The sequence below is a fragment of the Pinus tabuliformis genome, chromosome 9 (assembly GCF_031772625.1).
Source record: "Pinus tabuliformis cultivar Carrire ecotype Pingquan chromosome 9, CPIR1, whole genome shotgun sequence".
NCBI lineage: Eukaryota > Viridiplantae > Streptophyta > Pinopsida > Pinales > Pinaceae > Pinus > Pinus tabuliformis.
The window spans coordinates 1254606249-1254678337 of NC_142307.1; positions in this window are offsets into that span (position 1 = coordinate 1254606249).

Genomic DNA, 72089 nt, shown 5'->3' on the forward strand with positions numbered 1-72089 from the left:
AATAGTTATTTTCAGCCTACGACAATTTTTTTCTCGTAAACACTATTGGGTGGTCAATATCACCTGAGCCTGGTTGGGTTAGCACAACTCATAATGCTATGCAGGATGCATCTAAATTTACGTGGAATTTCTTCTTCTAGTCAGGGAACACTAGAATAGGTGTTGTGACCATTTTTTCCTTTAATACATCCAAACTTTTGTGGCAATCATCATCCCAGCAAATTGCCGCATCCTTCTTTAGTAATCTCTCCATGGGAACAGCGATTTGTGTATATGTTTTGATGAACTTCCTCTAATATCCTATATGGCCCAATTTCATGCGTATCTGTTTGACATTCCTTGGATGCTCTAAATTGATAATTATTGCAATTTTGGCAGGGTCTACCATCAACCCCTACTTATAGACAACATGGCCCAAGAGTATCCCATATGGTACACAGAATATGCACTTTTTCATATTAAGGGATATCTAATACTTTTGACAAGTATCCAACATGAGGAAAAGGCTGGCAATATGCTTCTTTACTAACCCAAATATTTTCCAATCATCAAAGCAAACATCCAAAAACTTATGAATAAATTCTTTAAAATTTGTGACTACCACCCTAGAGAAGATTGCAAGGGCATTCTTAAGTACAAAGGGCATAACTTTATACTGAAAACAAACTCATTATGTGGTGAAGGTGGTCTTACTTCGATCCTCTGGTGCAATCTTGATCTGATGATACCCTGAGAACCCATTAGTAACAAATAGGCTTCCTAGCCTCCAACATTCTCTAAAACTTCATCTGTGAATGGCGTAGGGAATGGATCATGGACACAAGCATCATTCAAATTTCTTAAATCTACGTAGATCCAAATTTTTCCCTTCGTCTTCTTTTCCTGAACCACCATAGGACTAACCTAGTCCAACATAGGACTAACCTAGTCCAATTCCTCGAGAGGCTTAATAATCCCAGCTGCAAGAATCTTATCTAATTCCTCACGCACTTTTTTCCTTGTACTTAGGATTTAATCGGTATGGGAATTTCTTCACTGGCTTCACATCTGGATTCAGAGTGATCTTCATGACACCCAGATCATTACTACTCCCTTTAGATCAGAGAATTTTGTGGGAAACAAGTATTTATATCCTCGCAATAACTTTGTTGTAGGTTTTAACCCCGTATAGAAACTTCCATCATATGAATTCTAAGAATAGAAAATAAACAATGCGAGAGCATAACACATAAAACACATATACACAAAGATTTTCCCTTGGATCTGAAAACCGAGACTACCAACATGATTTTTCATTATGTTCCTTTCAATGTTACAATACATATATATACATGTCGAAGTATCCAATACCATGGACCGAAAACCATTGTGCCCAAAACCATGTGTGAAAACCATGCACAAAACTATAGGTAGGTCAACCCACCAAATATAGGGTCCAAAAAAAAATAAAAATCCCCAGGGGGCTACCACCCCCCTGCTGCGCAGTCGGCACAATGAAGATGGGGCTCTGCCCCCCCCTCTAACCCCCCCGTTAACTAGGGAAGCTAGTCGTGGAAATAATATAACACAACCCAAAATTCTCCCACTTGTTGTTTTCTTGGGCCACAAGAGAGCTTAATCATTTATCTAGCCTTGCAATGCCCATTGTTTCTCTACACCAAGAGAACTTCTCAGAGATCAAAGATTTTTTCAAAGCATCTGTAGTATTCTTCAAAGTGTCCACATTTACCATAAACATCTTTTTGTCTTCTATCATATCCCTCACAAAGTGATATTAAACATCAATGTGCTTTGCCTTTGAATGGTAAGTAGGGTTCTTTGCCAAGAAAAATGTACTTTGGCTCTCACAGTCTATCCTTATAGCTCCCTATACTAACCCCATACTTGAACATAATCTCTGCAACCAAACTACTTCCTTGCTTGCATGAGTGGCTACCATGTATTCTACCTCTGTAGTTGATAGTGCCACTACAAATTGTTTCTTACTCATCCAACTCACTGCACCTCCAAATAGGTTAAATACATACCCACTTGTAGATCTTCTCCTTTCCAAATCTCGAGCCCAGTCTACATCAACAAAGCCACGAATATTGAAAAATTTATCCAATCATGGTCTTCCTTGGTAGCACAAACCATAATCACTAGTGCCACACAAATACTTGAAAACCTGCTTCACTGCTCTCCAATGCTCCTTCCCTAGTTTTGACATAAAGCTGCTCAATACTCCCATTGCATGTGCAATATCTAGTCTTGTACAAACCATCGCATACATCAGGCTACTGACTACACTAGCATATGGAACACGAGACATGTCCTCTTCCTCTTCTTGTGTCTTGGGACATTGTTCAGTAGATAACTTTACACCTACAGGAATAGGAACCTTCACTGGTTTACTATCCTGCATATTAAACCTCTATAGTATTGTCTCAACATACTTCCTATGGTTTAACCAGAGCTTCCTCTTTGCCCGATCTCTTTTAATTTCCATGCCCAAAATATATTTTGTAGCACCAAGAACTTTCATGTTGAATTTGGAGGACAATTGGGTCTTCAAATCCTAGATAATTTCATTGTCATTTCCAACCAGCAACATATCATCCACATACAAGACCAGATAAACAACACGGTCACCAATTAATTTAAAATACACATAGTGATCTACTTTGCTTCTGGTGAAGCCAATTCCCCGTATAAATGTATCAAAATTATGATACCACATCCTTGGTGATTGTTTTAACCCATACAGAGACTTTTTTAACTTGCATACCAATTCTTTCTTACCCTTCACCACAAAGCCTTCAGGTTGCTTCATGTAGATCTCCTCTTCCAAATCCCCGTGAAGAAATGTTTTCTTCACATACATCTGTTCTACCTCAAAATCAAAAGCAGTAGCAACAGATAAAAGTAATCTAATAGAAGCTAGCTTGGAAACATGAGAAAACATATCACCAAAATCAATTCCTAGCACCTAGGAATAACCTTTTGCTACCAACTGAGCTTTGTATTTCTCCACCTTGCCTTCTACATTTGTCTTCTTCTTGAACACCCATTTTTTGCCAATGGGTTTCCTTCCAGCAGGCAACTCCACCAGATCCCAAGCCTCATTTTTGTGCAAAGATGCCATTTCATCAACCATGGCCTCTTTCCAGAGTTTTCCATCCTTTGAATTTGTTGCTTCCTTCACAGTTATGCGATCATCATCAGTAATAGATAAAGAAAAATTTGAACAGAAAGTAGATGGACTATACCTTTCTGGTTGCATTCTTTTTCGAACTGATCTTCTCACAACTAGAGTTTGTGGATGTTCATCTTATGATTCCTCTTTTGTTGTAGAGTCTTATTCTTCCTCCTTTAGCTCAAACTCTATCTTCTCAGGTTCCTTTGGTTGGACTTCATGTTTAATAACATATTTCACCTCTCTGAACACCACATCTTGGTTGTACACAACCTTCCTTGTTACTAGGTTCCAAAGTTTATAACCCTTTAAACCATCCTTATACCCAATAAAGATGCACTTTTCAGATTTACTATCCAACTTTGTTCCTTTCTCTGTTGGAACATGTACATATACATCACATCCAAATACCCTTAGATGTGAAAGAGGTCCATACCTCTTGTGGATTCTTATCCTCCAACATTGATGAAGGTGATCAGTTGACCAAGTAACATGCAATCTCCACCGCCTCGACCCAAAATTCATGTCTTAACCCGGCACCACTGAGCATGTTTCTTGCCCTTTCCATCAACGTCTTATTCATTTTTTCTACAAATCCTTTTTGCTCAAGTGTGTATGGAGTATCCTTTTATCGTTCTATACCACACTCCTTACAAAATTATTCAAATTCCTTCTTGCAAAACTCTCCAACATTATTTGTCCTCAACACCTTTATCTTCTTCTCTGTCTAGTTTTCCACTAGAGCCTTAAATTCTTTAAGTCTGTCAAAGACTTTAGATTTCTTCTTGAGGAAATATATCCATGTATTCCTTAAGAAGTCATCTATAAATGATACATAATACATAGACTTACCCAGTGATGGAACCTTCACAGGTCCAAACACATCACTATACACAAGCTCTAATATATGTTTCGCCCTCTCACCACCAGAGGGGAAACTCACCCGATTCTACTTCCCATATACACAATTTTCACAAAACTCAAAATCCAGAGATCTATTAATCATACCTTTACCATGAAGTATTTGAAGGCCCTTCTCTCCAATATGTCTAAGCCTTTGATGCCATAGCATGGTCTTTTCTCCAGAGACCACTAGATTTTTTGCTCCACTTTCAGGAACCACAAAACTGTTGCACCCATAAACAACAGTGCTACCTTGCAGCTTGTACAGAGTTCCAATCCGAACTCCCCACATCAATACTAGTGCTCCTCGAACCATCTTGCAAGTATCTTTCTCAAACACTATTTTTACACTTGCATCATCCAGCTTGCTTACAGAAATCAAATTTCTGGCTAATGCAGGAATATGCAGAACACCAAAAATTGTTCTAATCCTTCCATCTTTCAACTTCAAATTTAATTTTCTGCGACCAACAATTCTAGCTTTCCTGTCATCCCCCAAGAAGACATCACCACCATCATATTTCTCATACTTGCATAAAACCTCTCTATGGGGAGTGAAGTGAAAGGATGCACCTGAATCAATCAACCATGCCTCATGATCTACATGTGTACTTGAAGAAGCCAAGCACACATCCCCACCTTCATTTGATGTGGCTTTCACCTCTGCAGAAGGAGAATCATCAAATCCCTTTCCTTTGTCAGGAGCTTTAGATTTACAGTCCCTTTTGTAGTTCCCTTCCTTTTCGCATTTCCTGCACACCTTTACAGGTTTTCTTGGAGATTTAGATATCCCTCTAGATTTATATCTCCCACTCAATTACTTTTTTTTTGTTTTTGTTCTAGGACCTTCCTCATACAGACAAGGCATCACCATTCTGGCTCTCCATATTTTTTCATCTCATCTCCTCCGTCAGTAAGGATGAGACTATTTCATAAAATTGCAAGGTAGTTGCATTGCTACCTATTGCAATAACCAAACTATCCCACGAATCTAGTAGAGAACACAACAAACTGATGCACTTATCTTCATCTGAAATTTTAACATCAACAGATAATAACTAGCTTACCACAGTATTAAATGTGTTTAGATGCTCTGTCACTGAGTCTCCATCTTTCATCCTCAAGTTATATAACTTTTTCCGTAGGAACAGTTTATTCACCAGAGACTTAGATTGGTACAAATTCCCTAACTTGTCCCACAAAGCCTTCGTCGTAGCTTCCCCTGATACATTTAGCAGTACTGAATCTAAGACACATAATCGTATTGTGCTCTTTGCCTTCTGATCCAATTTCTTCCATTCTTCATCCAACACTCCCATTGGTTTAGTACTTGGATCTACCACGATCCACTGATCTTTATCCACCAACAGATCCTCCATCTTGAGTTTCCACAACTCAAAACTCTGACCATTAAATTTGTCAATCTCTATCTTTCCACTGCTCACCATCTTCTTTCAACACCAGAGTTGATCCCACAGATCTCCCACTATTACGGAAATAAGTACCCTAGGGTTTTGGGTTAGAACCCCAACAGAGCAAGAGTGATGTATAGCAAGAAACACACATACAAGTCAGGCAACATGCTTAAATAAACAAACTATTTAAGGATGAACATACCTAGATGTCCTTCATTTGGGTAGTTCCCGCAGGGTTTAGACCCTCTGCAACTCCTGATGATCTTCGAATCTACAAATCAACCAATCCGAACATACATAGCAGCATATAGATAAAGCATTTTAATGAAATTGAATTTATATCATATAAGCAAATGGTTAGTTATACATCAAAATAATAATTCATACATGAATTACAACAACATATGATGCATAAACAAGGTCAATCTTACAAACAAGACAGCATTTCTTTTTATTGTAGAAAACTATAATAAACATGGAAAGAGTTCACCTGAGTCTTCTTCTTCCGGCTCCAAGTGAAATCGTCCTCCAGCTTCGTCCATTCCCAATCTTCAACAGCCTCCTTCCATAATCAATACCATGATATCTCAAGCAAGTGGGAGAATATCAACACTCAAGGAAACAAGGGTTTCCTAAACTTGGGGAAGTGCTTGAAGCACAAGGATACTTTAGACTTGGTCAGGGGATAATCTTAGTATAGTAATTTTTTCTCCTCTCCTCTCCTAGTTAAGGCCTTCCCATAGAAGTCTATTTATACTTCTCCCAATTAGTTTTTTAGTTGGGAAATAGTTGGGAGATAGTTTGGCCATGGGCACTAGGAGGTAATCAACAAGTAAAACCTATGAACTCCACCCATAGTTAAGGAAATTTAATTATTTTTTTAAGTTTTTTAACACATATACGTGGGTTGGGTATTGACTAACCCATGTGTACATGCTTTTATCACAGGGAAAAGTAGCGTACAGGGAGTAAAACACTATATTTAAAATATTTGGACCAAGTCTGGAAGGAGGGGTTGCCCTAGGCCATAAACCAAGCATCACAAATACCAAGGGTGATATTTGGAGCTATAACAGATGCCCCTTAATATATGAGGTCAGAAGGGGTACATGATGGCCGAAATGTATTAAGTATATGGAAAGGAAACCTGTCGAAACTGAGAAGGACTTCACCAAATTTCAGCTTGCCAAGCTATCAAAAGAAGATAAAAAAGAAACAGCTGTCTGAGGTGGGCATACCCATGCTCAGAGAAAGTAAAGCATGTCTGCATATCAAGTACAAGTGGATCCACTATGTATACAAGTATAAAGAACTAAAAGTACATAATGGATCATCTGATCATGATCAAACAAGTACATGTCTGAATATCACATATAAAAAGATGATCAATGAAGCTGATCACTGATGTCAAAAACTGATCCCAATAATACCAAATGAACATGATGGAATAAGATGATACTACATCGCAACTCGGATGCCAGCATATAAGATGTCGCTGTGAAGGACTGCAACATATAATGTGGATGGTGTCAACTAGCAGCAATAGGAGCAACTGACAAGTGAACCAAAGAATGTTGATGCAACCCGAGGTCTTCACTAACCACTGTGGTACATTTCTACACAATGGGAATAAATGATCTGAAGTTGACCATGTGAGAAATCATTTGATTACCGGTCATTGATGTATACAGTTAACAAACGCGAGACTACTCACGGATAATGATAATGAGAGTCAAGGTACCTAGTACAATCTAACAAGTGCGAATAAATGAGCTGAAGTCGAACACTTGGAAGAATCTATCAATCAGGGGACAATGATGGTTTCCCGCTGTCGATAGTGAAGGATGTACCACTGATGATTGTAAACCCCAAGGTACTATCAAATGGACTCTAGATATTTGCCCCAGAGCAATGAGTCATAGTTGATAGGGAAAGATCCACTAGAAGGAAGGCATTAAGGCATACTTCATCAATCTAGCACGAGTGTGACCCGTAGGCCAATAATGTGGAAGGAATCGGACGAAAAAAGATGTAGTAACCCAACCGAAGCACATTTCCGGCGTACACAAGATGTAGCTAGCACACGATAGAAACCCTCTGAACCAACCAATAATAAAAGCTGACATAGAGGTGAGGAATCCACCAATAGGGTCAAATGGAAACCAAGGCATTGCACGAATCCCAATGTGTGATAATGAAAGCTGATGTTGAACACAAGCGAAACCACTCAGTCAAAGACCCAGGATATTGATCGATGATGAGCACAAGGTGACCTATCAATAATGAAAATAGGGCTAGGGTGCGGCTCTAGGCCTGCCCTCAAAGCAATATGTTGTCGTCAATAAGGACAAGACGCACTAGCAAGAAGTCAATGGAGACCTTCTCAAACCGGCCCGAGCAAAGGACCAATATAACTGATCTGATGACAAACAAGACATTGACAACCAAGGATGGCTGACTGAAAAATAGGTCAAGAGACACCGTAGAGAGGCCGACTCAAGCTTACTTCCCTTGAAAAAAAGCACGACTCAATGAGGACTATATAACAACATATGATAACTCTGTATAATTTCGTCATGTAGGAGGCATGAACGAACTCTCCATATGATTGGAAGAGATAACCAATCGGAGGAGAACTGCATCAATAACAAGGTTAAGGCATACCTAAGTCAAACCAAATCCCACCCATAATGGAGGAGAGACTTTCTTTTGAGTGCTTTGTTCAAGGGCGACACAACTGACTCTAGTTGCCAACAATATATGGAAATATTGTCCCGTTCCCTCTCTTTTTTGGAATATATAATTTTTTTGTCTTTTTCTTTAAGCTGGAAAAAGAATAAAAGAATGTTATAGTACAGTGGAAAGAACGAGTGTGAGTGAAACAGATGATCTAGTTCTTGGGATGGGAACAATCTTATGCTCAATGCGGGGAGGTGAAATTGGTCAAGGACACTCAAAGGGATGTTCCTTCCACAGATCAAAGTGTGTGCCAAGTTGCAGAAGCTAAGTGATTGTAGGTTTGAGTTTGCATAAGACATGGTCAAATAAGTGGCTTAAACGCGAGTCCAAGTGAAGCTGGCTCAAGGCCAAAAGGTGAAAATATTCAAAATTCAGTGCAGCAATACAACTCAACACAAAGGATCCTCTAGGCTATAAGGCCAGAACAAAGTGAAGAAGCAAAGAGAAATGAGTCTTCAACGTACAAGTCATGGTGGGACTAAACAGGACTCCCGAGCCTACTCAATATAATAGCATGGGCAACAAATGTCAGTGATGTGCTAACTATGATGCCCATGTAAAGGATGGCTCTACCATTGTGTCATGATGTAAAAATCGGTCAGTGAACATGGTTTACTAACCATAACCCAATGGGATCAACCCTATGGCAAGTGTATCAAAAAATGGAGGCTAGTATGCAAGATGCAATAGAAAAAATGGTTTCCCTAACCTATATGCTAGTGAGTAAATGATTCCTGCCATGACGGGTCAGCGGTCATGGAACCGATATGAAATCTCGAAGAAGCATCCAAAATACCCTAAAAAACAACCTATTCCCGACAATCCAAGCTCACAAGTTAAAAGATTCATGAGATGAAAAAAATCAAGTTTTGAAAAAATTTGACAATTTCAAAGCTATAAAATGACCTTTTGACTCACCATTTGTGCCATTTGTGTTGAGAGCAAAAGATGCGAAGAAAAAAGAGCAAACATGCCCCCCAAGGAATTGGACCATTCAAATTGGATCAAAACCATCAGGTAACCCTCAATTCAAGCTTGCATTACTTTGTGATTGTTTTTAGAAATTTTTATTAAGTTTTGACCGTAAGAATTTATGTTAAAAATTTCAACTCGGCGTATATGCGGGTTGGATGTTATCAACCTGCGTATACGATGGCCCTACACGCGACTGTGTGTAAAAGGAACCCATGTATATGCAGTTTGAAATTTAAATACAAAAATCTAACGATTGAAACTCAAATTTTTTTCAGGATGACAATCACATGGAGAGAGAGGGAGCATACCACAATTGATAATGAAGTTATGAATGATCAACAAGCATTAGATGCATTGAGGGGATGTGGCTTGTTGAAATTTTTCAAAATTCCCAACATGAAAGCCAACACTCATATTCTTGAAATGATAATCCACTTTTGGAGTGTCGAGGACGATGCATTTATGATTGATCAGATGCCTTTGAGGATAGAGGTGGAGGATATTTACTTTATCACTGGTCTCTCTCGGAGAGGAGAAGTGGTGCATTCGACAGGCTGGACACAAGGTAATCTTTCAGTGGAAGACTACGTACACATATACTATCTTGGGCATCCGGAAAAAATTGGAAGTCAGATTCCAATAAAACACATGGAGAGCTTATCCCTGAGGATTCTACTGTTCACCATAGCCAGGATAAACAGATCAGCATCATTGCACCAAGCTTCACGAGTATCCATGAGCTTGGATGTGGAGTGTCTCACCACTGTTTTTTACTGGTGTACACCTCTTCTTACCAATATGAAGAGCCAGTTGTCCTCTATTCAGAAAGGGCAGACCAAAATTTTTGGATATGGGACTATTTTATACTCCTTCTTCTTTGAGAAGGTGCCTAGGCTACGTCCCAAGGTATTAGTCTCTATTAGCAACCCCCTAGATCCTCGGATGGGTAGGTGGACCGATTTGATGAAACACCTTGGAGGCGGGGACATGCCAAGGACTACTTTTGATGATGAGTTCTTCACCTGGTGGGAACAACAAATCATCGCTATGGACGACTATCCCTATGCTAGCATGGATTTCCGGGGAGATCCAGACTTGGTGTTGCCACCAAATGCAGCATGGGGAGAGATAGGTAACAATTTTTTAAGTTTTTATCAATTTATAAGATTTTCTTTTATGTTTTTTAAATATGAAAATGAACTTAGAAATATTTTTGATGGGATTAAAATACTGACATAATGATCATGTTCCAGATGTGGGTCCGGTAAGACTAGACGGATTTCCGTGGCACAGGTGTCGTGTAAGAGGTGCCGAAGAGGTGGCTACTGAGACAGACAGAATCTTATATGTAGTCCAAAGAAACCTGGTGAGATTGAATCACCAGGTACTGATGGTGGCCATAGAGGACCTACCTGAGGAGATGTAGCGCCGCGTGGTAGGAGTACCACGAGACTGGGTTCGCATACTTTGGTGTGTGGCCAATGTAGTAGTCACCTTCTTAGCCACTCATCCTGAGCCAGGTCGATAGATAGACTGGACATGATTATGGGCATTTAGTCCCGATTTTGTATATTATTTTTGAACACTTTATGTACACATAGGCAGTTTTATGATATCTATATCTATATCTATCTATATATATATATAGAGAGAGAGAGATATATATATATATATATATATATATACAGTTCCAAATTTTTTATGTTTGTTTTTATCTTGATGAATGATTGATATGCCAATCTAATGCTTGATTAGCAATAGAATCCGCTAATGAATTTTCAGATCGTGGAATGTGCAAATAAGTAATATAAAAAAATGATCGTTGCAACACCCTCACTCTCAAAAATTGGTGATATAAATAAGGATCCTGAACCCGATAAATGTTATTTAATTGTGACACTACCAACTATGAGTCAAGATGCACTACCAACGAATCAATTCCATAAGAAATAGCTTCGGATAGTAAATTAATAACGGCAGTATATTCGGCAATATTATTTGAAGCAAAACCAATACATACTCCCCTTGACACCATCAACTGACCAGATGGATAATAAATCACCCAAGCTGTGGAAGCAAGATTCCGAGTGTGCTGACTAGCACCATCGGCGAATCTGAAATAGACCAAGTCATCCATCATCACCTGCCAAAGCAGATCAAAAAAGTGTCGATATCACAAAAAATCTCGATAAAATATGTACAAAAATACAAAAATATACAAAGAATCCATTGCTCAGTCGTAACCTAAGCAAAGTACTTCTTGAGGTAGAGCCCATTTTGGGGCTCCGCCAACTTGTTCCCTTCAAAATCGACTAATTCATAAGCCCCTTTTCCTAAAACTTGTTTCACTATAAAGGGACCATACCACATAGACTTGAATTTTCTTGCCCCCAAGGTGTCTTTATCTTGGTCATAGACCAAGACAAGGTCGCCTTCAGAAAAGACTCGAGGACGGACAGCTTTATCATACTGAGTTTTAACCCTTTTCTTATGGGCCTTGTTTATTATGGCGGCATCTCAACGCTACTCATCGAGATGTTCCAAATGAATGAGGCACTCTTTGAGACTAGAGGTCTCTGGAAGAAGCTCAACAGCTAGCTTAAGGGACAGAATTTCTCATTCAATAGGAAAAATAGATTCCAACCTGTAAACTAACTGAAAAGGTGTAAAACTAGTGGCAGTCTTTACCGAGGTTCGGTATGCCCAGAGAGGTGGATACAACATGATGTTCCAATTGGAGCGATTTTTGTTGATTGTCCTTTGCAGGATCATCTTGAGGGACTTATTCACGGCTTCAACTTGCCCATTGGCCTGAGGATAATACAGAGATGAATGCTCCTGCCGGAAGCCCAACTTAAGAGACAATTCAGTCATCAGTTGGTTCTGGAAATGACTACCATGGCTAGTGACAATCTCTCTCGGGATACCGAAACGTGAAATAATCTGAATGAAGAGGAACAATGCTGTTGTTTCACTATCGTTTTTATAAGTAGGCATGGCCTCAGCCCACTTCATATAGTCTATGGCCACTATGATGTACTTGTGATTCCCCGCTGAAGGCGAATTACAAGTAGTAAAGTCAATGCCCCACTTTGTAAAAGGACCGACAGTGACAATAGGAAAAAGAGGAGCTGGGTGTGCACACATCTTCCGAGTATAGACTTGACAAGGGTGGCAACGTTTGACCGCTTCAATACAATCTTTGAAAATCGAAGGCCAAAAGTAGCCGGCACGCAAGATTTTCTGGGTTGTTGCAAGCCCTGATAGATGACCACCACAAGCTCCACTGTGGCAATCATTGAGCACAGACTCTGCTTCCTCTAAAGTTAAACAATGCCTAAGGATTGAATCAACCCCTCGGCGATATAATGTATCACCAATGATGACATAGTTCTTAGCAAGGTGACGTAATTTTCGACGTTCATCCTTGGAGGAAGCAAGAGGGAACTTCGAAGTCTGGAGATAGATGATGATATCTCCATACCAGGGATCTTGTGAAGAGATGAGGAATAGATGTTCGTCTGGGAAACTTTCCTCATAAACAATATCTTCTTCACAAGGTAGCTCGGAAATTAATTCCGCAAAAACCAATGACTTCTTAGACTTGGCTAACAAGAACTCGAGATCAAATTCTTGTAAAATAACAATCCATTGATTTTATTTTCCCCCAATCATTTGCCTACTGAGGACAAATTGGAAAGAATTGACCACCGCTAAGACGAACGATCTGCATAGCATAATATAATGACAAAGCTGCTGGACAGCATGGACAGCTGCCAAGGCCAATTTCTCAATCGGAGAATAGCGTAGTTCAAAGCCTACCACGCCTCGACTCAAGTTGTAAATCACATGCTCCATGAGAGCATCATCTTCCTAGACCAAAACCATACCTATGGTTGATTCTGCCGCTGCAAGATATAAAAGAAAATCTCTACCATAATTTGGTGGACTCAAAAGTGGGGTACAGATTAACGCCTGCTTCAAGGCATCAAAAGATCGTTGCATAAAGTCACCCCATAAAAATGGAACTCCTTTCTTCAGCAAATGCATAAATCCTTTAGTTATCTCAGCATAGTTTGTTATAAACCGTCTCAAGAAATTTGCCTTTCCTTGGAGACTTTGAAGTTGTCAGATGGAAGATGGGGGAGGCAACTGAATTATTGCCTCAACCTTGAAAGGATCAACTCGAATCTCTTTATTTGTACAATGAACCCTAACAACCGACCAGATGTAACCGTGAAAACCCACTTTTTCGGATTCAACCTAATCTTTTAAAATAAACATTTCTCAAAAACTAACCGAAGGTGACTGGGATGATCGATTCTCTTTCGAGAAAAAGTAGCTAAATCATCCAAGTATGCTTCAATGACATGCTTGATGTCATGGAAAGCGTAAGACATGGCCCGCTGAAATGTAGCTCCAGCATTTTTAAGACAAAAAGGCATCTTTTTGTATGCAAAGGTACCCCAGGGACAAATGAAAGTTGTCTTATGTTGGTCTTCTAGATGGATAGATATTTGATTATAACCAGAGAATCTGTCCATGAACGAAAAAATCTCATTACCCGCACATTCATCAACTATCTGATCATAAAATGGTGTGGGGTAATTGTCTTTCAGACAAGATTTGTTCAAATCCCTAAAGTCAATGCACACTCGGATCGTTCCTTGTTTTTTATCAACTGGGACTAGATTAGAAACCCACTTCATTAGAGGAACGGGGCATATGAAACTCACCTTGAGCAGCTTTTCTACTTCAGCTTTAATAGTTGCTGCTTTCCTAGGATTGACCAGTCGAAGCTTCTGACGAATCGGCTTGGCGTTTTCATACGTCTTGATCTCATGCTAAATGATGGATGGATCAATACCAGGAATTTCTTCATAAGACCAAGCGAATACATCCCGAAACTCTTTAAAGAGGCCGGTGTAAATTTGAACCTCTTCATGGGAACACTCGGCTCAGATGAAGACATTTTCTATCACATTAGGGTTCCTAGAGATGTTTATTGGTACAGTTTTTGAAATAACCGACATATTACCTTCGACACATATGTGTGCTAGAGCCAGAGGGTTTGAAACCGTACAAACATCGCTAGTAAGCAGATTGGAGAACCAGGATTTGACTTCCTGCAATGGAGGAAGAAAATATGAATGATGATGCAAATCTTCCCACAGTCGATCTACACCCGTCATTGCTTCTAAAATTGCTTCCTCAGATGGTAAAATTGTATCTAAGCAATACATAGCAGAAGTAGAGTCAAGCGTCCAAGCTGGAGCCACATCACCATCTAACTCCTCTTCTGAAAAAGGAGTAGGATGGTCGTCTATATAATTAACGATAGATTGATATCTAAGCTCTGCTGCAGACATAGGGAATTCCATTCCACCAACCTGCCCTTCATCTAATGTGGTTGTAGGCGAAGGTAAGGTCCAAGGGTCTAAAAAATAACGAGTTTGAAAGAACTCTTCCCATGAAAACTCTTTGGAGAACGAAATGGCATTGATTCTAGCTATAGGAGTGGGAAGATCAAATATACCCATCAATTAAGAGTAGATCCTAGCTCATAAATTCTCGATAGGTTGACGGGGGTTATCCACCAATGTAATGGTAGAATCTAAAGTTGCACAAGAATCACTCGGAGAATAATCTAATTGATCAATTTTAACAATTCTCCCCTCATGAGAAAAACAAAGGATGTAGAATAAACATGACACTATGGCATCCATTTCATAAATCCAATTCTTCCCTAAGAGGAGATTGTAATCCAAGTTGGCATCAATGATTTCTACTTCGATATTAATGAACTTTACTCCAACACATATAGGAAAGGCTGGGATAATCCTGTGTGGCCTATGAGAATGTCCATCAAATGATGTCAAGAGAGTGGGTGAAAGAATAGCTGAAGGTGATCCAATAGCCTTCCAACATGACATAGACATTATGCATGTGGAAGCTCCCTCATCTATAACTGTTCGAAAAATATTAGTTTTCCGGTAAGTAGACTTTATTTGAAAAGCCATATGGTGAGGAAGTCTCTTTTTGACATTAAGCATATCAAAAGTGAGCACTAAAGAATTGTTTGGATCTACTACCCCAATCGTTAAAAGCAAATCACTTCGTTTAGCAAGACACAACTGGAGTACCTCTAAAGCAGACATAGCACAAGCACTTTGAACCAGATCTTCTATAATCAAGTAGTTCTGGGCTGCCCTAGCACACACTTAGCGGAACCTTTTAGTATCTAAGGTATAGACTCGATAAAGGGTCACTCAATATGAAGTGGGTCGATAGTTCCGTGAACAAATTTATCCTTAGATCTTTTTGCTTCACCATAATCATGTGACCGTGTAGCCACATTGACATGAGAACTCATCAAGGAGACATTTGAGGAATTGTTGCCCTCCTGGTTTCCCCCTGCAGAGGTACCAGGGTTTGAGTTCACGCCAGCAAGTAACTGCTACCCTTGGGGGAAGGGTTAGTTAAGACAGCTTGGAAGCTAGAAGACCCTTGCTGCACTAACAAGCACTGAGCAGCTTGAATTTTCGGGCAGAGATGAGTCAAATGATCACCACTGCATAACTTGCATCGAAATTTAACCTTTTTCTTAGACTCTTTTCTACCCTCACCGGCATCGTTGCCGGGCTTGTTCACATTACCCTTCCCTTCCTAATCCTTCTTTTTACCTCGTCCCTTCTTCTTCCCATTGGATTGTTGATTTCCTTTGGGGTTAGAGGCATGAATAGTGTTTATGGAAGAAGGTTGGGAAGGAGAAGGAGTAGACGGTGTAGTCTGATCAGAAGAAGAAATTTGTAGAGACAACTACTGCAATTGGTTCAAAAGGTTCACCGTATTTACATCAATTGATCCAAATATACCATCAATGTGAAGGCTTGGCTTCAGATTGTCTACATCAACTGTGGATCTAGGAGCATCAGGTAAGATTTTTTGAAGAGTCCCAGATTGAGAATATATCAGTTCTAACTGTTGGGCGCGAAAGATAGCCTGCTCTTCTGAATAAACGTCGGACATAGAAACATCCTTGGAGATCTCAGGTTGTAATGATTTTAAAAACCATTTGAGACAGAATTCTGGTGGAATTTTAGCTTTGATAAGCCTTTTTCTCCGTCTCCATTCCTGGATATGATCCGAAATGTGAGTAGCCATGTCCTAATGAAAATTGGTCAAAAGCTCAGTTTTGGCTTCATAACGGATAGGCAACTGAAAATGGTTTAAGAAAATGTTAGCCAAATCAGCAAAAGAAGTAAAGGTGCCCCCTGGAAACTCTATATACCACTTAGCCGCATTCTCGATTAAGGTGCGTTGAAATAACCTCAACCTAATCGAATCATCAATCAAGGAGTTGGATGAGCACCATAAATGGAACGTGGTTACATGGTCGCCTGGGTCTTCACCATTCTTCCCTTCGAATTTTGGAATATCCAATGGAAGTTTGGTTGGGACCGGAGGCCAAGCTGGACTATAACTAATTGGATCATTTGTCAACCTTGTTAAGTCTGGCAGATTAAGCGTGGCCAAAAAAGGAAGTCGTGGAGGACCTTGGGGATTCCACCTAGATGGGGTGGGGTTCCCAAAAGTCCGAAAAGAATCACCTGGGTTTTGAAAGGCACTAGGTTGCCTGAAGTAACTAGTAGAACTTACTAGAAAAAAAGGTGACCCATGTGGTCCAGCAAAATTCAGAGTTTGACCAACTCCAGCCGAAAATCCTCCGTAACCGATAAATTTTCCCCCTAACGAAGGATTGTAAGGAGCTGACAGCCCCTGGTAAGGGTTCCAAGCATTAGCTAAGGGTGGAAAACTTTGAAATGAATTAACCGAGGAATACAGCAAATTCCCTTGTTGGCCAAAAAATTGGTTCCCAACTCCTATCCCACTAACCATAGGGTTTTTCCAACTCTAAAAGGAATTACTGCCTTGACTTGCAAAAGGAAAAGGCATAGACACTACTGTCAGATTGGAATGTGGTATATAACCACTTCCAAATGGGAATCCCTAAAAATAAGTCGATCCACTCATCATGGACATGGAGGCGGTTGATGGTACATTCAATGGAACTGAAGGAATACCTTGAGAGGGCATTCCAAAAGGGAAAAATCCAAAACTGGATGCATTATCTTAAGAACTTCCACTCATTGAAGTAGACCCAAATAAGGATGTGCTAGGAGTGTTAGAAGGGATGGAAATAGTTCCGCCCCCTTGCACAAATATGGGAGTCTACATGCTCGCAACACTCGTGGTGGATGCCATGCTTCCAGTAGTGGTCATCAAAGCGATAGATGTGTGTGGACCTGGGCTCGAAGGCCTGTGAGTCGGAGTTCCAACATATAACAATACGTTTGGATGATCAGAAGGGAGAGGAGAATTCAGAGCTGCAACCGACTCTGAAAGCTCTTCTACTTCAATACTATCTTCCGACTGGAAGAGTACTCGAGAAAGAACTGGTGTGTTCCTCTCTAACTCTATAGTAGTACCAGGTCTATCTTGTAAACTAATTCCCCCAAGCAGAGGATCAATCTCCGATGCGCCTGCTGCCACTGGTTGAAAACCACTGGCAGAATCACTCCTACGCCTTCTAGGAGAAGGCTCTAGACTCGCAGGTGAAAGCCCATGAAGTCTATGGGACCGTCAAGGTGGTCGGTCAACCACTTTGAATTATTTTTATAAGATCTACTTAAAGACTCAAGAAAATTAAAATCTAGGCCGACTAGGAGCATAGAACACACACTAAAAATGTCCCTAAAGAGATCAGCAATCAAACAACTTCCAAGTATTTCTGCTCTGGGTGATTAGGATCAGACACCAAAATACAAGAAAGTTAATAATAAGGGCCTTCTGAAAATAGACTGGGGTAATTACGCCCCAGGTCTACTAGCGAAGGTATCAAAGGTAGTTACGCTGACCTCCAGACAACAGCCTTTGTCGGTGCAAGCCCCCAAGCTTTGCAAGGGTGCCCTCCAGAAGTACTACTGAACATGATGCAACGTCAACCTTAGGTGCCACGGGATTCCCCTCCATAGCCACCTGTGTAGATCCCTAGGATAGGCAACTAAAGACACCAACTCATATCAGAAGCCGGGCGGAACAGTCGTGAGGTAGGATCCGACAAGTAAGAGAGGGGGTATCTCTCATCCTTATCTTCACGAACCCTCGTGCTTAACTCCCAGTCACGGAGCTTTCCCGGTCTCCCTAACACTATTGGATTTCACTCTTTAATTAGACTTCTATGTTTTACAATTTAGAGTGGCCTTGGAGAGTTTACTCTCCTCTCGCCTAATCCAAGGCCCTAAATAAACCTAAAACTTGTTGGTGTATTCTGATGACAATACAAAAAGTTCTAGTTTATTTTATTAAGCGCTTGATTTTAAGTGGTTGTTCTTTTAAGTCAAAGGGACAATATGGAAATGAAACCGATGGTGTTTGTATGACGCAAAAGAAATTAATGAAAAACTAACTTATATGAAATGCACTTGTTTGTTCTTCGATGAAAAGAAATTTCTACTTGGGTTCTAAGAAACTTCTATAAAGCAAAAACTTTTTCCTTTTCTTTTCTTATAGCAGACTTCACACTCACAAAAACTAAAAAGACTATTGATGCTTTAATAATGCAAAACTACCCTAATGCAAGGTGTACATGATAATGCAAAATTCTAGATTACTCTAAAAATAAATGAAAGCAATTGTTTATAATTTTTAATAAGCCAACTTAAGTGTTTGAAAAGAATGCAAGTTTCAAATACAAATTTTCCTCCAAATAAGCAAGGAAAATCTTGAAAAATCACAATTCATTTTCACAAAACCAAAGAAACCAAAATCAAACTCGGCAAAAGAAAGCAAAAACAATTTTTTTTAAGAACTTTTCTTAACAATGAAAACAACTTTTCAAAAGCACTCAAAATGCCACCAAAGACTCAAAGACCAAAAGCAAAGCACAAGGAAACTTTGTAAGTTACCAATTCAACACGAATGAAAACTTGAACAAAAAAGGGTTTCAACTTGCACTAAACAATCCAAAAGCAGTAAAAGAGCTTTGAGAAACTAACCAAGAATTCAGGAAAGAAACACTTTCAAATTCATCAAAAAGAAACTTTTGAAAAGCAAGAAAAGGTGTAAGGCTATGAAATGACGGAAAGCAAAGAAAGTAGACCAATAATAAATTTTGACAAAAAGATTGAAAACAATCTGTTGTTCTGGAAGACTAGAACAATCAAGAACCTATATAAGAAGTCTGGTGTGTTCAAACAAAAATCATAATACTCACTCAAAAGCAAACCTAGGCCAAAACTTTTCAAAGAATAAGAGAATTAAAAATAGTAATCTCACTAAATAATTAAATTGTAAAGACAGAAACTGACCACTCAGAAACCAAACAGACCAAGAAACAAATCTTTCTGGGAAGAAAGATTTGAAAAATCATGCAAAAAATGGTATACGTGACTGTGTTCCAACATAAATGTGTGTACATGCGCTTCTGACAAAAAAAACTCGCGTATACATAGTTTCACTTCAAAGAAACAAGTGTGTGTACACTATTGTAAATAGACAAAGGTGCATATACTGAGTTTTTAAAGAAAAATAAAAAACAAGGCTTGATCAAAAGGATCAGACTTGAGGTCTAAGTTCCTACAGGAGTAGGCAATACTGTCACAGCAAGCAAACCAAGAACTGAGTCCTAATTGACACTGAACAACCCAAACTAGGAATAACAAGATTGTTATCCCCAGTGGAGTCGCCAATTCTGTTATGGGAATAAGTACCCTAGGGCTTTGGGTTAGAACCCCAACAGAGCAAGAGTAATCTATAGCAAGAAACACACATAAAACTCAGCCAACATGCTTAAATAAACAAACTATGTAAGGATGAACATACTCGGATGTCCTTCATTTGGGTAGTTCCCGCAAGATTCAGACCCTCTACAACTCTTGATGATCTTCGAATCTACAAATCAACCAATCCGAACATACATAGCAGCATATAGATAAAGCATTTTAATGAAATCAACTTTATATCATATAAGCATATGGTTAGTTATACATCAAAATAATCATTCATACATGAATTACAACAACATCTGATGCATAAACAAGGTCAATCTTAGGAACACGATAGTGTTTCTTTTTATTGTAGAAAACTATAATAAACATGGAAAGAGTTCACCTGAGTCTTCTTCTTCTGACTCCAAGAAGAACCGTCCTCCAGGTCCAACCAGTCCCAGTCTTCAACAACCTCCTTCCATAACCAATACCATGATATCTCAAGCAAGTGGGAGAATATTGACACTCAAGGAAACAAGGGTTTCCTGAACTTGGGGAAGTGCTTGAAGCACAAGGATACTTCAAACTTGATCAGGGGATAATCTCAGTATAGTAATTCTATCTCCTCTCCTCTCCTTAATGCCTTCCCATAGAAGTCTATTTATACTTCTCCCAATTAGTTTTTTAGTTGGGAAACAGTTGGGCCACGGGCACTATGAGGTAATCAACAAGTAAAACCCGTGAACTCCGCCCATAGTTAAGGAAATTTAATTTTTTTTAAGTGTTTTAACACATATACGCAGGTTGGGTATTGAGTAACCTACGTGTACACACTTTTATCACAGGGCAAAGCAGCGTACAGGGATTAAAACACTGTTTTTATATTTGGACCAAGTCTGGAAGGAGGGGTTGCCCTAGGCCATAAACCAAGCATCACAAATACCAAGGGTGATATTTGGAGCTATAACACCCACTGGACAAGTTCTACCATAGGCTGAGGGAAACCCCTCAGCAACAAAGGCATCCCCTTGAAGCCAAAATAGATCTGATACCAAATGTATGTTTTAACCCCGTACAGAAATTTCCTGCATACAAATTCTAAGAACAGAAAATAAACAATGCGAGAGCATAACACATAAAACACATATACATAGATATTTTCCCTTGGATCCCAAAACTGGGACAACCAGCTTGATTTTTGATTATGTTCCTCTCAATGTTACAATACATATATATACATGTCGAAGCATCCAATACCATGGACCGAAAACCATCGCACCCAAAACCATGTGCGAAAACCATGCACAAAACCATAGGTAGGTCCGCCCACCTAATATAGGGTCCAAAAAAAAAATCCCCAGGGCGCTGCCCTGGACCCTGTAAAAGGGGGCTAAATGTCCCCCTCAAACCCCCCGTATAAGGGGGGATGCCAACCCTATTGCACAGTCAGTGCAATGAAGGGGGGGCTTCCACCCCCATTGCACACACAGCGCAACAAAGGGGGGCCTGCCACCCCCGTTGCACAGTTGGCATAACGAAGGGGAGGTTGCCACCCCCATTGCGCAGTAGGCGCAATGAAGGGGGGCTCCACCCCCCTGTTAACTAGGGCATCTAGTCGTGGAAAGAATATAACACAACCCAACATTCTTCACTAGCTTCACATTTGGATTCAGAGTGATCTTCATGACACCCATATCACCTACTATTCCCTTCAGATCAGAGAATTTTGTGGGAAACAAGTCTTGATACTCCCTCAATAACTTCATCACTTTTTCCACTGTGTCCTCATGCTAGTAATCACCTATATTTGTGAACTTCGGCTACACTTCTGACCCAATATTCACCTTCTTAGTTTTCAAGGGTTTTGAGATGTCAAGGACTTCTGCCTTATGCCCTGCAACTTTGCATTGTCCTTCTGACTCAGGAATATTGATGTTCCTAGGATCTTCCTCAGCTACCTCTATGGTCACATTGTAGCATTCCATATCATGGCGCATCTGTGTACTCCAGTCTGGTTGTACCCACATGACAGGTTCTTCAGGCATTATGAATATTTCAGCTTTGATCTCTTGTAATGCTTCGTCAATACACTCAAATCCATCTTCAAAACTGAAAGTTAACAGAAAACTTTCCTTCAGAACATCCCACTCTACAGTTTTGTGTCACAGCTCTATCTCTAAATACAAGTTCATCGGGATAGTATCCAAAGTGTAAAAGAATATGCGAACCTATTCTAGCTGTGTTTCTTCTTCCCATGCTTTCATCCATCAAGCCAGATTCTCACGTGGAACATCCTTCCCTGTATATTTCTTTGCAATACGGGTATTGGCATACCCAAACCGCAGCCAGTCTGCAAAGTTGTTCTTATTTGTACCCCACCATCTGGTAGGTGTAGCTCCCAGTGCGATGTCTAATGCCTAGAATTGATGTTCCTCCGTTACATCCCTTTCAAATTTATCCATAAATAAATTTACATCTTCTAGACCATCATAATATAGTAAGGTGTGTACCTCAGTGGATATACATTGGAGTGGCTTAGTAAGCTTGTTGCATCACAGCATCGATACCTCATGCAATCTGTTATGCAAATGATGGAGCTCCTCATCTGAATCCAAGTTGTAGGAGTTTTCCTTCTCCCAAGTAATTCCCCCACCTGTCGTAAGGTTGATCCAATCCTCGTCCTGCGTAGTAAGCTTATATATTTACTCAATATCTTCCTCATCATACTAATCTCAGCTTGGTTCAGTAAATCGCGCACCCTCAACCGTATCTAATGGAACAATAACCCTTAGTTCCTTCTTCTCAATTGTCATGATGCACTTCTTGAGGTTGATGACTGCGTTCATATTAAATTCCCAAGCAATGCCAAGCAGTGACGAGCATTGTAGCATCTATTGTTATTTAAAATTCATTCTTTAATTTTACAAAAAATGAACAAAAATAAAAATCAAATATTATATTCTAAAAATTAAATAAAAGTGAAAATGTCCAAAGCAGTTATTTATTGATGATGGCATTCAAAACTGAGATAAGGTGGGCCCTGACCCATATTAAAGAACGAGCGATATCATAAAATCTAAGTGAGCATGGGATCAGGAGGTGGATAAAGTGCTCTGTGAGGAAGCAAAAAGCATGAATTTTAACTTAGGCTCAACCCTCGTAGTTGACCATGACATCAAGTTTCTTGACCGAGATCTACAGGCCAAGATTACTGCGGGGGTTCAAGCCCGATGAATATCCCATACACTCCCTACCCCTGCAACGGGCCACCCTCATCGCTTCACTCCATCTCATCTCCTCCATGTCATCCACCACCCTCATTCATTATCAACCGCTTCATCCACTGTTCCCCATCACTTCACCTGTCATTCCATTAATTAAGTTCATTAATTATAGTTTTTGTTTCCCCTGTTCGATTATTTTATATAAGAGATAATCAAAACCATGTTGTTTAGCCTTGTTTTAATATTAAGCAGTCTTGTAACGAGTTCAATGAATCCAAGTTAGCAACCATGCCAGTAACTATCATCAGTATCTGTCACCTACAATCAACATGGCCCAACAAGTAAGTTCCTCATCAGTTATTCATACCCCCTTAATGGATGTTGAAAGAGATATTTCTGATACCCTCTGTACAATTAAACATCTTTCATTATATCAAGAGGTCATTCTGAATCATAAGAAGTCTCCTATATTCATGGCAATGGTTAGGTCAGGTGTTCTAGTCACTTTTGTTCCCAGAACTCATTTATTTCCTTAATTTATTCAATGGCTAGCCTCAGCAATGTACCCCAAGAAATGTTTTGTAATGAATCAGTCTGGGGAAAATGTTTTTCAAGTGACTTCACAGTTAATACACCAAGCTTTGAACTATCCTGTGTCAGGAACTTACACCACCTTTACTGAGGAATCCCTGATTTCTTATTATGATAGCATGTCTCCTCAGGAGCTTTCTCATGTCACTTCTTTCTTAGCTCCTAAATCTAACCAATTCTCCTTAGATGGCAATCTTTTCTCTTTAGAAATGTTTGGAGTGGATATAAGACCTCTGTTGCAAGTAATTGCTAATATTCTAGGGAAAGAAGACTCCAAGTAGGTAGATAAAGTTGTTCTGGGATTTTTCTCCTTAATGATTAAGCTTGAGATTGTACTAGACACCCCATAATTCTAGGAAGATGCCATCAATGTTCAATTTATGACTTTGCCTCTCACTGGTTCTTTCAAGTTTCCTTCAGTCATTACTTATTTATTTTTGTACCAGAATGTTGAACATTTCTCTGGTTTGGGGTTAAATGTTGTTGATATCAATAAAAAGAAGCAATCAGTGGTTTTCTGGATAGACCTAATAAGGAATGATCCAGGAGATAGTGGTTTATTTGAGTTTACATCCTTATTTCTCCTAGTGGCTTATAAAATTTTGAATGGAAGCCTACCCCCAACTTTCTTTCCTAAATCTCAAGAGTGTCTTCAATTGAGTAAGGATGTGAGATGTGGGGATTGGTTCATCTTTGAAGAGCATGCTAATATTAGGCTTTATGGAGCCTCTGTCAAGCCTTATAGATTACCTAAGTTTGTGCCAATGAGGCTATTTTCCCTGGAATTTATAAGGCAAAGCTTAAATGTTGATCAAGTTCATTTTGTCCCTATGAAGAAAGGCTTCTTCTTCAAGCTACCTAAAGCAATGGAACCCTTCATTGTAAATACCAGACGGGTTGCCCAGGAAGTTGAAAAATTATTGAATGATATGTGTCTTTTACAGGAGGTTGAGTGGGCTTATGACCCTCACCAAATTATTTCAAAGAGAAGAGTGGAGAATGGTTATTCATCCTTTGTGCATGAAAGTAGACCTGAAGCAAAAATTTGCAAATGGAGGCTTGCAAAGCACTCAGGAAACAGATATTGAAACCCCTAGCATTACTAAAAAAGGGGTCAAGAGGGTTAGAGAGGAAATTATTGATCTAGATGAGGAATAATTTGAAGCAGCAAAAAGAATGAAGCTTCAGGATGCAATGTATTTGGCCCAACCTGGTTTGATTATTCAGTTAGAAGAGACAAAGGGTGCCCCTACTTCACCATCCTCCAAAGAACCTATTCATGATCAGGTTCCTTTAATTCAAAGTATGTTTGCTCAAACAGTTGAGAAAAATCATAACATGAAGTTAAATATGGAAGCTCAGGCTGAGTCTCAGGTAACCCCTAAACAAACAATATTACTATCTTGCATGGATTTGGAGAAGAGTCAACTCTAAATTGATTTTTCTCATCCTAAAGAAATATCAGTGGGATCTTCTAGAAATTTCAAGACTATAAATTTGACTGTTGACGCTCACAAGCTTCCACTACTTGACAAGGTCAATCTACATATCCAAACTAGGCAGTTAATTGTAAATGATCTATATAAGACAAATGAAGCAGCTGCCAAGGCCGAGAAAATGCTAAACAAAGTGATTCAGCAACTGAAGTTGGAGAGAGCTAACTCCAGAGCTTTGAATGCTCAAGTTGACAAGCTAAAGAAGATTATCATTAAAATAGGGGTCAATCATGATGACCAACCTGTTGTTCAAAAGTTGTTGCAATATGCTAAATCAGAGATTGGAGCTTTGAAAAAGAAGTTGAATCTACCTACGGGTGAGCATCCCTTAGCTGTAAGGATAACTGAAGTAGAAAATGAAAAAGAAAAGCTCCTACAAGATGTGTTGTAGAAGACTGAAGAAGTTTCTTTACTTAAAGAAACTTTGGACAAGCTACAAAGACAGGTAGACACTCATGTTTGTACAGTGGTAATGCCAACCAACACAGATGATCCAACAACATAGGTTCTATAATTGGGAACAGAGATTAAAATGGTTGAGCATGATGTGAAGAAAGCTCAAAGAGGGTTAGAAACAGTTTGCAAATTATTGAATTTAAGTGAAGAAGAAACAATAAGAGAAAGAGACAATGCTAAGAAATACAGGGAAGATCTCCTGAGGGTTGAATATGAAATCAAAAGGCTAAAGGAGAAAATGAAGGGCAACATGTCCTTAATTCAAGCCAGAGAAATCCTATGGGATGAAGTTATTGAGGTTGTCAGAGGTATTTGGGAGTTTTTGGTGATTATATCTAAAGAAAAAACACTAATTAGGGATATGGAGGAGGTGGTTATTAAAAATAAGCAAAAAGATCTAGACAGATCAAAGTTTGCAAAGAGGATGATAGACTTCATTAACTCTAAGTCTACTACAGAGTTGAAGGAGCATGACATGCCAGACAGAATAACATGTGCAATTGATTTCAATAAAATGATTGTCAGAAACATCTACAAGATTACTGCTGAGAAGAAGATAAAGGAGATAAAGGAAGCAATTTCAAAGTTTAACATCTTGTTTGACAAAAGGGTTAGGGCTAGACTTCCTTCTTGTTGGGATCTTCGGGGAAACTTGCTGCCATGGAAAACATATGAGACTTTGCTAGTTGAGGCAAAAAGCAAAGTTGATAACACTCATGAAAGGATAGTAGTATTAAAAGGAGCCACCATTGTGAATTTCCTGAATAAAGATTTTAAACTTCTCTGGATGGTGAAGACTCTATTTTCTGACAAACCTACTTATGGTAGGATTACATCTTGTAGAATAGCACTCGACAAGTTAGAGGAAGCACCAAAGTCAAATGTACCACTATGGAGGAAGTGTAAGGAATGGATGATAGAGCAGAACAAAGATGCATTAGCAGGACCACATACTCAGGCCACAGATCCAAACAGTGAGCAACAATCACCAATCATACTCTGATTTCTGTCACTTCTTATTTTCTTGTTTTCTTAAGAAGAATGAGATGTATTTTACCCTCCATGTAATATTTTGTAATGACCCTTTACCTTAGATAGTTAGGAAGATAGTTAAAAGTTTGGCAATTTTTATCGTTACCAACTGTTTCATGATGTATAAAAAGAGGTAAAATTATAGAAAAAGGGTTCGAATTTTGAAGGACATGGCATATACTATTGTATTTTGATATGAATTGATGATTAATGAAAGCATCAAGAGTTTTCCACACAATTTGGGGTACGATTTTGTAATTTCTTTGTTATGTGTCATAATTTGTCTTCCTTTCTTTAAATATGGTAATGAAGTTGTAGGTCTTTGTTTACTTATGTGAATGAAGTTAAAATTTCTTTAAAGAGCGCTCCTATATTTAAAGTTCTTAATGCTAAATTTCCTCTAAGTTACAGATAATAGTTTCTGTGAAAAGCAACATATTGTCTCTAACTTCTCAAAGCATTCTTCACTCAGCATTTATATTCATCAATCAAATGGCATTCTGAGACTTTCATGTCACCTAAGTATTGAAAGTTAAAAATTAGGTATTTCAAGTCTTTCATTTCAGAGTATAACATACAATTAAGTGACCACTAAGTGACATAATCAATAAACATTAATGTCTTAAGCACAATTTCTACACAGCCAGGAAATTGGTTTCTTAAGGGACAACAATGGGTATGGATTATTGGCATCCACTATTTCGATTACTTAAAAATCGGCTATGGCGTGCACCCCTTCAATATCCACAGTTACTCCATGTAGGTGCCCCATAGGAATAGTCTTTTGTTGATTCGCCATTCTCAGCTAGATCGAGGACCATTTTAGTGTTGGTCTTCCCATTCTTTCCCAGGTTTTCTTTGGCAAAACATTTGCATCAAATCCCAAATCAAGGATTACTTGTTCCATCTCAAATTCTCCAATCCGAGAAATCAAACTCATCTCCCGACCAGTCATTTTCTTACCTTTGTCCACGTTATGCGCTTCACATTATTTAAGTAGTGGCTTACCCTTGCCAATGTAGTTATCTATTAACTCTTGTAGTCCCTCCTACTTTTTGATCCCTTAGGAGCTTCAAGATGTTAACAATGATGGATCTACTGCCTATGCAGTATTGACTGCTTCAGGCTTCTCTGTGCATGTACTCTAAGCCCTTGATGTAGAATCTCTTACATCTGCAAAGCTCCTTTTTGCCTCCATAAAATTTTCCTTTTCCTTATTCAAATCGAATCCAACCTCTTTGTTAGTAGCCTTACGTACCAATACATTTCCCACTGGTTGTTTCCCTTTATCTTCCCCGGTAGTTATACCACTCCACATAACAATATTAACACTGGGTCCATCTTTGCACAGTTTTGAAATCATCATCTTGATGTCCTGAGTAGGCTATTGAGTCTGGGTCTTCTTTTCTTGCATTTTTGCGAGGAGCTCGGGAAAATATTCTATGTCATGATCAAATTGTTGGCAATATTGACAAGAGGGGTGCACTGGATTCTAACAATCTCATGAAAAATGACCTAGTTCTCCACAATTGTAATAAATTATCTAGCCAAATGATCCAGGTGGATATTGGTGGCCACCTGCCAAGTCCACCTGGACCCCCACCATTGTCTTTCTTAGCATTTTTAGTTTCCTTAATTGTAGCACAACTTAGTATTTTTAGCAGTTTTTCGGGTCCTGAACTTCCGGAGCCGTTTTGAGGCCCTAAACGACGTTTTTTGGGGAATCCGGGGGCAACATCGGTCCATGGAATGGACCCATGTTGGCTGTTCCAAAAATGATAGTACTCGGATAGATCTTTCTAACGAGCTATTGTACGCGTCAAACGGAGATCATATGCCAAAGTTACGACCCCGGGAAGTTGATGTACCAATTTACCCCAAACAGGGCCCACAGTTTGGCGTTTCATCTCCTAGGGTTAGGTTTTGGAATGTTAAGGGTTTTCCATTGTTTCTCAACAATAAATAGGCCTTCGAGCCTCATTGTAACACAATTCAGAGGCATGTAGCCATCACATCTCTTCTCAGAGATAAGCTATCATCGCCCTAGCTGGTTTATTTCCATTTCTGGTTGTAAGCATATTTCAGTATTTTCCATTAATGAAATGAAGTATTATTTCCGCTGCATCTTTGTGTATATGGTTATCTCTGTAATTTGTTGCGTTCCTGTTTAAATCCGGATCACCAAAACCTCTTCCATCTCCTCCCCCTCATCCTCTTCCTCATCCTTGGAATCCTCCTCACGTTCTAGTTGCACCTTGATCCTGTTGAGGATGTTCCTTCGTCTGTACTTTATATGTTGGTGTTTTGTCCTGTTATCACTCAGAAGTCTTCCCTAGAAGTTATAAAAAGAATGAATAATCCAAGGTAACCACAAACCTAATCTTTTAGACTCGGGTTCTAGCCAACCTAAGTCTAGAGAGGGCTCTCTCTTTATAATTTAACTTTGTTTTGGTGGGATTTTAGGCTAGTTCTTAGTGTTCATAAGGTTTTGATTTTGGTTGGGTGGTGGAATTCTAGGAACAAATGGATAGAGCGAGGCTTTCAATCCATTGGGATATGGAGTCAATCAAAGGATGGCTTAACTGGATGAGATCAATCATTAAAGGGAGAGTTCACAAGGCAGGCTATCAAAGCAAAAGTAAAATCTTAAGGTTCAAATGGACGAGGTAGTCCTAACCAAGGTGAAAGGGTAATGAAGAATCCTTAGACCGAGATCAAGATGAAGAGCACGAAGTGATCATGAGCAAAGGGCAACTAAGAATCCTTTACTATAGACCTAGGGTGGAAACTACGGAAGTAAGGGAGCAATTAAGAATTCCTAGATTAAGATAGTTTAGCAGAAAACATTAAGAATGTAAACAGCCAAGACAGAGAGCATTTAAAGCCAGTTCTGAAATATCATTCCTAGTTTAACATTCAAATTTCATAGAAACACATATGATTATTAATAAACATAAACAGAAACAATAGTACACATGAGAGAGAGAATACTTATTTGATTTCCACTTTACACAAGAATCATGTTAAATGTCTTTACTTTATTCCTTGATCCAGCAAGCCAATCCAGTCTTGATTACAATAGCTCCTTAAGAAAATGCCTATAGAAATGTCTTTGAATCCACCCTCAATACTTCAAAAGGTGAAGTATTTATACAAAAAGTATTCACAAAATATCTTAAAACAATATGAGAATTAATCTAGGAAATCAAAATATCTTCAAGCATGAAGATAGAGACAGATAGAAAATTGCATCATGTTGTCCCTTTTATTGTGGTTGTGCTGGTTGTTGCAGTTGAACTTGAGCCCTTTTAAGTTGGCTGATATGTGTATGCTGGAATCATCTTTGTCTTTAACCTTTGACTGATACTCTTTACCTATTACTCTTTGACCCTGTTTACCTGTTTTCATCTGGTTTCCATTTAGATTTACTGTGGTAACTTATAGTAAATCTGTCATTTTTTTCCACCATTCATCTTCAGGTAACTTTATCTTGAGCATCCTTCTATATATCTCATCTGCCTCAGTGTATTGGGCAAATCTAGGCTTGGTGACAAATAGATGTTTCACCTCATGCTCTAGGAAGAATAGATTTTCTAAAGTATCATATAATACTTTCCCTATTGGCAATGCTTTAACTCCTGAAGTGCTTGCCTATTCCTTGGACAATTTCTTTAATCTGTCAACATAGTCCAATTGGATCATAAGTTTGTCATCGATTACCATGGGATTGGGAAGGCCTTTATCCCTCAAAATTTGAAGCTTTGCCATGAATCTGTCAATACCAACCTGCATGTTATGGATTTTTTTCTCTAGGTTAAGCATAAGGTTTCTTTTAGAAAGAACCTTCTTGATTTTAGTGATGGCTTTAGTTTTTTCCTCCACACCAAGCTCACTTAGTTCCTCCCTGTTCTTGCTATTCAAGAATTTGATGAGTTGATTAGCCTCTTCAGGTTGGTCTCCCAGGTCTTCCTTGATCTTTTGTATTGCTTCGGTGGCCACTTTCACCAGTTCTGTTTGCTCAAATATTACTTGAATTGATGGCCAAACATCATTGACAGAGTCAATGATATTGGCCCAGAGCATTTCCTTAGTTTTTCCTAGTGGCTTTTGCAATGTTAGATCCTTCTCTAGGATCTTAACCTTCTCACCCATCCTTAGGGCTTTCTGTGCTTCTTCTTTCTGCTGTATTTGGGCAAGTTTACAGTCAGTTTCTAGGCTTTCTATTTTCTCCTTAATCTTTTTTAGCTCTGTAGCCTGGATGGGCATTTCCTCCATGGATTTCACTTTGTTGTCTTTTCTGTTGAAGTACCTGTTGCTATAGACTCAGTTGCGATTGGTAGTGATGTAGTAGGTGGAGCTGTTGGTACTAAAGAGGCTGCCAATGTTGAGGGAACTGCAATAGAGACTATGGGAATAACAGTCTATGGAGTGGTGGTCAACTCACTCACTTTAGACTGAATCAATGTGTCCAACTCTTTTTCAGTTTCTTTCAACTGATCATTTAGCTTAAGGACCAAGTCCATAAACTCTTCTTGTTCTTTCTGAGTTTCTAAGACTTTTGTTGTTTGTGGATGATGAAGATGTGGAATTTTGAGCTACTTTTTCAATGTATCTATGTCAGCATTCTTCTTTTTAATTAACCTTTCTGCAGCTTTCACATCTTTGGGATCATGCCCCAACTCTATGATTAAGTCCTCCAAGGACTTGATTCTGGTATCCTTGGCCTGTGAGGAGGCCTTTTCTAGTTGAAACTGTGCTGATATATTATTCAGCGAATTCTGTAACTAGTGGGCTGCAATGGCTTTGCTTATCAATGTGGAATATACCATCTCTCCTATCTGTTTATGCAATTCAATCTAGTCAATAGGATGTATGTCCTTTGCCAGCACTTCAAAATCTGCCTTCTGGTAGTCAGCTGTTGATCTAGGTTGCTGAGTGGTGGGCTTCAGAAAAGGCATTTGCATTTTTCCTTATTTGACATCAAATGCTGACATAAGCCTTGTTTGGTTGGTGGGAGCCTTTTTGAGGTACTGTGCATAGCTTTGGGCTTTTAACCTGTCATTCCTGGCCTTATTTCCTTATACTTTTCTCTAATATCCTGGTCTTGGTCAACTAGAATCCTTAATGAGGACACTTCCACACTTTGTTGTTTTTCCAACATCTGAGTAGGTGTTTTGGAAGGTTCTTGTGTTCCTCCAGAGGGAGTAGCATGCCTACTCCCTTCTCTTTCTATGATTGTGGCTCCAGCTGTTTCTTTTGTGAATTCTTGCTCAGAGAAAGGATTTAAACTTTGCCTTTTGACATATGTTTGTGAAATTGCTCTTCCTGAAGGAGTGGTCTCCTCCCTGTCTCTTTTGAGGTTTCTCTCCTCATTGAGAGGAGTCTACACGATAGGGGGAGTACTCATAATGGGCTCTAGCAGTCTTGTCTGAGTCAGTTCTTCTGATAAATTTGGTTGTTCTAACTCTTCTTGCACCTGGGGTCTTTCTTCTGCTTGTTGTTCACTGTGTGCTTGTGATTCCCTTTGGGCTTGGGATTCTCCTGGTACCTGTATTAAAGAACCTTCATCAAGCCTCCTCTCTATATCAATTAATGCATTTTCAACAGCAACTTCAGTGCTATCTCTGTCTACTAGAGTATTCTCCACCCATTCCAACTGATTTGCATATTTTTCTATCTCAGGGATTTTGTGGTGGATATAGGGAGACAACTTGTTTTTCTGTCTTCTATTGCAGATGAAATCAAATGGGTCATATCTCCATATGAAGCTTTGTTTCAGTTTGAGCCTTTGAAGGATTTCTTCTTCTTCTCTTCTAGCTTCTCGACTATTGCACACAAAGGGGCCTAGTTGATCTTTGATTCTGAGTTGAGCCTTCTTTTTTGCTTTCACAAAATGTACCTCATCTAAGTTGATTATCTGTCTGTAGTACTCCAAAGCAAATAACCTCATTGGGAGGTATCTAGATAACTTGTATGGTGCTAACTCACAACCATAGATCCTAATTTCAGTGTGATTTTGGTACAAGTACCAATCTCCCACTTTGTGTTGTTTTGAAAGCTGTAGGATCCTCCTGATATCTAAACTGATTCTTGGAGGACTTCCTAGTAGCATGGTTACTACAGGATGTAGAAAAAGATCTATGAAGTCTATGTATGGATATGGTGATTCAAATTTGTGGATCAAAGGATTCCAGAAGACTACTGACCTAGGGTTGCCTCTGGTATCAATTTTTTGAAGAGTAAATGGGAACTTATCAACTTGATAATATAAGAAAAGGTGGAACAGAACTGAGGAATACTTGAATACTCTTTCACTTCTCATTCTCAAGAATTGATCATGCATTTTATCAGCAATGAACTTGGCATAATCATATATGATGGCAGGGGGTTGTCCTAGAGTGAATATGGACATGAAGGGTAGAATGATTTCATCAACATACTCACTTGTAGTATAGCTTAAAACACTAGATATCATTGACACAATGTCCTGGCCAAGTTTAGAAAATATGGTCCACATGTATGGGGCAGGATCCTTTGGAATACGTTTCTCTTCCACAATAAAGGTTTGGAATATTGCAGCAAGTTTGCCAGGGGTAATCTTGGGGAATTTGTCTAGCAGGTCTCCAATGGAAATGGGGGTTAGATTGTGTCCTGGTTGCAACTACAGCATTTCATTGATGGATTCAGTAGTGATGGCAAAAAGTACAGTATGGTTAGGGGACATCACTGCTCTTTGGTTGGGACTGTAATTTATATGGCAATAATGGACAATTTCAGGAAATATATGTACTGGAGGGAATTGGTACTTGGGTAAATTAGACTCCCAAAGACCTATTTTGTCTACATGGTTTAAGTATTGGTCTCTATACCTATAGCATAATTTCAGTGGGGATTCATGGACAGAGGTGTCCTTGATTTGGAAATCTTTGTCCGCCAAAGGGAGATGGTCTAAATCTAGATGGGGAGTGGTAATTGGTCGGACATCCATTGCAACTGGAGTGGCCATTCTTAGTTCTTATGGATTTAAGAATGGGGAAAAGGGTTTTCAGTCAAATTGGGGCAATTTGGTTCAATTACAGAGTAGTTTGGGGTTTCTATGGAGTTCTTTTACTTAATTACTTAATAATTTCAAGCAATTGAGTAATAGGTTTAGGAATGAGACAGGGTTTCTCGGTGTATTTGGATAAATACCTGGAATTTTTGGCTCTGACGGGTCGACGGCGACTGTGCATGGTTGTAGGAGGTCTATTTGAACTGGAGGGTCGACTGGAAGTTCAGTGGCTTCTGTAGGTTGGCGGTTGGACGTGGGTTGGCAGTTGAATGTAGTCAGTTGCGTGCATGGAGGTCTGGAGCACTCTTTCATGATAAAACAAAAAATAATGAGTTTTTTAGTTTTATTCGCAAAGTCAACCATTGGCGAGCACATGGGGAAAAGGTATGTTTGGCTTTTAGCGGGAGATGTGACTTTTTTTCGTCTAGCAGGAGGCAGTAAGTGAGTTTGATCGCACCACTTTTGTGGCTGGAGTGGTTTCAGGGGGAGGCCGCCCGATGCCACTCATCGAGTGCCACGTAGCATCAGGGCCCAAAGGAAAACAGCCCATATCAGGTGAGTAAAGGTCGGGTGTTGGAGGCCGCCCGATATGCTTAACAGTCGTTGGATTAAAGGGGAAGCAATCACATGGTGATCGAGGTGGGGGGTTCGTACGAAGGGTAATGGAGGGGCCCGACCAACATTTAAGTGCGGTGAGTTTAATAAAATGGTGGTTTAAGGCGGGTTTAGGGCATCGGGGATGATTTGATTGGCGGAGGGTTTTGGTTATTAATTAATCGTTGATCGATTAGTTAACCCATTAGCCGTGTTATGGTATTAATAAAGTTTATGTTTCAAACCTTTTGGGGGAAGGGTATTAATACATAGGGATTTGTTATATAACTATACGAGAAGGGTTATTTCCTTAGGGAATTAATATATATAAAGTTAAAAGTTAATGTGAAAATGAAAAAGCACTAAAGTGTAATGTATTTCATTCATTTTCCATTATCATAAACACATTATACTTAGGCTTAAAGTATTTTTTGGGTTTTTTGAGAAAAGGGGTCTTTTTCATGGGGGCGATCACTTTTCCTAGGATAACAAGGTTTTATCCTTAGAAAAAGGGGTTTATTAGGGGAAAATGACTTTTCCTTAGGAAAATGATGTTTTTTCTTAGGAAAAGGGATTTGTTTGGGAATATAAGCGAATTGAAAGGGGTGAATGTTTATGAGGGGATTTTCAGTACTTAGGACCTATAAGTCATTGGGCGATAGTCTGATCCCTCCAAAAGTCAGAGAAATGCTCTGAGCTCCTTTGACTTAAGATTTTGGGTACTTAATTGGAAATTAGTTAAGTGAAAGGTGTAATGAGTGAGGGAAGTTAATCAGTTTGACTTGTGGGCTTGATGCATGTCCAATTTTCATCCATACTTAGAACTTTCATGATGAAGGTGATCAAAATGCTTTTATCTAACAATCATCACAATTCTGCAGCCTTTCTTCTACTTACCCACCTACTCATCCTACCATTTTTACTTCTCTTTATTAGGGTGCACTTAAGTTGGCAAACCCTGATCAAAACATTTTCTTTTCTTTTACAATAGTAATCTAACTAGGTGTTACATAGTAATTTGTCACTATCCTCATCTCAGTTCCTCTGTTGTTTCATGTATCAAATACACATGTCGTTATCTTCCCACTTATGAAAAAGGATTAAACAGTGCTCTTTGATGCTGAAGAACAGACCCTTTTTCCTAAGTTTCTGCATCGTCGCTAATAAGACATTAAAAGGTGTGACGATCCTTTGTCATGAACCTTCTCGTCACGACACGTCGCTGGTGTACACATGTTTCCCGCGACAGTGCGATTTTAGGGCTTAGTGCGAAGCTCCCAACTATTTACAGTGACGATTCATCTGAACACATTTCCTCCTTGTGATGTCATCACTGATCCTTAGTTCATGACTTGCGATGACCTAGATTTAGCAAATTTGTTCAAATAGTCAGCCTTCTGGGTGGTTCTAGAGTTGGTTTTTGGGTCAATTTGGGTCGCTTTTCCTCCTCTTGGATGGTGGTTTCGCCTCTTGTGCAACCTCCCTTAAGGATAAGCTCCCTCTCCCTCCTTTCATGGAGACTCCTTCTCTTATAAAATCACTCACCATTGCTATGATCTGCTAGTTCTTTGGTTCTACAGTGTTGGTTAGTTCTTTTGAGTTTGCTTTGAAACTAAGTAGATAGATTTGGTGTGAGTGTGACAAGTGTGGGATCGCTAATAGTTTGATAAGAGGTTGTGGAGTGCCTTAACCTTGTATTAGAGCTTGTGAGTGAGAGAGAGATATCGTATATTTGGGAGACCCGTTATTGAGAGTGAATTCGACCCTCCGAGAAGGCTTGCAACGTCAAGAATTGGTTGTAAGCTTTTCTTTTGATTCATTTTAATATAATCAATGATGACCTAGGTCACCTAGGTCACCCTCGTGACGGTTTGCTTATCATCACAAGTTGTTGTTTATATACCCGCGACGGTTCCTGTGCAAGTTGTTTTTACAACTTTACCTCCTGAATCCACCAGTCTTGTTTATCCCCTACTGTTTCCTCTCTCCCATCAGCATGTTTTGATTGCTTTTGGTTAGGGTACTGTCTCTTTAGTTTCATTGAGTGAGTCTTGTGTTTTTAGACTGCGTGATCTAGCTCTTTAAAGGTTTTGTCGAGAAACCGCTTTCTTGGGTTACTTGTCTGTCCAAGGTTCATCCACGACCATCTTATTGATTTGCTTGAGGCTCTTTCATTGCTTGTTTTCTTGCTGGTTGATTTTTGGTGTCGATTATTGAACTAATTTTTGATATTGATTCGATTTCTTCACTACCAGGCATAGATCACAATTTTTTGGATCAATCAATTCACACTTGCTTGTTTGTCTCTTTAAATTCAAAACAAACAAAAAAAAAAAACAAAAGATTGCATCCATTTAGTATATGAAAGTGAATGTACATTTGCATTTCAAATTTTCATGCTTGAGAAATTGGAAAGCGAACTTTAAATCTATCATTAGTAGTATCAATGCACTGTAGGATTGGTGTGTTAATGCATTGTGTTTCTTGACTCTTTCATTTGCTTGTCTTGATTTTGTCCTGGTTTGGGAATGAAATTTCTATCTTTCCTTAAATAGGTGTTCATTGAAATGAAAGATGCTTTAATCATTCTAGTTGCATCCTAGGGTTTTTGATATACATACGGTAGGGCCTGAAATCTCAAACCTAATTCAAGATCACCTCTAAAATTAATTGAATGAACTTAACAATGCATTGGAACTTAGAGGTCTAGGCTAGAGACGTGCTCCAGCGTCGTTAAACCTAGTCACTATTTCTTTTCCTTAAGGTTGGGTGATTCCTCCTTCTATGACTCAATAGCCACTTAGTACGGACTTGTGCTCCTAGTACCATCGAGTATATATTAGGAGACCCCACTAGGTTATCATCCTACATCCATAGGAAGCCGTGTCTACCACCTTGCAAACTGTAATGCACTGAACACAGCATTTGGGAAGATTGACTGTCGTACAGAAAGTCCTTGGTCATTTCTCTTTCATTTGATCACCCAGGAGTATATGCAGTTTTACGGTTTGTCTGGTTAACCTTTTGCCTAGTTCTCTAAAGTTGTCACTTTCATTCCTTTTCGACTCCCTAAAAGAAAAGGATCATCTGAGCACTTGTCCTTTCAGGATCATTAAATATTCGAAGGCGACTAGAGTCATCTTTTGTCCTTTTCTCGACTCTTTAGAAATGAAAAGGTCAAGTATTGTTCCTGTGTCATAAAATTTAGTTGACCATGTTCACATTTACCTTGTTAAGTCTTGACTTGCATTTCAGTTTGCATAGGATTGTTTTCCCTACTTGTTTATTTTCCCTAGAACTTTTGAGTTAAATCATCCTAGCGGAATCACCGATCTCGTCTCCCGTACCAAGTGACCAAGGCTCTGCATCTTCTATCGCTTCTGAGGTACTGGTTGTTAGCGATACTCTTCTGTTATTTCGAGTATTCAATCACTTAACTCTCGCGCTCTGGAAGACAAGTTTTACGATATTCATTGGAACCCCATCTGGGAACCTTCTGAAGAAGATTTCCCCATTACTCCTTCTAGTATTTTGATCCTGATGTCTTCCTCTAACATGGATGAGATGAACCCCGTCTCTGGTGAAGAGACCTTTATGGCAAGTGGTGAAATTCCTATAATTACAGAAACTTCACCCTTCCGTGTCACCCCTCTTGGTATCACATTGCCTTTACGCTACCATGCTTTGGTTGATATCATGAGTTCCAGATCTCCCCTTACAAGTTCCATGTGCTCTCGAACCGCCACTCCGACCTTAGAACCTTTTACACCCTAGATTCACAATGTGACTGTCACATCTGTCCCAACTATTCTGACTATTTGTGTGGCTTCTTCAGCTCCCGCTGCCAGTGTCATCGTTGCATCTTCAGTAGTAACCACTATTGCCAAACCTTCAGTTGGTCCTACTAGTGGTGGTCCATCGGCGTCGGCATCTAGAGTTGTTAATCCCACCAATAGTGTCCCACCTTCTTCTGGTTCCATTCTGGTAGGGTGGACGTATGACCAGTACATGCATGCTCTTTAGAATCTAGATCCACAGAATCTGTTTCATTACTATGATTCTCGAGGAGCCCATATTTATCACACTAGATCCATCCCATCTCAGCCTGTGATTGAGGTTTCCATTTCGTTATCTGTTGCTTGGGGCTCGACCAGTTATCACAGTGGCCAAGCACAACCTTCAACTTTTCAAGGTCCACCCTATCAAGGTCAGCCGTCTTATGGGCAGTCATCTTACGGACAGCCATATTACGGACAACCTCATCCAGGGCAACCTGTTGGCCCACAAGGACAACCCTTATAGGGACAACCTTGGCCTTCAGTGGTTCCTCTTTTACTTACTTCGAGCAACCTTCTGGTCAACCAGGACAACCTTACATCCAACAAGGCCAACCTAGTGCCCAGCAAGGTCACCCCTCTGGACAAGTAGGTCAGCCTCAAATTCAGCAAGGCCAACCTACTGTCTAGCCTGGTCCATCCTCTAGACAAGTGGGTCAGCCTCAAATCCAACAAGGCCAACCTACTGTCTAGCCTAGTCCATCTTATGGACAAGTAGGACAGCCTAAAATATAGCAAGGCCAACCAATTGTTCAGCCAGTTCAACCATCTGGTCCGTCAGGTCAGCCTTCAGTTCTACAAGGTCAACCCATTACCCAAGAAGATCAACCTTCTAGGCAAATAGGTCAACCTCAGTCTCAACCAGGCCAACCTTCTAGCTAGATGGATTAGCTTCAGTTCTCGCAAGGGCATCCGTCTGGGTCCGCTCAATCAGGCACTCAAACGCTCGTTGTTTCTCATGCTCCACCCGGTTTCTGGACCCAGTCTAGGCTCTAGACCCAATCCGGTCTCCAAACTCAAGTTGTATTTCAAACCCAACCTACTTATCAAATGCAGCTTGGACCCTAGCCACAGCTTGGAGCTCAGCCGCCATATGGTTTTCAAAACCTTCAACAGCCCCAAGGATAACCCCAAATTGCCCCATATCAAAATTATCAACAGCCACAGGTTAATCCTTATCAGAATTTTCAGCAACCGTATGCTACTCCTGTTGGTCAGGTTGGTAATCAGTGGGCCGCTGGTAGTCAAAACCAGGGTCAACCATCCGGTTACACTTATAATCCCTATGGAAAAAACCCTTACGAACAAAACCCTTATGGGCAAAATCCATCTGGGCAAAATCAATGGGGGCAACCGGGAACTGGATGGAACTCTAATGTTGTTTCTTACAATCGGCCTCAGATGTCCTTTAATCCTCAATTACCTTTCTTGGTGACTTTGGAACTGCCAGATGTGTCCAAACTAACAAATGATCCCATTCTTCATAATCCGTATTGGCCACCGGTTCCAACCAAGATTCCCGATGATTGTCCCAAATTCGATGGTAAATTTGGAGAAGATCCCCAAGCTCATGTCATGACCTATCACCTATGGTGTTCATCTAATTCATGGCTTGACGATTCCATCTGGCTCCGTCTGTTCCAACAGACTCTCACTGGCTCTGCCACGAAATGGTATATTGAGCTAGCTCGCAGAACTTTTCAGGACTTTAACTCGCTTGCTATGGCATTTTTAACTCATTTTCAGTTACTGATTCGATATGAAACAAGCACGCACCTCCTGACATCCTTGAAACAGGACACGGCCATGCATATCTCTGATCATATCCATGAATGGAGGATGCGTGGTTGTCTAATTAAGTTCTGGATCCCTGATCAGCTTCTGACTGACTAGTTTACAACCTCGTTCGTCAATCTAATAGCCTGGGACATTGCTATGGGGGCATTTGTAACTGAAGAGCAAGATATTGCACATGCTCAGTATCTTAACTTGTTTTACTCCCAGTCCGGTACGCTATATGATTATTTTCCAGATGCTTCGCAACCCGAAACTTCCAAAGCTCCGTCAACACCATCTATTGATGGTGTCGTTGGTTTCGTTAATGCATCCTCTAGAAAATATTCCGCGAACCCTGCGAAGCAAACGTCTGCTGCTGCAACCGAAAATGCTTCTCAAGCCCCACCCAATCCTGGTAAAACTTCTGAAGTTAACGCCGTCCAGTCCACCGTGGCGAATAAAACTTCAAAAGGTAAGAAAAAGGGAAAAGGGAAGAATAAATCCAATCAACCAAAGCAGGATCCCCCTAAGCCTTCGGCCGAAGAAGGTGCCAAGAGCAAGCCTAAGTACCCTTGTGTCATTTATGATGAGGATCACTATACTAAAGACTACCCTAGATGGTTTGAGGTTAGTCGTTTGCTAAAAGGCACCCCTGGGACTCCTATTGTGCTCAAAGAGCCTTTTCCCTTGCAACAGACACAAATGGTGGGTGATCAACCTCAGTATTCTTCCACCTTCGGCTCTTAAGTCTTCATGGTTGGGATGATTCCCATCCATATTAGTATGCAGTCAAAGGAATATCATTCACCCACCGGGAAGGAAACTGAATTCCCCTCTAGTATTCCTTCGTCCAGTACTGGTCCCCTCCATATTGAGCAGCCTAGTACCGAGTCAGTCATTCGACCTCCTCCCAAAGGAGTGCTCCAGAAGTCTTCCTACAACCCTAATGCTCGTGTTGCATAGCACTATAGCATTGTTGAGGACTTAGCCCAAGCTCCTTTGGCTATGTCCGCATTAGAAGTCCTCCAGAGCTATCCCTCCCAGAGGAAGTCTCTGCTATCAGCCATTGGTGGCATTGACCTGGCTGACTCGGATTTGATCACTTTTGATCTAGATAATCATGTACCGAGACTGCCTCACTAGATCGCCTTCCTCATTCAAGTCATCATCAACTCTAAGAATATTCACCGCACTGTTATTGATGATGGCACTTCCACTTGCATCATGTCTGTTGCTTGTTGGAAGGCTATTGGTTCCCCAACCCTGAGTCAGTCTCCCAATACCTTGGAAGCCTTCGATGGGAGAGATTCCCGTCCTTATGGTATCCTCCCGCGTTTGCCTATTACCCTGGAAGGAAAGACAGTTGAAGTTGAGGTCAAAGTTGTCGATGCGAATTTAACTTACAACCTCCTCTTAGGACGAAGCTGGACATATGCCATGTGAGCCATGGCTTCATCTCTATTTTGTGTCCTTCATTTTCCCCATCAAGGGAAAATTGTCACGGTAGACCAATTGTCCTTCTTCGCTTCTTCTTCTTCCGATGGCAATGTGCCTTTTGTGGAGCATACCTTCATTCCATATGAGAGTGTGGGTGTTGGACTTTTTAAAGATCTTGCCCTCATGGGTGTTTTTTTAATCCCACCTCCCAACATCGCCCATCAGTATGATTTCTGTCTGTTCTGATCCTTGAGTCCTTCCTCCCAATGATCAGGTAGAATCTTGGGGTGATGTCATGCCATTGAGTCCTGTCAAGCTCAACTATGTCGAAATTGTCTCTGCCTCAGCTTCATCTTCTGAACTTGCTCCTTCGAGCTAGGCTCTCAACACATATATACAATCCCCTTGGCTCGGAAAAAGCGCTTCTTCAAATCCCTTACAAGAAATATTTCCTTCTGATGAAGCGATTATCGAGACTATGTCTTTCGAGGAACCTCCTTGGTTTGATCATCACCATTGCTCCTCGTTTCTCCCTAGCCACGAGGTTATGATTACTTGTCTTGAGCAGTTTGCTTCCTATGTCCCCTCCCAACCCCTTCAGACACCTATTCAAATCCATCAAGTTTTCTCTGAAGGCAACATGGGGAACATTATGCAAACCAAACCTATCAACATCTCTATTAAATCAAGGATTGTCGAGAATATTCACATTGGAGTAACCTATACTCCAGAGGAGATTCAACTTTATAGCGATCTTTTAATAGAATTTCGTGACGTTTTTGCTTGGTCGTATGAAGAGATGCCCAGAATTGATCCTAGTATCATGGTGCATGAAATACCTATCTATTCGGGTGCTAAACCTGTTCGACAGCATTTACGCCCCGTGCAAGCTCGAAAGGCTGCAGGTATTAAAGGAGAAGTTGAAAAAATTCTTAAAGCTAGGTTTATTTACCCTATCCCGCTCACTAATTGGGTTTCTAATATTGTCCGTATGACCAAGAAGTAGGGCACTATTAGGGTTTGTGTTGACTACCGTGACATTAATCGTGCCTGTCCTAAAGATAACTATCCTATGCCTTTCATTGACCAGCTCATTGACGATTGTGCTGAGATTTATTCGTTTATGGACGACTTTTATAGTTACAACCAGATCAATATATCGCCTTCGGATCAACACAAAACTGCCTTCATCTGCCCGTGGGGTACCTTTGCCTATAAGAAACTCCCTTTCGGTCTTAAAAATGTCGGTGCTACCTTCCAACGCGCAATGTTTTATGCATTTCATGATATTCGTCACATTGTGCAGCCTTACCTAGATGACCTTCTAGCACATTCAACAAAGCGCCATGACCATCCAAATCACCTCTGCGAAATTTTTCTTCGATGTCGACACTACCATATCCATCTTAATACGCATAAATGTGTTTTCTGTATTAAATCTGGTAGACTTCTTGGGTTTTTCGTCTCCAAAGAGGGCATCCACTTGGATCCCCTCAAGGTTGAAGCCATTTTGAATCTTCCTCCTCCTGCTTCTTTGCAACAATTGCAGAGTTTGCAGGGTAAAGAAAACTTTTTACACCATTTTATTCTGAACTATGTTGAAGTTGCCAAGGGCTATACGTGGTTATTAAAGCAGGATACCTCCTTTCTTTGGGATACTGTTGCACAAGAGTCATTTGAGCAACTGAAGGCACTCCTTGTTTCTGCTCTGTTGTTATGTCCGCCTAATTATCACCGTGATTATACTCTTTATCTGGCTACCGCAAATAGCACCATCGACATGGTTTTGGTTCAAGACGATGATGTTGGTGCTAAACATGTTGTCTATTATCTCAGTTGCAATTTAATTGACACGGAAACTCGATATGCCTATGTTGAGAAGCTTGCATTGGCAACCGTTCATGCTATCCAACGTTTCCATCATTATATACTATTGCGTACAACGACGGTGATTTCTGACTGCAACCCGATGACGTACATCTTGTCACGTCAGTTGTTGGGGGGAAAATACTCGAAATGGATTGTCATCCTTCAAGAGTTTGATTTGGAGTTTACTATGGCCAAGTCTAAGAAATCTCTCATTTTCGCTGAATTTCTCTGCTCGCTACCATCCACTACCGCACCCTCTCGGTTAGAGGACCATATTCTAGACAAGTCTCTGTTCTTGATTAGCACCCTCGATCCCTGGTACGGGGATATTATTGTCTACCTTTAGGCATCTTCCTTTCATCCTGATTTGTCTAAGGATGCTCGGCGACGTATTCACCATCATTCTCAGCCTTATTGTATTATCGGGGACACCCTATACCGTCTCGGCATTGACTCTGTTCTCCACCGTTGTTTGACATTCGAGGAAGCCGAATGAGTTTTGAACGACTGCCACTCTGGCACCTATGGTGGTCATATGTCCGAGTATGCTACTGCCCAAAAGATCCTCTGCGCTGGTTATTTTTGGCCATCTATTTTTAAGGATTGCATTCTTGTCGTCCACTCTTGTCATGCGTGCCAAATCTACCAACAGAAGATGTGTGCGCCTCCCTCTCCTTTACACCCTATCATTACCATCAGCCCTTTTGCCAAATGGGGCATTGATTATATGACCTGTAACCTTTGCTCAACCGAGGGGCATGGGTATATCATTGTTGCCATCGATTATTTTACAAAATGGGTCGAGGCGATGCCTACATTATCTAATGACGGTAAGATAGTCGCTCAGTTTTTATTCAATCATGTAATTTCTCGATTCAGAGTCCCTCAGGCTATTGTCACTAATCATGGTTCTCATTTCCGTGGTCATATGATGATTGTATTAACAAACTAGCTGGGCTTGCGTCATGATAGTTCGACGCCGTATTATCCTCAGGCCAATGGCCAAGTAGAAGCTGTCAACAAGGTTTTGGTCACAATGCTTCAGCGTACCATTGGTATGCACAAGTCTAACTAGCATTTGATGTTGTTTTCTACCTTATGGGCCTATCGTACTTCAGTGAAGGATGCCACCGGATTCACCCCGTTTCAACTGGTTTACGGTCTGGAGGCTACCCTCCCGATTGAATGCGAGATCCCTTCTCTTAAACTAGCTGTCGAATTGCTCCCAAACACTACTCCGGTAGAAGAACATCTTCTTTACCTAGAATGGTTAGACGAGACCCGTTGACTAGCCTCTTTAGTCATTGAAGCACAGAAGAAGAGAGTGAAAACTCACTTCGACCAAATTGTTACCCCTCATTCTTTCATTGAAGGAGACCTAGTCCTACTCTACGATCAAGCAAATGATAAGCTGGGGGCAGGAAAATTTGAGCCTATGTGGCATGGGCCTTACATTTTGAAACGCGTTTTGCAAAAAGGGGCCTATGAGCTGATCGATTATGAAGGGAATTCTCTAGATAAGCCCTGGAATGGGCTTTACCTTATGAAATATTATGCATGAACTTCGTGCATCTGCTATGTACATACATGGGTTTTGAGTGTGTGTGTGCATGTGTGGGTTGGTGTGTAGACATAATTACCACGTATTGTGCCTTTTTACTTCTTGTGCAGATGTCTGGTACACCTTACATTGGTTTCGCTGATGGTGCTTGTCGAAGTTCCTGGAATATTTCCTCTGCGGCATGGGTGATCTACAATCCTCACGGTGAGTTAGTAGACCTTCAAGGTGTTTGTCTAGGTTGTACCACAAACAATGTCACTGAATATAGCGCTGTCATTGAATTATTAACCGAGGCTATTAACCTCGATATTTGTGCATTGGTTGTGAATCTAGATTCTCAACTTGTTGTCCTCCAACTTAACGGGTGTTATTCCGTCAGAAATCCTCAGATTTTAAGGTTGTATTTACGTGTCAGATTATTGGAAAGAAATTTTGATTTTATCACATATCAACACATTCCAAGATGATTAAACACATTAACTGATGCATTAGAAAATCATGTATTAGACAGACATTTACGCAATATATAATCAAACATTGTATGCAAGCATTTAGACATAGTAATAAACCATAGATAGCATATATAAATATCGTGTAGCACACCAAGGCGCTCAAAAATAAGTGTGTATGTCAAAAGTAGAGTCTGTGTTCACAATACATCTAAGACACATGTCTCCCAAAGTAGCAGAAAGTAAAGTCTAGGTGTCTACTATGGTGGGTTCTGCTTCCTATAGCAGACCACCGCCCGCACTACTCGTCTCAAGAGTTTGTGCATCCTAGGTGTCACACCGACAGTATGTCTCTGATACTACATCGGAAACTCCTCAATCCCCCTGTAATCTAGGATCCCATCAATTAGGCCCTCAAGGTTCTGGGCGATCTCCTCCTCCGCATTACCGCCCGAACGAGCTAGAGCCAACTCTCTGTTGCCCTCCCTCCATGCTGTAGGAGCAAGTCCCATAGGTCTCTCTGGTCCCACATCTGCAAATAACATAGAAACAACATTTAAGACATATGCATGTGAAAATCCAAAAAACATTATAAAAGAAAACAAAACACATAAATAGTGTGGTGTGTTGGGTCCCTATAATACTAGTGATTACCCCATTACTATTGTAGTTATACCCCTTATTAGTATTGTTTTGCCCCTATTGCCCCCATATTGTATTACTGTGCCCCATAGAATCCCTCTATTGTTATTTTTGTGGCTTTATATTATTATTGTTAGGTCGGCTGGATTATATTGTGACTCCTTAGACTCCTATATATAGAAAGGAGGTTTTGTCATTTGAATCATCCAAGAATTGTTCATTTATGTAATGTAAAGGAGGTTTCCCCCTTGAAGAGGCTGAATTCTAAGGCGTTGATCTATCTTTTCTATCTTTTCTTGAGCTGGTTTCATAACATTTGGTATCAGAGCTTTGGATTCTAGGGTTTCACTGCTCCAAACAAGTGATCGTGGAATTTTCACTATAACTTTTTTTCTGTGACGTTTCAGAAGTCGAAAAAAAAACCCATTTGAGAAGAAATCACGCTGAACCTTAGGTCCGAATTTCAGAGCTTTTTGGGCGATATTGGCGGAAATATGATCTGAGGAAGTTGGTATTTTTGTAGACTCTTGAATTACACTCAAAACAGGTGACCTGGGGAAAATCGTCATAACTTTCTCTCTGGGGATCGGATTGAAATTTCATAAGAAGGTACAAAAAGAGGACAGACTGTAGTTTCTTGTATGCATGTTTCAGATCCAAAGGTAGAAACAGTGACTCGTGGCACGTCGTACAAATTCGCTCTACTGAACTAGTCTATAAGAAAGTCATTGTGGGAGATTTCACATAACTCTTCCTTGGAAAATCCAATTTGGGTTAGACTTGTGGCATTAGAAAGAGGACACAAAGGTCTACTATAGCTCACAAATTTAGAACTAGATGATTGGAAAGTACAGAGATACATCAGAGTCAATATCAAGCTCCTACAAAGTGAAAAAAGGTGTGTAGATTTTCTTAAATTTTTGCTTAAGCTTGGTTTGAAAATTTATTTTGAAGGAATTCAAAGGGCATAGTAGAGCATTATTATCAGTAACTGATGCCCCGAGGAAAGAAAAAGCAAACATCTAGTAAGGAACCTGAAAGCTCTAGCATGACTCATGAAGAAGAGGAAGAAATGCAACATGATATATCAAAATTACAAGACCAAGTGCAACAACTGTCCCTTGCACAAAAACGAACAGAATCTAAGATGGATGGTTTAAAGAAAGATGTAGAAGCTAAGATGGATGGTTTAAAGAAAGGTGTAGAAGCTAAGATGGACTGTTTAAAGAAAGGCGTAGAAGCTAAGATGATTGACGTGGAAGCTAAGATGGATGATTTGAAGATAGATTTGAAGACAGACATGGACGAATTGAAGATAAATATGAATAAGTTGCTACAAGAAATGGTCCCTAAGGGTGAAAGGGTACTAAAGGAAACTCATAATGAGAAAAAAATAAATGTTAATCATGATTCCATAGATGCTAATGTTGGATCGAAGACTCACCATATTCCAAAAATCGATATGAGGAAGTTTGATGGCAAGGATCCTGCCACATGGATATTACAGATGGAGCAATTCTTCGATCTCAATAATGTGCAAAACACACAAAAGGTACGTATGGAAACTTTATATTTGGAACCAAATCAGTTTGTATGGTATCAATGGCTTTGCTCTCGTAAACCATTTATCACCTGGGCAATTTTTACGAAAGAATTGATAGCACATTATGAGGATACAAAAAGCAACACTTTTTTTAGCCAATTGATAAGTCTCAAACAAAAGGGTTCAATAATGGAGCACATTGAGGAGTTCCAAAAATTGAACATAAGGGTAAAAGATATTCCATAGGAGCATAGGATTGATGTGTTCATAGGGTCTTTAAAGGATAATATCCAACATGATGTTCGCCTTTGGGAACCTGATTCATTAGAGAAGGCATTCAAGTTAGCAAGAAAAATGGAAAGCAAAATTATGGCAACCAGGAAGCATACCACTCACAACTATAAAGATGGAAGTGTTGTTTCCCCTAGTCTTCCACAACCTATAAGGTTGACACCACAACAATTGGAAGAAAAAAGAGCAAAAGGGCTTTGTTACAGTTGTGATAGCAAATACACTAAAGGTCATAAGTGTGCTGAGAAGAAATTATTCTACATAGATTTTGAAGAGGAAGAAGAAAAGGAGCAAGAAAGGTCAAAAGAAGAGGATATACTCCAGGAACAAAGCCTAGATGAAGAAAAATAAATCCGACCATATCTTGTAATGCATTGGCAGGAATTACCACTCCTCAAACCATCAAGATAGAAGGACAAATCAAGAAGAAAAAGGTAATAGTGTTGATTGATTCAGGAAGCACCCACAATTTTATTCATTGTAAGGTAGCAAAAGAATTGAATTGCTTCCTATATCCAGCACCAGAGTGTCAAGTGATGATTGCAAATGGAGGAACAATAAATTGCTCTGGAAAGTGCCATAATATCAAGCTATCCATGGGAGAATATGTATTGACTAGCCCAATGCTTTCCATTCCAATGGGAGGTGCTGATGTTGTACTAGGAGTCCAATGGCTACAATCCCTGGGTACAATAGCTTTTAATTTTCAAGAAATTTTCATCAAATTTTCTACGGAAGGAAAGGAAGTTGAATTAAGGGGTATTGCAGGGAAACCAGGAAAGATAATCAGCTCTAATGGTATGACAAAGCTTCTAAAAAAGGAGCAAAGAGGTGTAATTGCACAATTATGCTCGCTAGATGTTTCCACATCGGAATCATCTATTTCTCCAGATCTCCAAAAAGTCCTGGACAATCATTCCAAGGTATTTGAGACTCCCAAAGGTCTCCCACCTATGCGTGATCATGATCATGCTATTCATCTGATTCCAGGAAGTGTTCCTCCAAACATCAGGCCGTACAGATATCCCTATGTCCAAAAGAGTGAAATTGAACGTATGGTTGCAGAAATGCTAGAGGCTGGTATAATTCAACCGAGTCAAATTTCTTTCTCTGCTCCAGTAGTATTGGTGCACAAGAAGGATGGATCATGGCACATGTGTCTGGATTATAGGGAGCTCAACAAGCTCACTATTAAAGATAAGTTCCCCATTCCTGTCATTGATGAATTACTGGATGAATTGCATGGATCAATTTACTTCACCAAGTTGGATCTTCGTTCAGGATATCATCAAATCAGAATGAAGACTGAAGACATTCTGAAAACAGCATTTAGAACTCATGAGGGTCATTATGAATTTTTGGTCATGCCTTTTGGCCTTACCAATGCACCTTCAACATTTCAAGGTTTGATGAATTCAATTTTCAAACCATTCCTTAGAAAATTTGTGTTAGTATTTTTTGATGATATACTAATCTACAGCAAGTCTTGGAAGGATCATGTTGAACATGTTGACAAGGTGCTACAACTATTGAAGGAGAAACAATTATATGCAAAAAGATCCAAATGTTTCTTTGGAGTCCAGGAGGTGGAATATTTGGGTCATATTGTATCTCATGAAGGAGTTAAGGTAGACCCTAGCAAAATTAAAGCCATTAAGGAATGGAAAATCCCCACATCCATAAAGCATCTGCGAGGATTTCTCGGGTTGACAGGGTATTATCGCAAGTTTGTTAAGAATTATGGGAGAATAGCAGCACCTCTAACAACATTATTGAAGAAAGATGAATTTTCATGGACTCCGGAAGCAACAAAGGCCTTTGAACATCTTAAAGAGGCAATGTGCCAAGCACCGATCTTAGCTACATCGGACTTCACAAAAACCTTTATTGTGGAATGTGATGCTTCAGGAAATGGAATTGGTGTTGTTCTAATGCAAGATGAAAGACCCATTGCTTTTGAAAGTCGTCCAATCAAGGGAAAGTTTTTAAGAAAAGCTATTTATGAGAAGGAAATGTTGGCAATACTCCATGCACTTAAGAAATGGCGACCCTACCTAATGGGAAGACACTTCAAGGTAAAAACGGATCATGATAGCCTTAAATACTTTTTAGAACAAAGATTATCCTCTGAAGAGCAACAAAAGTGGGTCACAAAGATGTTGGGTTATGACTTTGAAATCATCTACAAAAAAGGGAAGCAAAATGTGGTGGCAGATGCACTCTCAAGAAAGGATGAGGATGTGGAAGCATTGTTGTGCGCCATTTCTATTATCCAACCAGATTGGATAAACGAAGCAAGGGAGGAATGGAAGAATGACGAAGAAGTGTGGGCACTTATTCGAAAGTTACAAAAAGATTCCAGTACGTCTGATACATTTAGCTGGCAAAATGATTCGTTATGGTACAAAGATCGCTTATACCTCTGTAAGAATTCCCAGCTAAAACAAAAGATTCTTATGGAATTGCACACTTCTCCCTTAGGAGGGCACTCAGGATTTTTAAAAACTTACCACAGGGTTAAGAAGGAATTTTTTTGGGATGGCCTTAAATCAGATATTCAAAAGTTTGTGGTTGAATGTTTGGTTTTCCAACAAAATAAAGTTGAAACAATTAAGACACCGGGTCTATTACAACCTTTATCCATTCCAAGCCAATGTTGGGAGGAGGTTTCAATGGATTTTATCACAGGTTTACCCAAGTCTGAGGGAAAGAGTGTCATCATGGTGGTAGTTGACAGACTTACCAAGTATGCACACTTTTGTGCATTATCACATCCATTTAAAGCCAGTACAGTTTCTACTGCATTTATGGAAACAATTCAAAAGCTACATGGAAACCCAAAGATTATTGTAAGTGACAGAGATCCCATTTTCACTGGAAATTTTTGGACATAATTATTTTCTTGTCTTGGTACTCAGTTAGCTCATAGCTCATCTTATCATCCTCAATCTGATGGGCAAACTGAGATAGTAAACAAATGTTTGGAAGGATATCTTTTTTGCTTTGTATCTGATAAACAGACACAATGGGTCAAATGGTTGCCTCTGGCTGAATGGTGGTATAACACTTCCTTCCATACAGCAACAAAAATGACCCCATTTATGGCACTTTATGGGTATCAACCACCATCCATCACATCATATTTAAGAGAAAATTCTAAGGTTCAGGCAGTGGAACATCACATCGAACATCAACAACAAGTCCTCCAACTCTTAAAGGATAACCTCGTGTTGGCACATAATAGAATGAAACAACAGGCAGATCAACATCGCAGTGAAAGAAGTTTTGATGTAGGTGATTGGGTATTCCTACAGCTACAACCATATAAGCAAATGTCCCTCAAGCAAGCTAAGAAGGATAATAAATTATCACCAAAGTATTATGGTTTGTACAAGGTGTTGCAAAAGATTGGTACTATGGCATACAAATTGGAGCTTCCTGCAGCTTCTCGATTGCACCGAGTTTTCCATGTTTCATGTTTAAAGAAGGTTATAGGCAACAAGCTCCCAGTTCAAACAATATTGCTAGAACTTGACGAGGAAGGAAAAATTATATTGGAACCGGAAGCAGTCACAGAAACAAGAACTCGACAGCTACGAAATCGATCAATTTCAGAGTATCTTATCAAGTGGAAGAACTTATCCGCTGAAGATTCCACATGGGAGGATGAGAATTTTATGCAGAAGTATCCAGAACTACTCAAGAGTTTAGGACAACACTTTTTTGAAGGAGAGGGGCATGTTGGGTCCCTATAATACTAGTGATTACCCCATTACTATTGTAGTTATACCCCTTATTAATATTGTTGTGCCCCTATTTCCCCCATATTGTTATTACTGTGCCCCATAGAATCCCTCTATTGTTATTTTTGTGGCTTTATATTATTATTGTTAGGTCGGCTGGATTATATTGTGACTCCTTAGACTCCTATATATAGAAAGGAGGTTTTGTCATTTGAATCATCCAAGAATTGTTCATTTATGTAATGTAAAGGAGGTTGCCCCCTCGAAGAGGCTGAATTCTAAGGCGTTGATCTATCTTTTCTATCTTTTCTTGAGCTGGTTTCATAACATGGTGTTTGACCAAGTGTTTGACCTCCCTCGTCCCACTGCTCACCAGGTGGGAGCAGCATGTCAGGATCTCCTCGGAATTCTATGCCTGCGTAAGGCCAAAGCTCGATGTTGATCTTTTGATGATCCAGCCACTCCCGAAACAATACTCCCCATGAGACTGGCCGACCACCACCTCCTCGTGGCATCACATGTGACCATCAGGTGATGCGAGTCTCTCGCGGTCATGGCACATACAGGTCCATATCCTGTAGCTAAAGTGATGGTACCCACTCCAGCATGATCTTTATCAGAATGGATCCATATCTAAACTGTTTGGTCTCCCCCCATCGACACTTAATCAGTTGCCTCCTGGGTTGGCCCAGTTGTACATGGTCGGAGTGAGGCAATCAATGGCCAATTGTAGTTGGGTCTTCATTGCCTCATGTTGTTCTTGAGAGCCCGCTGCTCTCATAACCATAAACAATACTGAACGAAGGGTCAAATCCCCCAATGACAAGATTTTCAATTTCCCGCTAGTGGATGGTTTGTGCACCCCTGGGCAGACCTGCACTATCAACATATCAAGAGTCTCATCAGCAGCCCGTACACCCTCCCTGATTGGTCTCTCACCGCGACGAGACAAACCTATCAAGAAATATATGTTCGTCACGTCAAACTTGATTTCCTGACCACGGATGACGAACTTGCCCTCTGTCGGGTTCCAGGAATGGATCAGCAACTCGAGCAAGTATGGTTGTGCCTGAAGGTGTGGTGTAAGGAAGAATTTCAATAATTCTCAATCATGCAGGGCTCTTCTATACTCAAGGTCATTCATGGCTCATTCATCATCGACATCGTGGGTTCTCTCTTGCCATACAAATGCCATTGCTGCTCTGCATTGAAGAAATATGTAATTAGAATTGTTTTTATGGGATAAAAATGTGCAATTTATAAAAAATGCAAACTTTATGGCACCGATGCGACTGTTTTTCAAACAGTAGCAATGGCTCAAATTCATAGTTCATTTTTTCCTCGATCGTCATGAAAGTACACCTATCTTTAGCGACGACCCCGATGGTGGTGTTTATTAATATGCTCAGTCATCGCTAACCCGTGAGGGATTTCCGCGACGACCGACGAGCAAATTTGAAACAAAAAATCTGCCGAAATCCACCCATGGAACTGATATCAGAGATATCATTTGTACTTGCACCTACAGGTTCTTCAACGTGGTGTTCCAGTTCAGTCATGGTTTCGTAAAGAATTTCACCCCTCCCACTCTCTCGGGCTTCATGCTTTAGGGGGCATCTATTACACAGTAATTTGTCACTGTCCTCATCTCAGTCCCTCTATTGTGTCATGTATCAAAAACACATGTCCATATCTTCCCACTTATGCAAAAAGATTAAACAGTGCTCTTTGATGCTGAAGAACTGACCCTTTTTCCTAATTTTATGCATCGTCACTAATAAGACATTAAAAGGTGCGACGATCCCTTGTCATGAACTGTCTCGTCGCAACACCATCACCAGTGTACACGTGTTTCCCGCAACGGTGTGATTTTAGGGCTCGGCGCGAAGCTCCTAGATATTTACAATGATGATTCATCTAAACGCATTGCCTCCTTGCAATGTTGTCACTGATCCTTAGTTCATGACTTGCGATGACCCAAATTTGGCGAATTTGTTCAAAAAATCAGCCTTCTGGGTGGTTCTAGAGCTTGTTGTTGGGTCAGTTTGGGTCGCTTTTCCTCCTCTCGGATGGTGGTTCCGCCTCTTGTGCAACCTCTCTTAAGGATAAGCTCCCTCTCCCTCATTTCATGGAGACTCCTTCTCCTATAAAATCACTCACCATTGCTATGATCTGCTAGTTCTTTGGTTGTGTAGTGCTGGTTAGTTCTTTTGAGTTTGCTTTGAAACTAAGTAGATAGCTTTGGTGTGAGTGTGACAAGTGTGGGATTGCTAATAGTTTGATAAGAGGTTGTGGAGTGCCTTAACCTTGTATTAGATCTTGTGAGTGAGAGAGAGATATCGTCTATTTGGGAGACCCATTCTTGAGAGTGAATGCTTGAAGAAACATACTGATTGGACCCTCCGAGAAGGCTTGCGACGTCAATAATTGGTTGTAAGCTTTGCTCTTGATTCATTTTAATACAATCAATGATGATTTCCTATATCTTGTGTACAATTTACTTGATAGCTTATGATTTCTTGACTTTATAAGTAAATAGATCATTGTTGTTCTCGGTTACGTGCTCTGTTGTTTTCTTGTGGTGTTTCAGGTTGATGGCTCGCTGAGGAGGAAGAAACGAAAGTTGGAGTAGCGCAACGGAAACTTCATAAACCACCGGTTTGGGGTAGGCCTCCAACGATGACTATTTAAGGGAATCAATTGTTGTTTTGTCTTTGTTATGACTAGACCCACTGTTACACAGTAATTTGTCACTGTCTCCCTGTCAGTCTCCCTACTATGTCATGAATTCAAATCAATCATGCTCATGCTCTCTAAACTGGCCAAATGACCCACTTTGCCAAAGTTTATTGCATCAGCGCGTCTGTTATTAAAATAACCGCGCTGACGGGCGGCTTATAGTCTAACTGGTGCGCTGCCAGCGCGGAAGCACACGGGTTTCCCGCGTTGGTCGAATTTTATACGCCAGCGCATCATATGAAAGTATCGAGCCGCGCTGACACAGTCTGCTCTGTTTATGTGATGCGCTGTCAGTGCGTCAGTCCAGTGTTACACCCGCGCTGATCCAGTTTGGGCGAATTTGTTCCAACAGCCAGCCTTCCAGATGGTTCCAGGCCTGGTTGTTAGCCTTGTGAGTGTCACCCTCCTTTCTATGGCATGTTTGTTCGTCATTTGAAACCGCCTTCCTTGGAGATAAGCTTGTCCTCCCACCATTCATGGAGACTCCTTCTCTATTTAAACCTCCACCATTACCATGAGCAGCTAGTTTTTGGATAGTGTGGAATTCATAGTGCTTGGATTGCTGCTGTTAGTAGGTATTTGGTGTGGCAAGTGTGGTTTTTCTAGAGGAAGCTTAAGGAAGGTTGTGAGTATTGCTTGTGTGAGAGAGAGCTTCTTGTGTTGGGAGAATCCACTTCCAAGGGTGAATGCTTAAGAGACTTGTTGGCTGGACCCTCAAGAGAAGGACTCAGTGTTAGAACTTTGGTTGTACCTTTCTCTGTTATTGATTTAATAATAGATGACTACTGTTATGGTTCCATTCTCATTTGTCTTGTGATGGTTAATGTGAATTACATCCTTTCTGACTGATGTATAATTGCTTTTATTAGATTTCACGCTTGTGTTTGTCTTTTTCTTCGTGTGTGCAGGTATCTATTCGCGGGGATCGCAGAGGATTGTGACCGGCCAAGGCGAAGGAGCGAGAGCGGCATCTCTTCATCAAACAATAGCGTTGGAATCCAAGTAGGTGTTCTTTGCCTCTCTTTTAATTGCAATTAGGAACTTGCACAGTAGCATTGATTGATTGTTGCTAGTCCCATTCTGGGCTAGTAGGGATCGCCTCTATCCGTAGAGGGGATTTACCTCTCCAACAATTTGGCGACTCCGCTGGGGAGCTGGCCTTTTGTCTCTTTTGTCCATCTTTGTGTTTGAGTTTGATTGTTCTCTCTTTTTGAAATTGGGGATTAGTTCTCTGCTTTTAACCCTCCTGGTTCAATCTGGGAAGTGTCTTAATTGTTTAAAGAGTTCTGGCCTTGGTTTGGGAGTTTTTGGCTTGATTTTGCCTCTTTTTTAACCTCAGCGCGGTTTATATCAAAACAGTTGCGCTGACAGCGCATAGCTGTTTCTTTAAACCTGTTGTCATCGCGCTTGTACGTAAAACAGTCGCGACGGTTCTGAAATCGAACCAGCGCGCTTAATCCGTGTCCTTCCGCGCTGACAGCGCCAAGTTGCTACGCGTGACCTCTTGTCAGCGCACAGTTGCTGAGAGCTACCCGCGCTGATCCTGTAAAATTGAATTTGTTTCAATTTTACCTCCTGAGCCTGTTGGTTTCACTATCTCCAGCTTTTTCTACTTGGTTTATGACTTGATATTTATTGTTTGAACTGTTACACACTTGCTTGCGAAGTCTTGTTGGACGGATTTCATTTTTGTGTCCTGTGACCTAGTGCCATCATCCCGTTTTCACTGGATTGACCTTGTTTTGCTCACTTGTTCACTTGTTCACAAAAGTTCATTGTTGCTTGCCTTTGCTATTGCGGAAACCTTCCTCTTTTGCTTTCTTTGCTTGTTTTCTTGATTTGATTGTTGTTGAACCGATCCTCGGATTGTTTCACTACCCAGACACAGATCACGGTTGCTAGGGTTCAATCAGCTCTTTTCACGCTTGTTGTGCTTTTCATTGAGTGATTTTACTTCTTTTTGCTCGGTGTTACTGTCTCTCAAAATTCATTTTAAAGTGCATAGTGCCATTGAAAAAGAAATCAAACTAGCATCTTTTGCATTCAATAGTTAATGAAAAGAAGAGCATCTCTGATTTGTGTTCTCAAAAGAAAATTTTTATTTCTTTGTCATTAGCTGCATTAGATTGTTTGATTGTTTGAGTTCATTTTGTTTGATTGAAAGCTCTTAACCTTCTCATAGTTAGAATTAATCGAACGAAATGGTATTCTTTGGCATGTAGTTTGCATCTAGGAAATTGTGAGAGATCATACGATAAGGCCTGAAACCGAAACTTAATTCAAGATCAACCATAAAATAAACTGAATAAATCTAAAAACGCATTGGAACTTAACGCTCATATCATAGAGGTCTAGGCTAGAGACGTCCTCCGGCGTCGTTAAACCTAGTCACTGTTGTTTCACATTACGGTTGGGTGATTCCTCCTCTTGTGACTCGATAGTGGTCTAGCACGGATTTGAGCTCCCACGTACCGCCGCGTATATAGGGGAGACCCCACTAGGTTATCGACCTTGATCCATAGGAAGCCGAGTCTGCCGCCCTGCGAACCGTAACGCATCGAACACAGCATTCGGGAAGATTGACTGCAGTACGGAAAGTCCTTGGTTCTCATACGATTGCCAAGGTGTATAAGCAGTTTTACGGATTTCTTGGTAAACCCTTTGCCTAGAATCTCAAGAGCAGTCACTTTTGATCCTTTTCGGACTCCCTAAAAGAAAAGGTGCCAGTGAGCGTCTTGTCACTTCGTGCTCATTAAACATTCGAAGGAGACTAGAGTCATCTTTTCGTCCTTTTCTCGACTCTTGAAACATGAAAAGGTCAAGTTTAGTTCCTGTGTCTTAAAATTTATTCGGCCACGTCAACATCACCTGGTTAAATCTTGTGTTAGCTTGAATAGGTTTCTTTTTGTTTGCCATGGCAACTTTTCCGGGGTTCACCAACCCGAGTTCCCCTCCTGACGGGAACCCTGGTCATTTCCCTCCTCTTGGGAATGTTGGTGCCCCTTATATGGCAACGTTATCCCTTCCAGGGTTAACTGTCGGGTTGCCTGTATGGTTGTTTTCAACCTCTCTGGTCCCTGTCGTGTCGGCTGTTAGTCCATCAGTCCCTCCACCTGAACAACATCATGTTGATCCGAAGGTGGACCTCTCCCCTTCGACGCCTACTTCTACGTCCTCATCTTCTACTTCGCCTGGTGAAGGCCTCGTTTCGAGTAACCAGGTGGCTAAGAAGAAGAAGAAGAAGACCAAGAAGAAGAAGTCTCCTAAAGGAGAGGCTACAAGTATAACTCTTGCTCCACCGAGTACACCTGAATTCGGGCCCTCTTCTGCCCCCCCCGCGGAAAGTTAAGTTTCCTTGTCGATTATGCAAGGAGGACCATCTTCTTCGCGATTGTCCTGGCATTTCCAGGGTATTAGAAATATGGTCTCACGATCCGGCCCACCCCTCATCGTCCTCTGGGGCTCACGGCGATGCTCCCTTATTAGTTGGGGATAGTAAGGGAAAAGGGAAGATTCGCACCCCTTGCAGACTTTGTGAAGGCAATCATCCACTTCACCTTTGTCCACTCATGGATAAAGCCTCCAGTGTCTTGGAAAGTCTCTCAGCTCCCTCACCCCAGCTTCCCGTTGGATATCAACGTCTGCCTGCAGTTGCGGATTATCCGCTTCCCGACAAAAAGAGTGGTTCCCATTCTTCTCTTGTCCAGGCCCCTCTTCCCGAACCCGGCAGTGTCCAGCCTGTTCCAGACCAACCATTGGTCAGAAAGAGTGACGACTCGAGTCCGCCGCTCGCTCACTCTGTTTCGGAAGAGAATCATGCTCACGTTCTTCTCGTCTCTTCAGATTCTCCGGAGTCCCGAACTGACTCTCCTAACCCAGCTGCTCCCGAAGGTTCTCCTTCGTTCCCTTTAGCACCTGGGGGAAATCATATGATTCCCCCACCAAGTAGTCTGGTCGCTTCCTTTGATTGGAATCGCCTGATCGCCGGTCGCCTTCCATCCCATGTGCCCTTCCAGGTTACGGTACTTGCCTGTGATAAGGCAGTACCTGGCACTCTTCTGGATGAAGGTGCGTCGGTCAGTCTTATGCCGTACACTACTTGGCAAGCTTTAGGTTCCCCGCAGCTCGGGCCGGTCACACAGAATCTGTTGGCCTTCGACGGAGGAGCCTGTCCATCTCTAGGAGTTCTCCCGAAGTTCCCTATTACTTTGGGAGGAAAAACCGTCTATATAGACGTCTTGGTTACCCAAGGTGTTTTAGACTTTAGTCTTCTCCTTGGTCGCGACTATGTTTACGCCATGGGGGCACTTATTTCTTCGCTTTTCCGTGTGGTTTGCTTTCCACACGATGGAAGAATTGTGACTATCGATCAATTGTCGTTCGCTAGTCCCCCGATGCCTCCTGCGCAGTTGTCGCCCCCTCCTAGTTTTTATCCACCAGTTGTATCTGCCCCGCCGCAGATCAACTACGTGGCCACCTACCCTGTGCCTATATCCAGTGATGACACCATTGTGCATAGTGTCCTGGGGGCATTAGGTCCTGACTTCCAAGATGTGGTCCTTCCATCAGGAATCACGCTCTTGGAAGCACCGACTTCCTATTCATTATGAAGCAGTCTGGTCGGAGCATAGTTCACTTTCCTATGTCAAGCTCCCTAAAAAATGAAATTGGGTCTGGTTGGAGCATAGTTCCTTTTCGGTGTCAAGCTCCTCAAAAAAATGAAACTGGGTCTAGTGGAGCATAGTTCATGATCTTGTGTCAAGCTCGTTAAAAAATGAAACAAGGGTTATGAGGATAGTTCTTTTACTGTGTCAACCTCATTAAAAAATGAAACACCTCCCTTTCAAAATCGAGTCTTTTGATTAAGATCTCGTAAAATACAAGTCGAGTCTTTCATCAATCTCGAGAATGAACCTTCATTCCATCCACTTTGTTGCATGCAATGAAGCTTGGGGGCATGTACCTCGATTTACGTTATTATGCTGGGGGCATGCGAACTTATAACAAGCATAGTTTTTCATTTCAAGCTTATGTAAACATGAAACCGAGTCCAAGAAAAGTTCTCCATGGTTCAAGCTTGTGTAAAAATGAACCCATACCCATTTTACATCTCGTGATTGCTATCTTTATCTGCTAAATTCTGCTAGATGAGCCTTGGTTGTTTCATTCCATTGCTACCATCTCTTTGGCCGATCATATGCTCTCACTTGGTTGTTTATCCTTTCCTGAGGAACCGCAGCGATGAGTGGTTTTATTAGCCTGCCTCTTGACCATTACATGTTTTGAGCAGTTCCACCATGGCTGGAACCAGTTGCTACCTTTTATACCACTCGTTCCTCTAGGACGAGTCTCCTTTAAGCTCTTTTCTGACTCGTAAAAGATGAAAAGGTTGCCGAGTATTTTCCCTTTTTGACTCGTTAAAGAGAATAAAAATGGAGGTCTGCTTTCAGCTCTTTTCCGACCGTTTAAAGACGAAAAGATAGCTGAGTCTCCCTCTCAACTCGTTTAAAGAAATGAGAGGCAGTCGCCTTTAAAGCTCTTATTTGACCATTTAAACTAAAAAGATTGCCGGGTTTTTGTCATTTCGAACTCGTTATTGGCTCTAAAACGACGTACTTCTGACCGCTTTTCTACTCTTTCGGGTCAAAGTCACTACTCACGAAAAGTACTCCTCGACCATACTGGTCGGGCGGTTCTTTCGAGCATTGTTTTATACTTTTTCGGGCTCGAGAGACACAACTTTACGAAAAAGGAACCCCGTGGAGTTTTCTTTTCCGCTGTCTTTTTAGACTCTCTAAATAGGAAAAGACGCTGAGTTCTTCCGTTGTCAGACTCGTTAAAATTTAATGACATCGGGTTCCGTCGCAATGACGCTCACAAGAATATGCTATCCCCATCAAGCTTGTTAAAAATAACTGGGGTACTCACCAGAAATGGTGGGGAAAATGGATCCATAATTATTGGCGTGTCGGCAGTATGTCGCTCTTGAAAATGGCACTAGTCTGCATTCGTGTCGGGGTGGGGACATCTCATCTTGTTTTACACTAGCCTCCGTAGGTTTGGGTTATCCTATTTGGCCTCTCATCTTCTCATTGCCTTTTCACCATGACCTTTGCTCATTTGATGTCAGATACTACCAAATCCACTGTCGTGCCGCCAATATGTTCAAGAGAAGTTGACCTGTGCAGAATTACAACCTCCCTCTGATACCTCACACAAAATATCTTATCCTTCTCTGTCTCGTGTCAATGATGTGGGAAGCATTATGGCCCACCTTCGATCAAGTTTACTTCCTGTCGACTTCAGCTCATTATCCAGGAAAGTGACCTAGAGACTCCCTTCAGGTGCCTTAGAGCCTGCATGCCTCAATGGCAGGTTCTTCGTGTTCGACGTGACGTTTTCATCATCGGCCTCCAATCGGATAATTCTGTGGGTGTTCGACGCCAGCTCATTGATTCACACGTCGCAGATTGTACCTATAAGTACCTTGAGGACCATTGTCATTATTGGTGGTACCTCTCGCGTCTGTTAACAGTTTTCATCATTGACTGGTAATCAGACGATGTTCATGCATGTTCGACTTCAGCTCATGTATTCACATGCTTGAACTTGTACTTTGTTCGGGTTGGGATGGAGCGCAAGACCCTGGTTTTTGTTTGTTATGAACCAGGCTGCGATTTTGTGGATTGTTATTACATGACTCATTGATGGATGGTTGCGTCCATACCTGAGTCTTTGGGATGGCTGCGACCATACCCTCTTATCTTTATGGTCTCTTTAGCTGGGTGGCTGCGTCCATACCACAGACCTTCTTTGTATGTCTTTTGGATGGCTGTGCCCATGCCTAAACTACATGTGATCGAGATATCAGTTGTACATTCATGCAGGTCCTTCCTGGTGGTGTTCCAGTTCAGCAGTTTTGTAAAGCATTTCACCCCTCCCACTCTCTCGGGCTTCATGCTTTAGGGGGCATCTGTTACACAGTAATTTGTCACTGTCTCCCTGTCAGTCTCCCTACTATGTCATGAATTCAAATCAATCATGCTCATGCTCTCTAAACTGGCCAAATGACCCACTTTGCCAAAGTTTATTGCATCAGCGCGTCTGTTATTAAAATAACCGCGCTGACGGGCGGCTTATAGTCTAACTGGTGCGCTTCCAGCGCGGAAGCACACGGGTTTCCTGCGCTGGTCGAATTTTATGCGCCAGCGCATCCTATGAAAGTATCGAGCCACGCTGACACAGTCTGCTCTGTTTATGTGATGCGCTGTCAGCACGTCAGTCCAGTGTTACACCCGCGCTGATCCAGTTTGGGCGAATTTATTCCAACAGCCAGCCTTCCAGATGATTCCAGGCCTAGTTGTTAGCCTTGTGAGTGTCGCCCTCCTTTCTATGGCATGTCTGTTCGTCATTTGGAACCACCTTCCTTGGAGATAAGCTTGTCCTCCCACCATTCATGGAGACTCCTTCTCTATTTAACCTCCACCCTTACCATGAGCAGCTAGTTTTTGGATAGTGTGGAATTCATAGTGCTTGGATTGCTTCTGTTAGTAGGTAGTTGGTGTGACAAGTGTGGTTTTGCTAGAGGAAGCTTAAGGAAGGTTGTGAGTATTTCTTGTGTGAGAGAGAGCTTCTTCTGTTGGGAGAATCCACTTCCAAGGGTGAATGCTTAAGAGACTTGTTGGCTGGACCCTCAAGAGAAGGACTCAGCGTCAGAACTTTGGTTTTACCTTTCTCTGTTATTGATTTAATAATAGATGACTACTGTTATGGTTCCATTCTCATTTGTCTTGTGATGGTTAATGTGAATTACATCCTTTCTGACTGATGTATAATTGCTTTTATTAGATTTCACACTTGTGTTTGTCTTTCTCTTCGTGTGTGCAGGTATCTATTCACGGGGATCGCGGAGGATTGTGACCGGCCAAGGCGAAGGAGCGAGAGTGGCATCTCTTCATCAAACAATAGTGTTGGAATCCAAGTAGGTGTTCTTTGCCTCTCTTTTAATTGCAATTAGGAACTTGCACAGTAGCATTGATTGATTGTTGCTAGTCCCATTCTGGGCTAGTAGGGATCGCCTCTATCCGTAGAGGGGATTTACCTCTCCAACACCCACTCTAGGGCTAGAGGGGTTGCCTATGTCCGCAGAGGGAACACTTTCCTTTATCACACTAGGTCTAACCTTTTACATCTAAGGGATCAGATTATATAGTTGAGCTCCTTTTATTTACTCTACCTAATCTAATTACCTGCCAAGATTACACTGTTTGGTCAGATTTTATTCTCTATCTATAAGCATAAAATTGAAAACATGAAATAGTCAAGTTTAAACATTTTGACTATCATGGATTGTGGAAAAGGTAACAAGCTGCACACAATCATTTATTCTACATCAAAAGTAACTAGGAGTGGCATTTTGACTTGCACACTTTCATGGTATTTTCTTCTCTTAGGGTTCATTTTTTCATCTTTTTTGACCTTTTTTATTCTTTTTGTCCTTTGATTTTTCTTTTAGAACATACCCTCTTTACATTTTTTAATTTTTTGAATATGTAAAACATTTGCAGAAAGCAAAGGTGTGAACATATTAGAGGTTTAATCTCAGTCATTCAAAAATTATGACTCTTATCGGTATAGGAACCTAACATGTCCATTATTAATTCATAACTTCGGAAATTACACTCATCATAACCTATAGACTTACAGAAATTGCAAAACATTTGTTGGGGATTCTGCACAAACTTCTATAACAAATGAAAATTGTCCGTCGTATGTTTTCCTATGATCTAGCAGATAGCACACCAAGGTACCACACCTAAACTCGTCCCAACGTTATTTTCTGGCTTCAGGTGGACACGACCTCCCATAACTAAATAATTTTGATACATCCAACAATCATCCTTGTCCTAACCATGGCCCTTACATTTCAAACACCATACTTCTGCATGGGTCTCACTCTGGGCTTCTTTTCCCTTTTTGAGACTCTGCAATTCCATATGCAGGCTAGCCAACTTTGACTGAATTTTTTGCACTCCCTGTTGAAAATGGCAACAAGAAATGCTAAAACTAGAAGTGCTAAAAATAGCACTGCTATAAATAGCAGTTTGAGTACCAGTGCTGGATTGAGCAACAAGGAATGAAAAATGGAAGTGCTAAAAATATAATTATATTTTTAGCATTTCAGTATGGATTCCTACTTTAGTCAGTCCCTGGACTAGAAATAGAAAGTAAAATTCGAATTTGATATTAACAGCAGTTTGTAAATTAATTAATTAATTCATCTTGAGTTAATTAGTTAAGGAAAAACAAACTTGAAGTCTATGTGAGGGCATGCAACAGTTTATCTATTAATTGAGGAATTTATCCACTAGTTAAAGAGATAAGGATGAGTTGTAATTAGTTGGCTCAGTTAATTGAGTCAAGTCCAGTTAGATTAATTTAACAATTTGTTAAATTAATGAGAGTTCAGTTAGTTAATGCTTGCATGCATGTAACTACTGTATTTCAGATAACTGAGTATTCACTCATGGATAACTCATGCATGTCAGTTTAGATAGAGACCCAGTTGATATCAAAGAAGGGACAGTGTACTGTCAGTTGGATGAATATTTTTCCTATAAAGGAAGCTCATCCATGATTAGGATTTATCTCCTTCAGGACTGCACAGTTGGTTCAGAGGTTGGTGAGTGTGTGAAGAGGCCAATTCACACAAGTGGATGCACTGGACCCCAATCAGAATTGCACAAAGAAATAGGAGGCTTGGAGGGTAGACCAGAGGTTAGATAGAGGCCTTTGACTCTCTATGAGCAGCAGAGGTATTGCAAAGAGAGCAAGATAGCTTTTGAGTTGATTATTTTTGTAATACTAGCTATATTTCCACTTGTATGATAATACAGAGTTGGGGTTTTAGGTTGAGGCTTTCTCCGGGTAAATTCTTCTGTGTTATGTGTGATTGATTTCTCCATATCAGTTATATGTGTTCTTATTGATGTTGCTCATGTTCGATTAAGCTTCTGCTAAATTGGTTGTAGGAGTAGATCAAGTATTTTTCTTTAGTCTATTGCATTATCAGGTGATCTACAGGTGGGAATTTCTACATGGTATCAGAGCTAGTTGATTTGTAGAAAAATTTCTACATGGTATCGAAGCACAGGTGATCAAGGAAGAAAAATATACAAGAAGGGAGAAGTTGAAGTTTGTGATTCCTGAATATAGAAATCGAGTTCTTATCACATCTCTATTTCACCTATGGCGTTCTATGGTTTGAGACTAGAATATGCCCTTGATGGTAGTTCGAATTATATAGCCTAGAAGGATCGTATGGAAGTAGTACTAGAGGATAACGGTCTAAAGGACTTTATTGATCAAGAAGTCCCCAAGCCGACTGGTGCTACTGAATTGGCTGAATGGAAGAAATGTGTGGCTAGAGCAAGGAGAATCCTTCTGGAGGGAGTTCGAGATCACATAATCTCGAGTTTCCATGGGAAGGAGACACTATTTTCAATGTGGGAAACATTGAAGATCTATATCAGAATAGCAGTGATCAGAGAAAGTTGGCACTGAAAGACAAGCATAGAAAATTTTAGGGGCGAATGTTTGCCCTTTGGCGAAATTAAGGGGTTTTAAATTTTTAGTGGGCGAATATTTTGTATCATAGTACATTTTTACAAATCACCTCAAATAGCCCACCTTATTTTAAGGGAGAGGGTAAAAAAGGTAAATTTAGCCCTTGAAATTAGGAGTTACAACCTTCCATTCGCCCAATTTCAAGAATAGGTTTTATTTAAGTGAATCCATTCGCCCATTTTCAAGAATAGGTTTGATTTAAGTGAATCCTATGGGCCAAAGGCCCAAATACCATATTTATAAAAGAGGTAGTAAATTAATAAAAATGTAAATAAATGAGAGGTATGGTAAATAAATAAAACATTTTTTATATTTACTCCATAAGTCACCTTATATACATGCAAGGGTGTAAACAAATAAAAATATAAGTAAAGTGGAGGTATGGTAAATAAATAAAACATATTTTTATACTTACTCAAAAGGTATGGTAAATAAATAAAACCTCTTTTTATATTTAGTCCATAACCCTCGTTCTATTTATGAAGGCTCAAGAAACAGGTTTTATTTAAGTGAATCCTATAGGCCAAATACCATATTTGTAAAAGAGGTATGGTAAATTAATAAAAATATAAATAAACTAGAGGTATGGTAAACAAATAAAACATTTTTTTATATTTACTCCATAAGTCACCTTATATTTACAAACACTCAAAAAATGCATTATATTTAGGTGAGACCTGTGAGCAAAATACTATGGGACAAATACCATGGAATAGATTGTTATTAATACCATGCAAAAAACATTATTAACCCTAATATTAGTATTAATAAAAATAAAAACGACACATGGTATTGACACATGGTATTCACCAAAATGGCACATGGTATTGACCCATGGTATTCACCTAGAATGTAGCCTATTTAAATGGGGGAATTAAACCAGCATATATCCATCTTTACTCTGGATCTACTAACCCCCGAGAGGTATCAAATATCGTGATATTTGATCTGATCAAGAGTAAAAATGGATGTTGTAATTTAATGTATATTAAACAATTTAGCTTGGTTAAAATAAAAATCAACTATTATTTTATTAATTTTTATAAATTACTAATAGTAATTTTTAAGCTCCAGGTTTATGATAACCCATGGTATTGATCCATGTTAATACCATGGTATTCATGTGAGCATAGACTATTTAAAGGGGAAATTCTATCATCTTAGATCCATCTTAATTCTGGGTCTACAAGTGCTCAGAGGGATAAATAGATTTCATCCCCTAAGAGTGGTAGATGTGGAGTTAAGATGGATATAGGTTGGTTTTTATGATAATGAAGATATTAAATAGACTTAGGAAATTATATTGTAAAAGCATAGACATTGGACAAGTATATTTGTATACTTCTGTTTTAAATTGAAACAAATCCAGGGCTAAAAGGAACAGATTGATTGCACTAGTCATCCTTCTATAACTTTCGAACATATGCTGGAGTAAACAGATTGTAATTTGGGTAATTTTTCTAATTGCAAATAGGAACATACTTGTGTATTGGCAGGGTGGTTACAAGGTCCCTAGAAGTGATGAATTTGAATTTTTCTTGGTTTTATATATAGTATTAGGTTTTTTATCATGCTTTCTGTGAATGGCACAGGTGAATTTTATCCTACACCCACTAGGTTATCGATATGTAATTTCGGTAATTTTGATTTCAAAAGATATTTTAAAGAAATGCAATGATTGCATTTGTGTATTCAATAAACACAAGATTTTATAATTGAGTAAAATATTCGCCATGCCTGGTGAGAGATTTGCCAAAAAATTATATATACATATCATATTATCATAAAATCGCCTTCCATTTTTCCTATATACCATGGAGATTCGCCCATTTATTATACATGAAAATTTAGAGGGGGTTCTTAAAATTTTCCCTAAAGACAAGCTTCATAAGATCAAGTGTGAAAAGGGTGACATGATCTCTACATATCTGAACAAGCTCACCACATGCAGGGATGAGCTTGGAAGTGTAGGGATCAAGATAGTTGATGATGACATGGTGATTCTTGCACTCCTTGGTCTTCGTAAGAGCTCGCATAGCTACCAGGACTTAGTTAATGGAAGAGAGAAATTGCTAGATTTGGAACGACTTTGGTTCGATTTGGTGCAGGAGGAGATAAGAATAAGCACCAGAGATGCTTCTTCATCCATGGAGGATGAAGGAAACTATGCCTTAGCAAGTAAGGCGAAGAAGGGGAAGGAGAAGGTTTCTCTTTCTGAATCCAGTTCTTCCCGTGGCGGGAAGAAGGTTGACAAATCGAAAGTTCGATTCTTTTGTTGTCATGAGGTGGGCCCTTTTGCTACAAATTGTCCACAGAGGAAATCCAAGAAGGGATTCGGGGAAGGATCTGAAGGTGAGGCACTTGCTTCACAGTTCGAGTTGGATTTCACACTCTTCACATGCATGGTTTCATCCATGGTGGGAAGTGGTTGGTTCCTTGATAGTGGAGCTTCTTTCCACATGACTGGCGATGAGCAGCTTCAAAAGGTTGTGGAGCAGCCACAATAGGGGAAGCTGAGAGGAGTTCGAGTAGAGACATCTACTCATGTAGAGACCTCCAGTAGGGGGAAACTTCGAGCTAGGTGGGCAGAGGGATCACATGCAGCCATACCTCCAGGTAGGAGGTGGGGCGATGTGGAGTGATCATCCCAAGGAGGAGGGGTAGGATCCTTGAGGTACCCAACCTCTTTGATTCGACTTTGCTACGAGACCCCCGATGAGGATTAGCAAGACTGACTGATTGGGTAGAGATAGATGTGGATGGAGCGGCAGAGAGAGATACAATGTAGGAATCCGAAGACAGCGCAGAGTTAGCAGGCTACAACAATGTGAGAGGCATAAGTGTGTTGCACTAGTGCAGGATGGCACAGAGAGGTGTGCAACGGTGCGAGATGCATAGAGATGTTGCTGTAGTGTAAAGGTCAGAGAGGGAGCACTTTTCAGCAACAGGTAAATCTTCAGCATCAGAGTATGTTTCTAGCCCAACAAAGAGGTTAGTTGCGAGTTTTTTTTGTTCCGATAGTTGTTGGAGCAACCATAATTGGTAGAAGTGTTGCATGCAGAACATTCCGAAGGTACAAGATCAAGTATGAGAGGAAGCCTTTCTTGTTGAGAGGGAGTGTTGAAAATGGAAACAAGCAATGCTAAAAATAGAACTTCTATAAATAGTAGTTTGAGTACCAGTGTTGGATTGAGCAACAAGGAATGAAAAATGGAAGTGCTAAAAGTAGCATTCTATTTTTAGCAGTTCAGTATGGATTCCTATTTTAGTCAGTCCCTGAACTAGAAATAGGAAGTAAAATTCGAATTTGATATTAACGATAGTTTGTAAATTAATTAATTAATTCATCTTGAGTTAATTAGTTAAGGAAAAACAAACTTGAAGTCTATGTGAGGACATGCAACAGTTTATCTATTAACTGAGGAATTTATCCATCAGTTAAAGAGATAAGGATGAGTTGTAATATTGAGTTGTAATTAGTTGGCTCAGTTAACTGAGTCAAGTCCAGTTAGATTAATTTAACAGTTTGTTAAATTAATGAGAGTTCAGTTAGTTAATGCTTGCATTCATGTAACTAATGTATTTCAAATAATTGAGTATTCACTCATGGATAACTCATGCATGTCAGTTTAGACAGAGACCCAGTTGAATTCAAAGAAGGGACAGTGTACTATCAGTTGGATGAATATTTTTCCTATAAAGGAAGCTCATCCATGATGAGGATTTATCTCCTTCAAGACTGCACAATTGGATCAGAGGTTGGTGAGTGTGTGAAGAGGCCAATTCACACAAGTGGCTGCACTGGACCCCAATCAGAATTGCGCAAAGAAATAGGAGGCTTGGAGGGCAGACCAGAGGTTAGATAGAGGCCTTTGACTGTCTATGAGCAGCAGAGGTATTGCAAAGAAAGCATGATATCTTTTTAGTTGATTATTTTTGTAATACTGGCTATATTTCCACTTGTATGATAATATAGAGTTGGGCTTTTAAGCTGAGGCTTTCCCCAGGTAAATTCTTCTGTGTTATGTGTGATTGGTTTCTCCATATCAATTATATGTGTTCTTATTGATGTTTCTCATGTTCGATTAAGATTCCGCTAAATTGGTTGTAGGAGTAGATCAAGTATTTTTCTTTAGTCTATTGCATTATCAGGTGATCTACAGGTGGGAATTTCTACACTCCCAGATTCGTATCCTGAATAGGTGAGGCTTCCAACTTCATAGCAATCTCTAGTGCCTCAACCCGCATTCCAATGTTCTGCTATGATAATGGAAATCTCAAATGAGGTAATAGAGTATCAATATACCAATCCCTATGTTGTTCAGTTGTGATCTTCATATTAGCATGTTGCATCAGACATTTCAATCTTTGATAAAAATCCCATGCAGACTCATTCACCTTCTGTTAGATTTCTTTGACCTTTGTTACCGACTTAGGCTTCTTGAATTAATTATTTAGTGCAGCCTTCATATCCTTCAGTGTCATAGCTGGATGATCTATACTACACTTAATATACCATCTTAGCACCCTATCTTGCAATGTTGTGACTAGCTACACTTTCTTCAAGTCATCATTTGTTATATGTTGTGACTTCCACACAGCATTTGCTACAAACCAAAATTGTTCAAGGTCTTCTATCCCTAGACCCTTGAATATGGGCATCTTCATAGTGTTCACCATATTAAATAGTGGAGGTGGAGATGGAGGCAGAGGTGTAGGTGTAGGTATGTGAGGTGGAGGTGATGGTGGAGGTGGAGTGGATGGATGTGGTATTCCCATGATAGCCTGATTTAATATCTACGGCACACCCTGAGGCGTCTTCAAACTATTACTTTCTTCATCGCTATCAGATGCTCCCAAAAAAAGACTGTACTCAACACCTAAATCGAGATCTCTTCTAAATGGCTTTCCACTTCACATAGTTCCCGTCAAGTCTCGACTAAACATCAATTTAATTCCATAACTCGTTTCTCACACGATAGCATTTTAATCCAAGTTTTCAGGGACTTCAGATACTTACCTCTTAGTACTTTGAAAAATCAGCATTCATCTTCGCTATAACTGACAGATATGTCGATCACAAACTCAGTAATGGTTCCACCCAAAATACCATCGATCCAATACTCAACAGCCCTCGCGATCTTGTTTTATGAACCTTCCAGCTGCTTCACTAACTCTAGAGTCCACACGATAAGGTTATCCAACTTCCGCGTGCCTTGACCATCCGCTAATTTAGCCAACCATTCGTATAACTCGCACAAAAAAGAGAAAAATAAAATTTTGTGTCCTTCTATATACAAGTATATATTCAACCACTCTTCCTTTGACAAGCATGGATTCATGTTTTCTTACGCTGCAAACTCATGCAGCTTTCGATCTATCCACTTCTTGATCTCTTTCTTAGTCGGTATCCACTTATGGCTCATCACATATTCCTCAGATAGATCCCATTCCCGGCAATGGAACCTGTTATCACTCTAAAATTTCCATAGGGTTTTCATGAAAGAAATAATAGAGGTAACCACAAACCTACTTTTGAGATCAGGATCTAGCCTTCTTAATGCTCAGAGAGGGCTCTCTCTTAATGATTTAGCTTTGTTGAGTTAATTGATTTTAGGCTAGTTATTTAAGTTTGGTTTGTTTTTCATTTGATTTGCTGGTGGAATCACTGATTCAGATGGATAGATAAGTGTCTTTTTACCATTGTGCCATGGAGTCCAAATGTCAAGAAAATAGGACTGAATCAAGTTCTAAAGATAGTGTTCACAGGGTAAGGTAGTTGGGTAAATTCAGATCTTTTAGGCTGGATGGTGAAGTGGTTTTCCAATCATGGTTAAGGAGTAATCAAGGATTACTCAAACCAGATAATGAGAGAAATGAAATAGGTCAATCGAAACTAGGGAGCACTTAAGAATTCCCTACTCTGGATATCAAAAGAAAACGTTAAAATGAATAATTGTTCAAGACAGAGTGTACTTAAACAAATTCTGAAGTAAAATTCTAGTTATTTCATTCAAATTGGAAAAAACATGTATGTTTATGAAATTACTTAAGAAAATAACAATTTGACAAATGAAAGATACTTCATTGAAGTGGCCCAACACATGAATCCTATAATGCAATGCCTTTATTACTTAGTCCAGTCTGCTGACTTGCAATTTTTTACAATAAACCCTTAGGTTTTCAGATCAATATAGCTATAGAAATGTTCAGCAATCCACCTCTAATACTTCAAAAGAAGAAGTATTTAAACAAAATTTACAAATTGTTTACCATAAATGTTGTCTCTAACAAACAAGACATTTTTAGACTATAGATGAAATAAAAAGCTCTAACTGCTAAAAACTAATAGTTCTGGTGGAATGTATTGTGTAAATGTTGTTGTTGTGGAAGTGGGAGCAAGTACGATGTGGACCCAAATTTGTGGTTATGCTGGCAGATGAACTAGCAGATGCAGATGTATCTCTCTTTTTCTTAGTAATTCACTTAATTGCTTGTTGATCCTCTGACTTGATAATCTGAGACTTCCCTCACTAATGGTTGATCCTGTGACTGCCCTGTTGTTTTATCATCCATTAGTGTCACAAAATATTTTTGAAAATATAATATATATATATATATATTTGAATAATATTTCCAAAATATTTTAAATGAAATTTATAATTAAATTTCTACAAAAACATGTGTTGTTTCCAATCTGTGCTTTTGTTTTCTCTTTCCATGAATTCACAAAACCATGTGTAGTTTGGTTTCTATTACTCCTTCATCTATAAATTCATTTTATATGTATGTAAATTCCTTTTACCCTTGTAGCATACCTGGATGGTTTTACAAAACCATGTGTTGATCTGTATGGTTGGAAGAGTGTTCTCACTTCACCGTGCCTATAAATTGATTTCACCTTAATCTTCTATCGTGAAATGCATTTAAATGAATGCTATCTTTTCTCTCTTGTACATTAATTTCATGTGAAATTTTCCCTTTTATTTCCTCTGATAAATTCATGCATCCGTGAATTTTATTTGATAAATTTTATTTCATGTGTCGCTGTAAAACCATTTTAACTTTGAATCTCATTCCACAACCTTAGTCTCATATTGCTTGTAGCTATATAATTTTACCTCAAGTATGGTTTCACCCATAGCTCTGAAATATTA